At 44.6% G+C, this 71718-nt stretch overlaps 1 protein-coding gene across 1 annotated transcript; it reads right to left on the minus strand.

Annotated features, from left to right (window-relative positions):
• Window positions 1–17007: 17007 nt before the first annotated feature.
• Window positions 17008–53956, minus strand: LOC126212765 (uncharacterized). The gene is made up of 5 exons (XM_049940171.1): window positions 53796–53956; window positions 30190–30449; window positions 20148–20253; window positions 19950–20008; window positions 17008–17267 (listed from the first exon to the last, which is right to left on the minus strand). The coding sequence occupies exons 1-5, from the start codon at window positions 53954–53956 to the stop codon at window positions 17008–17010; spliced, it is 846 nt and encodes a 281-aa protein (XP_049796128.1).
• Between the last annotated feature and the right edge of the window lie 17762 nt (window positions 53957–71718).

Consider the following 71718-nt stretch of genomic DNA (forward strand, 5'->3'; position numbering starts at 1 on the left):
GTAAGCACACAGTAAATATCATTTCACAAGACTGGAAAAATTATGTCTCCTTTATTAATGTTTGGACATTGTCTCACTTAAGAATAATAAGTATACAATTAAAAATTTCGAGCAACAGGAAGGTCATAACAATGAAGTATAGTGTACTATACTTCAGGCTTCAATGTAGTAACTCCTTCCTGTACATTTCAAACTACTACTACATTCTCTCTGTCTCTCTCACAGATGAACATACTTAGTACCAGACTAATACCTTCAAGAAATTAACATTTCAAATTTGTAATAGATTTGTAAATAACGTGTTTTCAAAATTAGATGATGAGCAAGTGGTGGAATACTTATTTTCAGTGAACAACTCTGATGTTGAGCTTTCTGATTTGGATGTTGATGAATATATTCCTGATAACACAAAACATATATTGATAGAGAAGAAGATGAAGATTCCAATGATACTTCGTCAAATGAGGTAAATATTTTTGAAATATCGCTACTTAACATTGTTCATTTTTAACAAAAATACTAAAATTGAAAAAAAGTTATGTGTTTAGTTGCAGTAACAGTAACATGTATTTGTAAATATGCATCTTAGAAGAAAACAACAGGGAAACTTGGAGGTAAAGAAATTTAATTGCACCAAACCTTCCAAATTTTCAACCTTATCGACAGATCAGCTCTCAAGGATGGACATGTCTTGAGTATTTTCTACAGTATGTAGATTTATCTATGTTTACACTCATTTCAGAGAAAAAAAATCAGACATACTTTGCTGTATGGTGTCTCTTGGAACAACTGCAGAAAAGATCAAGAGTGGGTTTGCTGTAACTATGGTGATGGCCACCATATATTGTCCTATAATAAGGATGTATTGACAAAAACAATGGGAGATATCTAATATAACAGGGGGTATGACTAAGGATAGGTATTTTCAGTTAAGGAATTCCCTAAAAGTGGTATTTCACAATGATATACCTGAAAATGGGAGATTTAAAGATCGATTGTGGAAAGTGCACCCATTCTTGAAAAAGGTCAGAGGAGGCTGTTTTCTACAACCCAGATCTCTCCACATTGCTGTTGATGAAATTATGGTTCCATTTCAAGGCCACTTTGGTTTCAAACAGTATGTAAGAGGAAAACCAAATCCAATTGGCATTAAAGTGTTTGTTTTGGCCAATCCCAATGGAACAGTATGTGATTTTGTCTGTTACCAAGGCAGAACATCATTTCCTCAGGAGCTGCTTGTACATGTCATTTGTACTTATACACTCCTGGAAATGGAAAAAAGAACACATTGACACCGGTGTGTCACACCCACCATACTTGCTCCGGAAACTGCGAGAGGGCTGTACAAGCAATGATCACACGCACGGCACAGCGGACACACCAGGAACCGCGGTGTTGGCCGTCGAATGGCGCTAGCTGCGCAGCATTTGTGCACCGCCGCCGTCAGTGTCAGCCAGTTTGCCGTGGCATACGGAGCTCCATCGCAGTCTTTAACACTGGTAGCATGCCGCGACAGCGTGGACGTGAACCGTATGTGCAGTTGACGGACTTTGAGCGAGGGCGTATAGTGGGCATGCGGGAGGCCGGGTGGACGTACCGCCGAATTGCTCAACACGTGGGGCGTGAGGTCTCCACAGTACATCGATGTTGTCGCCAGTGGTCGGTGGAAGGTGCACGTGCCCGTCGACCTGGGACCGGACCGCAGCGACGCACGGATGCACGCCAAGACCGTAGGATCCTACGCAGTGCCGTAGGGGACCGCACCGCCACTTCCCAGCAAATTAGGGACACTGTTGCTCCTGGGGTATCGGCGAGGACCATTCGCAACCGTCTCCATGAAGCTGGGCTACGGTCCCGCACACCGTTAGGCCGTCTTCCGCTCACGCCCCAACATCGTGCAGCCCGCCTCCAGTGGTGTCGCGACAGGCGTGAATGGAGGGACGAATGGGGACGTGTCGTCTTCAGTGATAAGAGTCGCTTCTGCCTTGGTGCCAATGATGGTCGTATGCGTGTTTGGCGCCGTGCAGGTGAGCGCCACAATCAGGACTGCATACGACCGAGGCACACAGGGCCAACACCGGGCATCATGGTGTGGGGAGCGATCTCCTACACTGGCCGTACACCACTGGTGATCGTCGAGGGGACACTGAATAGTGCACGGTACATCCAAACCGTCATCGAACCCATCGTTCTACCATTCCTAGACCGGCAAGGGAACTTGCTGTTCCAACAGGACAATGCACGTCCGCATGTATCCCGTGCCACCCAACGTGCTCTAGAAGGTGTAAGTCAACTACCCTGGCCAGCAAGATCTCCGGATCTGTCCCCCATTGAGCATGTTTGGGACTGGATGAAGCGTCGTCTCACGCGGTCTGCACGTCCAGCACGAACGCTGGTCCAACTGAGGCGCCAGGTGGAAATGGCATGGCAAGCCATTCCACAGGACTACATCCAGCATCTCTACGATCGTCTCCATGGGAGAATAGCAGCCTGCATTGCTGCGAAAGGTGGATATACACTGTACTAGTGCCGACATTGTGCGTGCTCTTTTGCCTGTGTCTATGTGCCTGTGGTTCTGTCAGTGTGATCATGTGATGTATTTAACCCCAGGAATGTGTCAATAAAGTTTCCCCTTCCTGGGACAATGAATTCACGGTGTTCTTATTTCAATTTCCAGGAGTGTAATTTACCATGAAAGATTATTTACATCTGTGAAATTAGCTGGTTTGCTGCTTGAGTAAGGTCTTGCATCTACAGGGACCATTATGAATAAGAGAAATCCAAAGCACATCCAGCTAAAGCCAGATAAGGATCTGCAGAAAGAAGGATGAGGCTCATGTGACATGCTGGTCAGAAGTGATCAAAAGTTGGCAGTTACAAAATGGATGGACAACAAAAGTGTTGTGATGCTGTCCACTGCACAATGTATTGAACCTAGTGACACATGCTGGAGGTGGTCCAAGAAAGAGAGCAAATATTTACATATTGAGAAACCCAGTGTAATAAAAAATTATAATTAGAACATGGGTGGTGTGGTTACGGCAGATACACTCAGTTCCTACTGCCCGATGAGTGCAAGGAGCAAGAAGTGGACACTAAGAACAATAAGCCATTTCACAGATGTTGCAGTTTGTAATTCTTGGTTTCACTACAACGACGAACAGAAGGAATCCAACACTCCAGCGTAGGAGAGCTTACAACTGAGATCTTTTAAGATGATACTTGCACAACAGTTTCTGAATCGAAACAAAACAGTAGGTAATCAAGAGCAACAAGAGACTCATAATGACAATGCAAGAGAAGAAGAACCTGAGACAAGTGCACCAAAAAGAAGGAAACCAATAACACTGCCACCTTCAGAACCCGAAAGCAAACAGAGCACATCCCTTAGATAATTGAGACAAAAGTATTTCAAAAATGTCATAGAGAGAATTGTAAAAAGCATTGTAGAGCAAAATATGAAACTTTCAAAGTGTTTTTATGCTTAAATGCACAGCGAAAATGCTAAGCTGCATTTCATAGCAGCTGATATGTGTATTTGTGAAACCATACAAGAAAGGACAAGGTCTCTTCATAGATAAAAAAACCCTGAACTATTCTACCGAATGGACCGCTTACAAATATAGATCTGCTGAAGGTTCTTAGGAAAAAATTCAATGTTCCAAGATTCATAGGTGTTTTTATGTGGGATACATTACCAAAGACTAGTGGAAACCAGGAGAATGTAGAATTGTGGATTGAGATGTTGCTTGGGAGGCTAGAAAACCATTGGGTTGCATATGTTAAGAAAAATACAAATACCATCTACTGTTTCGTCTCATATGCAGACTTGCAACCACCAGAAGAGTTACAACGATACTTCACCGACAGAAGACGCGTGTTCTACAATTTTCATCGCTACCAAGACTTTAATACCTGCTCATCCGAGCATCTGTGCATCATGTTCCTTGCACTAAGCATCTACTCATCAGCTGATATTCAGATGCAATGTCATATACTCTAACTTTAAAACATCGATCGCCTGTATTACGTGCGAATTGATTTAGGCAATTGGGAGTGGAATACTGCGCTGATTGGTCTGGAGATTTACAAAAACTTTCCGAATATCATAGAGGCTAACAACAGACTTTGTCTGGAAATTAACAGTGCACAGAAATTGTGGAAATAGAACCTGGTGTATACGATATTGACGATGTAAACAAAGTTTTAAAATGGTCTAGAAAAGATATTGTGCTACATGTAAATGCCAATACACTCAAATCTGAAATAAAGACAATGAGCACAACGATTCACATTAACGAGAAAGGATCAATAGGACGGCAGCTGCGTATTGTGGACCAGGATAATCGACTTGTCGACTTTCATGGCCAGGAAATTATTGTGAGGCTACTGTTGTGTCTATTTCATACAGCCGAGACACAATGAGGTAGCTAGGTGCACGCTAAACTAACGCAGACGGGCTTGAAGTTCTGGAACATGAGACTTATTAATGAATAAGAGGAAAAGTACGTAGATGCGTTTAATACTTATCTTTATTCTCTTGTTGGAATACATCTCTCTTGAATATTAGTACGCTATTAGCACTGATACAATTGGCGCCTTGCTAGGTAGTAGCTATGGACTAAACTGAAGGCTATTCTATCTGTCTCTCGGCAAATGAGAGGAAGACTTGGTAGGTCTAGTCGCAAGCAATGTCGTCCGTACAACTGGGGCGAGGTCTAGTCCGTGTCTTGTGACCTGCCATGTGGTGGCGCTAGGTTTTCGATTACACAGTGGCGACACGCGGGTCCAACATGTACTACAGGACCGCGGCCGATTTAAGTTACCACCTAGCAAGTGTGGTGTCTAGCGGTGACACCACATTCCTCCCCCGCAAATCGGCGAACGGTCGTGAGATAAGGCTTCCGCCCGCCGTGGGGAGGACCCCATGTTGACGTATGCGATGAGGTGGGGAGCCTAACAACAGGCGAGGCCGTGCCACCCGCACCCGGCCATTCGGTCCGAGGGGAGCTAGGAAACGCCTGCAAACCTAGTCCAGGGTGCACGTCAACATGCGGTGCATGCGCACGTAATGAGACAGGAGGGGCCGAAGGGTCGACCTCCATGTGGTCGGAGCACCCGACGGGCGAAGACGACATCTGGTCCGGAGCGAGCAAGAGGTCCATGGCGGAGGACGGCTGGTCCCAGGAAGCGAGCGGCGGCGCGGGACCCAGGGAGGCGCCAGGCGGCTGCAGCGAAGCGTCCGCTGCGGGCGGCGCCGGCGGCGGCTGCGGCGGCGGCAGCGCGACGCCATGAGGCAAAATGGAAGGCAGCGTCGGTAACACCTGGGGATGAGGCGAGCCAGTAGATGGGTCCCCAGGGCGCTGACCTGACGGCACCGTCGCTGAAAGCAGACGGGGATCGGCAGAACCCAGGCGACGACAGAGGCGCAGCTGATTGAGATGCCGACGCACCTCACCAGAGGCCCCCAAAACCAAATACATCGCGCGGCCGAGGCAGCGAAGAATGCGCCCTGCGAGCCAACGCTGTGAACCGCGATAGTTGCGATAATAGACAACGTCGCCAGGAGCAAAAGCAGGAGTCTGCCGCTGCACAGGAACCTGATGCGGCGGATGCAGCAAAGACATCAGGGTGCGATGAGATCGACCATGGAGCAATTCAGCCGGCGAGCGACCATCGCGGGGCTGAGAGCGATACGATGACAAAAAGAGTAACAAAGTGTCCTCCCGAGAATGCGACTCTTTCAACTTCAACATCTGTGACTTGAAAGTCCAGACCAAGCGTTCCGCGGCACCGTTGGACTGAGGCGAAAACGGTGCGGATGTCAGATGTTGAATACCATTGGCCGTGCAGAATGACTGAAATTCTGCGGACATGAATGGTGGGCCATTGTCGGAAACAATAGTCTGCGGAAGACCTTCAATGCAAAAGATAGCAGACAAGGCTTGGATTGTGGCAGAAGACGTCGTGGAAGACATCCGGACAACAAAAGGAAAATTACTGAAAGCATCGACCACAACCAACCATCGAGCATTCCAGAATGGACCAGCAAAATCGATGTGCAAGCGTTGCCAAGGGGAAGTGGCTTTCGGCCATGCAAAGAATTTCCGCGGCGGTGCGGATTGTTGTTCGGCACACGCCACGCAAGAGGAGCACATATTTGTAATCGCAGCATCGATTCCGAACCAAGTACAGTGCTGACGAGCAAGTTGTTTCGTACGCACTATACCCCAATGTCCTTGGTGAAGAAGCTTTAAGACAGAGGACTGTAACGATCGTGGGACCACGACTCGGGATTGATCATTATCAGAACGCAACAACAAAACACCACGTCGTACAAAAAGTCTCTCCTTGTGAGCAAAAAAACGGCGAACCAAAAGATCTGCGATCCGTGACTTTGACAAGGGCCATTGCGTAGCAACAAAACGCAAAACAGTAGCAAGGACAGGATCAGCAGTTGTGGCTGTAGCTACACGACGAAAATCAATCGGAAACGATGCGACCACGTCATCGGCTTCCGAATCAATGAACATGCAAGCAAGTTCGGAAGAATCGAATGCTTTATCCTCAGCAACAGGCAAACGGGACAACGCATCAGCGTTTCCGTGCTTAGCAGTGGACCGATACAAGATATCGTAGCGGTACTGCGAGAGAAAAAGTGACCAGCGAATGAATTTCTGCGCTGTACGTGGAGGTACAGGCTTGTTCGGATGAAAAAGCGATGTCAAAGGTTTGTGGTCTGTGACGATGGTAAAGTGACGACCATACAAGAAGTCGTGGAACTTGGTAACACCAAACACGAGAGCTAAAGCTTCTTTCTCTATCTGTGAATAATTTCTCTGCGCAGATGAGAGAAATTTGGACGCAAAGGCAATAGGGCGATCATGCGAGCCATCCTTGTGCGCAAGCACAGCACCGATCCCGAAATCCGATGCATCTACCATCAACAAAAGGGGTTTTCGGGGATCGAATGGCGTAAGGCAAGTATGTGAAAGTAACGCCGATTTCAACTGGCGAAAGGCGCGTTCGCATTCCGTCGTCCAGACGAACGGAACACCTTTACGGCGTAAGCGATGAAGCGGAGCTGAAATGGAAGCATTGCGCACAAACCTGTTTGGAAGTAATGCTAAAAGAAAGCAGGTGTGGATGCACACCCGAATGGCAGTCTTTTGAAGCGATACAAGCCAAGATGCGTGTTTACCACTAAGACGCCCTGGGAGCCTTCGTCCACAGGTAGTTGCAAGTACGCATCTGCTAGGTCCAATTTTGAAAAGTATTTTCCCGGGCACAGTTTGTCAAAAAGATCTTCCGGGCGGGGCAAAGGAAAAGAAGCAGTCACAAGTTGTGGATTCACAGTTGCCTTGAAGTCCACACAAAGTCTCAGTTTTCCGGAAGGTTTCGGCAAAATCACTAAGGGTGAGGCCCAGAGAGAAGCCTGCACACGTTCAATTACACCTTGAGATTCTAAATCGTGCAATGTTCTTGCGACCTCATCACGCAATGCGTGGGGAACATTGCGCGCTCTGAAAAATTTCGGTTGCGCGTTGTCTTTCAGTTCCAAATGTGCTGCATAGTTCTTAGCGCAACCAAGGCCCGGTGCAAAAATGTCTGCAAATTCTTCACAAAGACTAGAAACACTGGCGGAAGGCACAGTCTGATTCACTGATAGGACCTGATTTACTATAGACATATTAAACAATTGAAACAAATCTAAACCAAACAAGTTCACTGCCCTAGAAGAACGAAGAACGTAAAATGATACAAGTTTTGTTTGTCCCTTGTATGTTGCGAGAAGGCTGCACTGTCCTAACACAGGGATCTGTTGTCCTGAGTAACTAGTTAACTTAACATTTGCGGCACGCAATGGCGGTTTGCCCAGTTGTTTGTATGTGTCGTGATTGAGCAATGAAACTGCAGCTCCGGTATCGAGCTGGAATGGGATCACTTTGCCTGCAAAGTCTAAGTCCACAAAAAGTTTATTGTCCTGCTGACGACAAGAGCGACTGTCACTTGCAATTTGAACTGATACAGGTACAGAAGCACTTGCGACTTTACGGGATTTCCTGCGACGTCGACGGACACTTTTGGTGGGACGAACACAGTCACTGTTAGCTAAAGTGTCACTGGACGGGTGGGAATGAACTACATGAATGTCCATGGGCGAAGGTCCACGAGCCCGATTGTCCTGGGTTCGATTCCGGCGCGAAGCAAAAGGCCTGGAATTTGTGTGATTGGCTGATCTAAGCTTTTTCTGGCAAACACTTTGAACATGTCCCTTCTTGTGACAGTAAAAGCAAATAGCTTGGCGTGACGGGCAATTTTCACGCGAATGTCTAGTTGCACACCTCGGGCATGATTTCACCGCAGTTGCGTGCTTACGCGGCGCACGTGTTTGCAAGGTAGGCTGCCGCTGCTGCGATGGGCGCGAGGGCCGTGTAGCGTCCCGTGCAGCGCGGCCGGCGGGCCGGTTAATGTGACACACGGCTGGCGAAGTTTCAAATGATTCCTGAGCAAAGTCAAGTGTGTCTTGCCTATCCAATATGTCTATCACTTGTTGAAGGGAGGGATTTACTAGTTTCAAAATCTGTTCCCGTATGCGAACATCAGAAACGTTCTGTGCTATTGCATCACGCACCATAGTGTCTGAATAAGGGAGGCCACAGTCACATTCAAAGGCACACTCCCTAGTAAGTCCTTGCAATGTTGCAACCCACTCCCTATTAGTCTGACCGGCCGTACGTTTTGTACGAAAGAACGTATACCGTTTTGCAACTACATTTACTGTTTCTTTGAAATAGGCATCTAAAGCAGACAAAATTTCTTCGTAGGACAGAGTTGCTACGTCGCGTCGGGGAAACAATTTCACTATCACACGGTAGGTAGACACACCGACACAAGAAAGCAAAAACGGCTGCCGCTCATTACCTTGAATTCTGTAGGCTGCTAGATGGAAGGCAAATTGTCGGGACCACTCAGTCCACGACTCTTCGGCCGCCACGTATGGCCGAAAGGGAGGTGCAACAGCGTTTTGTGGCAGCGGTAGCGAAGAAACGGCGGCTGCCGCATCGGTTTGCAGCGCACGTTGACCCTGGACGAGCTGTCCAAGGGCTTCCAATAACGCCTGCGTCTGCTGATTCTGCAAGCGAAAAAATTCGGACAGTACATCTGGAGATTGTGGCGAAGCCATGACACAAGCAAATCAGAGCAAAGTACAATCAATTTATGCAACGTGGGCGCGGCACCACTCCTCGGCGCCAAATAATGTTGTGTCTATTTCATACAGCATAGACACAATGAGGTAGCTAGGTGCACGCTAAACTAACGCAGACGGGCTTGAAGTTCTGGAACATGAGACTTATTAATGAATAAGAGGAAAAGTACGTAGATGCGTTTAATACTTATCTTTATTCTCTTGTTGGAATACATCTCTCTTGAATATTAGTACGCTATTAGCACTGATACAATTGGCGCCTTGCTAGGTAGTAGCTATGGACTAAACTGAAGGCTATTCTATCTGTCTCTCGGCAAATGAGAGGAAGACTTGGTAGGTCTAGTCGCAAGCAATGTCGTCCGTACAACTGGGGCGAGGTCTAGTCCGTGTCTTGTGACCTGCCATGTGGTGGCGCTAGGTTTTCGATTACACAGTGGCGACACGCGGGTCCGACATGTACTACAGGACCGCGGCCGATTTAAGTTACCACCTAGCAAGTGTGGTGTCTAGCGGTGACACCACAGCTACATCTAAAGCTGAACCACGAGTGACCTTGTACCTACAGAGTCCCAGAAACGCTGTTGCCCTTCAACAAGCCAGGACCTGCTGATGGCAAAAGGGACGACCTTTAATTTGCCAAACAGGAAGGTTCAATACGTTAGGGATTACAGTATCCCCTAACTGTCAACAAAGAGAGGACGGGTATAAAACCAAGGTGCCCAATGCACAGTGTGGCACTTCACAACAGAACAGCAAGGTGATAAAACATGCAGACTACGAGTTTCTTAAATTGGTGCGTATGAAGTCATGGGATGCCATCGTGCAATATAATTAGGCCGATGGAGTATGATGAGTGAATTATATGACAGGATTACTTTTCACAGAAACCTTATCCATCAACCATGTTTAACAAGAACGATGAAATCTGGATTTCATCCAACACGAAGACGCTTTAACCCTCCCATGCCAGAGTTTCATATACCTTGATGGATCATTACGAAAAAGGATGAGTGGCATAGAACGTTATGCATAATGCTTTAGCATTCCTGTTTCCTGAAGTACAACATGAAGTTAATGGGGTCGAGATTGACTGTACACACAACGTAGTCATAACATCAACTCTTAAAACGTTTGTATCTGCTTCTCCTTCGGATGTGAACGATTTAGAAAATGCTGGATGGCTCATTAACGAACCAGTGGATAGAGCAGTGGATGAGTACAAGAGATTTACTGCATGTATACATTTAAAACTGCTTATGAGGTACTTTGGGGCCATGTGGTGAATTGTTATGAATGCTAAACAGGAATTTATTGTGGTATGGAGTGCAAAGCATAACAACTCATTCATTCAAGAAGCTCAAGAGGAGAATGAGATCACCATCAATAAAATGACACAGAAAATGCCACACATCATTGTGTAAGATAAGCAGTGTTTGAAGCTTTTGCATGTTCTGAATGCTCGTGAATTTCCACCGTTATCTTTCTGTTCATGGGAGATTTTCGAGTACCCAATGCTTCTGGCTGCAAGCAGAAAAAATGGTCTATTAAAACTTCTGCTCACCTGGAGACGCCCAGGTTCATCATACTTGCGTTTCAGACCAATAGAAGAGGGAATATAGTAAATGATTCCGCTAAATTTGATAACTGCGAGCTAACTAATGCCAGAGACTCCCTGAACTCCAAATACTACCTGTATGATAATTTACACTTGCAGTGGGATGAAATGTATGCAGTCTAGCATATGATATGTATGCGAGGTTTATACTATGAAGAAGAAGAATGTCCACTCATTCCATGGAAATTCAAGGAGCTGGCGCTTATCATTGTAATAGACTGCTCAAAACAGAATGAGATAAATAAATCTGTATGCGTAGATATACGATTTGAATTTGAACCTTCAGAAAATTTCCCAGAACACACTACAGCTAATGCTTTTGTTCCACAAGACCTTGTGATTAATTACTGCCTGCTCACCTGTGTTGCCTGCTCACCTGTCTTGTGCAACGCTCTGTATAAATGAACATGTGCTGCGTGATACCCAAAGCATTCCAATATGGTATTTCATGCTGTGAACATCACTGCAGACGCTCAGGTTTTCTATGATGATGAGAGTAGGTAGTTCATAGCTAAAGATGTTTCATTCATAGCATATACAGAAGATGCAGGTATAACAGAAACATTACCAGCAAACATTGCATCATCAAGGTCTTTCAAAGATGTGAAGTGTGCTAAAACACAAAGGAGTGCCAGTGGTTAACATATTTCTACTATGGAATTCAGTGGGATTATCCTGGAATAGCCTATAAAGATATAGTGACGTCGCTTCGATTATTCCACAACGCAGATGCCATCATCTATGTGAAGAGGAAGGAGACCACATGGATATGTCGAATATTCAAGTTTGCTGCTATTCAAGACCTGGAAGTCTATGGGCATACTGCTCTCTGTTGACTCAAGGCAAAGAAGAAAATGTGTGAAAAATGGTGTTGTGTCTGCTTATGAAAATGTACAATTACTTTTAAGTTCGATGAAAAATTTTCACCTCAAAGTCTGCATATGATTTCTTTTCACCCTGTTCCCACTTTAACAGTGTACTGTTTTACTCAGATACTATGTCCATAGTTTTCTTCATGCACAGGAGATATAATTTTAGACATGTTTGATATACATATGTGGAAGCAGGCACAGTCATGTGCCACCTGCTCCCATAACCCAATACGTGCAGCACGATAGGTATATCGCATGCAACCATTCTATACATTTCTTTTTATCTTCCATGTTAAACTTCACCTTCATGGTCAGAACTAATGTAATTTGTCTCCTGCGCATCCTTTATATAAACAACGAAATAGTGGATATGTTTTTTGTAAATAACAACTATGTATCATATGGTAACGAATTTTTTCATTTATTCACTTCACACACATTCAATTTGATTTTTGAGATACAGTTCAGTTCTTGAGATACCCAGTTCAGTTCTTGAGGTACAGTTCAGTTCTTGAGACACAATTTGACTCTGATATTTCAGTGCAGAGATACTTGTAACTTACACACTAGTACTAATAACTAGCAAAATAACCCTCTCAACAGATTATTTTTACAATTTTCCAGTACCAATGAATGTGAATATGTACAATTTTCCAGATACGTAAATCTATGCTAAAAGCTAACATAGATATACTTTTTTACTGCAACTCAATTCCACAGTCCCATAGCATATGTTTTACAGTAACTGTGATGGGCTGTGAGCTATATATACTTAAAAACTAGCCATTTTTGGACAGTTATCGGCAGGTGAAACTTAAAAACTATTCTACACTCCTGGAAATGGAAAAAAGAACACATTGACACCGGTGTGTCACACCCACCATACTTGCTCTGGACACTGCGAGAGGGCTGTACAAGCAATGATCACACGTACAGCACAGCGGACACACCAGGAACCGCGGTGTTGGCCGTCGAATGGCGCTAGCTGCGCAGCATTTGTGCACCGCCGCCGTCAGTGTCAGCCAGTTTGCCGTGGCATACGGAGCTCCATCGCAGTCTTTAACACTGGTAGCATGCCGCGACAGCGTGGACGTGAACCGTATGTGCAGTTGACGGACTTTGAGCGAGGGCGTATAGTGGGCATGCGGGAGGCCGGGTGGACGTACCGCCGAATTGCTCAACACGTGGGGCGTGAGGTCTCCACAGTACATCGATGTTGTCGCCAGTGGTCGGCGGAAGGTGCACGTGCCCGTCCACCTGGGACCGGACCGCAGCGACGCACTGATGCACGCCAAGACCGTAGGATCCTACGCAGTGCCGTAGGGGACCGCACCGCCACTTCCCAGCAAATTAGGGACACTGTTGCTCCTGGGGTATCGGCGAGGACCATTCGCAACCGTCTCCATGAAGCTGGGCTACGGTCCCGCACACCGTTAGGCCGTCTTCCGCTCACGCCCCAACATCGTGCAGCCCGCCTCCAGTGGTGTCGCGACAGGCGTGAATGGAGGGACGAATGGAGACGTGTCGTCTTCAGCGATGAGAGTCGCTTCTGCCTTGGTGCCAATGATGGTCGTATGCGTGTTTGGCGCCGTGCAGGTGAGCGCCACAATCTGGACTGCATACGACCGAGGCACACAGGGCCAACACCCGGCATCATGGTGTGGGGAGCGATCTCCTACACTGGCCGTACACCACTGGTGATCGTCGAGGGGACACTGAATAGTGCACGGTACATCCAAACCGTCATCGAACCCATCGTTCTACCATTCCTAGACTGGCAAGGGAACTTGCTGTTCCAACAGGACAATGCACGTCCGCATGTATCCCGTGCCACCCAACGTGCTCTAGAAGGTGTAAGTCAACTACCCTGGCCAGCACGATCTCCGGATCTGTCCCCCATTGAGCAAGTTTGGGACTGGATGAAGCGTCGTCTCACGCGGTCTGCACGTCCAGCACGAACGCTGGTCCAACTGAGGCGCCAGGTGGAAATGGCATGGCAAGCCGTTGCACAGGACTACATCCAGCATCTCTACGATCGTCTCCATGAGAGAATAGCAGCCTGCATTGCTGCGAAAGGTGGATATACACTGTACTAGTGCCGACATTGTGCGTGCTCTGTTGCCTGTGTCTATGTGCCTGTGGTTCTGTCAGTGTGATCATGTGATGTATCTGACCCCAGGAATGTGTCAATAAAGTTTCCCCTTCCTGGGACAATGAATTCACGGTGTTCTTATTTCAATTTCCAGGAGTGTATTTGCATGAAGCACCACACATACAATGTGTATAAACAAATATTTTGATGATATATATTTGTTTTTTACTTTTTTATTTTTTTAAACTTTTTTACACTTTTCATGGCACACACACACACACACACACACACACACACACACACACACACACACACACACTCATTCTTTCCCTCTCACTCAACCAGAGTCCCCCACAACGTGTCTCACTGGAAGTGAATAGTGTGAGTATGATCGAGTTTCAGTCCCATCATCACACATGACCCTTTTATCATCATGACACCTAATCCCCTGCATTTGTCTTTTGGCACCTATCGCAACTTGCCAACTGGCAGTAACTGTTGCACGATATGGCCATATAAGTTATTCACATCCAGGTACCTGATGTAATTTGGATCAAGGGATGCAATGAACCTGTCACTCATCTGTGGGTTATTTGTCTTGGCAAGCCTATGGACACATTAACAAACTCTCCCATGAATCTCTCACTCAACGAAAAGAAACAAGTTTGGATCAGTCAACAATTTGATGCTGCATTTCGTTTTCTTGAGAATTGCATCCCAATACAACTCTGGTGCCATGTAATAAAGGGTGGGATCCAGAGAATATGTGGTCATGCATAGACTCCAGAATTTATCAAAAACATCCGCAAGCAAGCTCACGTCTGTGTCCATGTAAATCTGTGCATACTGTCCTAAAGTGGAGATGCTGAATTTCCATTAGACATTCATGTCATGCTCATACTCTGCACCCGTTATGGCACTGCCTGTTAGGTTGCTGGAAAATGCATTCATATTATGTATCCTGGTTTTTTTTGAGTTGCGCCATGCTATCCAGATACTTGTGTGGGAAAACCCCCTTCCTAGCCACAAGTTCAAACTTTTCCTCATTGGGAAAAGCAGCTTGAATGATGTGCATATCGTCCCAAGGTAATTAACGAGTTTCTGGAGTGGTCCCTGCATGGAATGTAGCGGGTCAAGGAAGCGGAGTGTGAGTCTTGGCATCATTCATTTGGAGAATGAAATATATTTCTCAATACTCAGGCAGGATCCGATTTTTTTCAAGCTGAAACCAGCCAAGTACTCAACACGAAAGTGAGTGCATACCAGATTAAATTATGGTAACTGCCTTGGTAACTGGTACTTCAAATTGCATGTCTTTTGAGTTCCACCATGGAAATTCCCTGTAAGATGACAGTGGTCCCCATGAGGAGTTTCCATTTTTCTACCTGACAGCAGTCCACAAACTTGACAGTCAATCGTATTTTTATACAAAACTTCATTCTCCTTCGATTTGGTCATGGGAACGTTGTTGCTGTAAAGCGTATCAAACTCCTATGGCCGCCCTGGGTAGTCACACGGTCTGAGGGGACTTGTCATAGTCTGTGTGGCTCCCCCTGTCAGAATTTCGAGTTCTCCCTCGGGCATAGGTGTGTGTGTTGTCCATAGTGTAAGTTAGCTTAAGTTAGAGTAAGTAGTGTGTAAGCTTAGGGACCGATGACCTCAGCAGTTTGGTCCCATAGGACCTTAACACAAATTTCCAATTTCCAAAACTCCTATGAAGGTTTATCAAGCTTAGTTAGATGCCACACTGCAGGATTATCTCTGGCATAAGATTTCTAGTGGTTTAGACTTGAAACATACGAAAATACCATTTGGAACACAGTAAATACGATATGTGTTTTTCTGTAAAGCTAGTATCGGAGGCTGTAGGGCCACTTTCACAGTGGGTCACAGGAGCGAGGACATATCTCACAAATGGGCATCGCTCCTGATAGTGAGCATTCCTAAACTTTATGAATCTGTTTTCCTCAGTGAGCACAAAACACCTACAGGTTCCTTGGAAGCACAACCTACTAGATGCTTGCTAAATACTCGCTTGTCGAATAGGCATTGAGGCACTTTAAGCAAATATGTTCTGTACCCTTATTTTCTTTACCCTTATGTTTCTTCATCTGGGAGACGAGAAAATGGGGACATATCTTTGATCCAGACATAATGATAATTGTCTTTCTTCTTACTTTTCTCATCAGTGAATAGGACCATGTTTACATGCATCTTACAATCACTGGCAAATTATGAGAAATGGAGAGAGCCGATGACTTGCATTTCTCCAAGCCATGAACATGAACCGATATTCCAGTATTCTGAGCCTCAAATTTAGGTATGTTCTGGATCTTAATGGGGAACTCTATACCATCAAAGTTTTTCTCTCCAGGGATACTATTTTTACGCACATGATATCTACCTGTACACTGCAGATCTTTTGTATAATTTCTTTTGCAAGCCAGGACTGACCATGCAAAACAAGGCCTTTTCATTTTTGACATTAATGCATGCCCTCTGATTTGCTATTTCCTTAGGTAACTCAGTATAGCTATTACTCTATCATAGACATTGATGTCCAGATGTGTTATTTGGCTGAGTGTTGTAGCTGGCACCATAACCTCCATCTAGAAAAACTGGGCCTGTATAGCTCACAAGGTGGACTCACAAAGCCACTCAGTGATTGATGTAATTGGTGTTATCACGCCATTATCCCCCCAAAGATAATGAAGACTTGTGCCTTCAACGCCAAGGCAACTGCAACTCTTGGGGGGGGGGGGGGGATGCGACAGTTTGATCCATTCAACATTCAATGGCAGTATACTGTGGATCATTAAGGACCTCCGTTTCCATGACAGGAAGGCATGCTCTTAGAAACACAACAGGGTTGCAGTGCTCTCTTTCCGCATTCTCAATGCTAATGAAGGAGATTTGCTTCTCAAAGGCATCCACAATTACCGAGTATTTTAACTGTGGTATGGTGTTACCATTCTGTTGTACTTCAATAAAGGAACAGGGAAGGGAATTCCCAACAGCTGCAGGATCATTGCTACTACTAACACTATAACTAGATGATGACTGTGTCCACCCCACTGACGAAAGTGGTTACAGCAAGGTGTTGAGGGGTTGACGCTGATTGTGGAGGGGATAATATGATAGAGGTGATGCTACAGGAGTCAGGCCAGTGAGAGCAGCCTGGCTGTGATGATGACTCTCGTTGCTGCTGCTGCTGCTGTTATTGCAGGCCTGACACACTCGCCTGATGGGTGGGAGGCCATTGCTCTTGCTGATGTCCAATCCAGAGACGCCAGAGCAGAGGTGATGCTGGGGCTACACCGAGTGTGGGCTGAGCAATGGCTGCAGCTGTGGCAGCTTCCCACACTGCGACTGTAAGTGCCTTGCATGGCTTCTCATGCCTCATTGGGCCACCCTTCATGGCTGTTGGTTTGGCCGCCACTGCCACTGGAGCCCTAGCCACAGCAAGCAGCAGCACCTCTGCAGAAGAGAGAGAGATACAATAACGAAAATTAAAGGGTGACAATTATTGAACTACATGAAACAAAATTGTCATAACTTCTGAACTGTTTGTATTAGGACATTCAAACTGCACAGTTGGCCATGGGGCATGATGGGCATTAGTATGTGCATGGTTTGCTTTTGTTTAGTGACAAAGACCACTTTCATTTGGATGGGCTCGTCAATGAGCAAAATTGGTGCATTTGGGGGACTGAGAATCTACGTTTCGCTATCGAGAATTCTCTTCACCCCCAATGGGTGACTGTGTGGTGTGCAATGACCAGCCACAGAACAATCGGTGTGATATTCTGTGATAATATAATGACTACCTAACTATACATGAGGAGTCTGGAAGATGATTGCCTCCCCATTATCCAATGTTACCCTGATTTCGACAAGATGTGGTCCACGCAAGACGGACCTCGACCCCATTGAAGCAGAAGAGTGTTTGATGCCCTGGAAGAGCACTCTGGGGACTTCATTCTGTTGTCCACAGAGGCCACTGGCTAGGACATCGATTGGTCGCCATATGCTCCGGATCTGAACATGTGTGACTCCTTTTTGTGGGGCTATATTGAAGACAAGATGTACAGCCATAACCCCAAAATCTGTGCTGAGCTGAAAACAGCCATTCAGGTGGCCATCAACAGAACTAACCTACGTAACTACTTGCCCAGTAACGGCTCTTAAAATTTGATTGGCCAATTCTCTAGAAAAATAAATAAAATAATAACATAGAAAAGGGAAAAAGGGAAAATTATTTTGGGCCTCTCTCGTACGCCAGGCACAGACTTACGGACTACTTGGTATGACCTCTAGCTATGCATTAAGCATGGCTTCATGTCTATTTGTTGTGCATAGCTAGCGCTCCCTTAAATGCTATCAACATATCAGGAGGCCAGACCAAATACAGTGACAAGTAACTCAAACAATCAAGATAGTTTTCAGTGTACTTGGGTATTCAATTAACATGAACAGAACCCACCAAGGAACAATTCGACAACTCCAGTTCATTCACTTTGAGTAATATGTAACAGACGCGAAGGAAATCTGTTCTTCAAATCCCAAGGAAATCCCAATCACTGTCGGCAGCGGATCTGCATTCCAACAGCTAAACACGCCGCAGCAGCTGCCCACGCTCCTCTGTCGTCCGGACTCGGCCACTCGTCACGCTGCATACATCCACAGTACCACACGTCACTGTCGCTCACATAGCTGATATCCGAACTCAAGCCCCCTCAGAGAGCGCGCTCCACAATTAAACAGCCATCCGCCAAAGATGCAAAGAAGAGAAGCAGGCATCGACTCCCAACGATCGGGATGACAACCAAAGGAGACTAGCGCTAGCAGTGCACCAGCTCAACCTCCACCCCCAACACGGGGGCAGCTAAGAAAATGGTGGAATAGGAGGTGTCCCCGAGCTTAAGCTGAATCAGGTGGACCCGAGATTTACTACCAGATATGAGGTCCTTGGCCTCAAAATTGATGGTACTCAGAATCTTCACGATCCGACAAGAACTGCGGAATCATGGCCTAAAATTCCCCTTAAGACCGAATCCTGTGTTACTAGCGACATTCCTCACAAATACCACATCGCCTATCCTCAGCTGACAGGGGCGTCTACCCTTATTTTACCGAGGTGCTTCACGTTGGTGGGCAAGATCGATATTATGCTTGGCCCATTCTCAATTCTTGCGCAAGCTATAAGGGGTGACCTGAAGTGGAAGAAGGTCATTAATCTCCCACAAATTAGAGAGAGGGGAGTTGGGAATGTAAACAAACGTCAGTCGACTGGGTACAGTGCCAGTGGACTGGCAGAACAGAACACCTGATTGAGCCAAGGCAAAGTAGCGTCTCATCGAGTAAGTGTGGTATAATGTTAAAAACAGAGAGCAGCCTTAAGATTGCAGTTGACGCGCTCTGTGAAAAAAGCCTTGGGATAGTAGGGAGTGATAGTTATATGCTTAATCCCGTTAGTAAAAGACAAACCCTTGAATACCTTAGACAAGAATTCGGGAGTATTATCAGTAACCAAACTCGTTGGAGGACCAAACCAGGAAACGATCTGGGACAGCTGCTGTACCATAATATCGGCTGTTATGCCTCGGATGGGTAGGAGCCACATAAAGGGGGAAAAGATGTCGACAGCCACAAGTATGTACTTATTTCCCCTCTTGGTATGGGGTAGTGGTCCGATATAATGGATAAAAATGGGGTCAAGAGGATACTGCTCCCTAAACGACTGTAATAGGACTTTGCGCAGTCCCACATTGGGCTTACCGCACTTATACTGGATACAGCTACCGACAAATCGCATAACATCCTAATACAAGTTGGGCCAAAACATATGTTCACGAACTCGGTTCAAGGTTTTGTAGAATCGCAAATACACCCCGACTGCCGAATCATGAAAATATCTGAGGACCATGCTAACCAATTCCTGAGGAATACACACTTTCAGTTCATCATCACTGTCTCCCCTTTTACACAAGAGGCCCCCACGAACTTAATAGCCAGGGACGACCTCGGCATCTGCCAACTGCTGCCAAATTGGCCCCTACCTAGGGTCCTGAGCCTGTTTGCCGACCAAGTCACAGAAGAGCCTGGGTGTCTCGGAGAGAAGGAAATTCACCCTGAGATCCGGCTCCACTCGGTGCTCACCTTCCGTGGACTCTCCCATGAACATACCAATAAGGGCGTCCGCCACTTCAGCACGTGCCCTTGCATGATCATCAGATGTTGCTTTCATAGATTAATCTACAATAAATAATGTATAGCTCAGACAAACACATACTACATGAATGATGAAATTCTTAGAATATTCCTAACAGCGACACATTACGAAAAAAATATATGTACCTGCATTCTTGATGTACCCCTGCCTCAACTACTGCTGCCAGGTGGCCCTGCTGTCTTTCAGCCTCCAGTTGCTGATTGAGGTCAGCTAAGATCTCATCGAAAAATGCTGCAACAACCAAAAAAAAAATTAGCACATGCTATGAAACTCGTTTATGAACACATGTTACGAAAATCACAGTTGAATGTTTACTTACAGGGCAACTCAGGATCTTCCGATTTTCTGCGTCATTTGCCAGCACCGCTCTTGTTGGTATTCCTGCTGAGAAAAGCGGAACTATAGCCTCCACAGTGGACGGGACTAGTGTGAGGATGAGGGAGGTAGGGGGAGTGGCTTATTTAGACTCACCACATTGCATATGCAGCCAATCAGAGGGCGTCATTTTCAATGGGCACCCAACTGGGATGTGCAGCTGATGGAAAGTTACTGAAATCCCCTGTCCCACTGTATGGTGGCGAGATCAGTGCTGTCACCCTTCTTTGTCAGGACTGGAAGCTGTGTCCTGCAGGTCTTTGTTCTCGATACAATGGGGTGATCTCTCATGTCACAATGGCTGGATACCCGACTTCTGGCCAGGCTTCACTCGGTAGTATTCAGCAGCAGTGAGTAGGCGGCCCCTGTTCCATTCATGAAGCACGCATGCACAGTGGTGTGGCACAGTGGTTATTATTATTAAATGTGGGGGTTTTTCCCTAGTGCGTCGTTGTAGTAATTAGACACAAAGGTTTTTTGCCTCTAGGACAATGCTTCGAATTTCATCATCTATTGAGATGATGTATTTCCTGTGACACATTTAGAACTGTTGAAAGCGTGTCATCCGCAAAGAAAACTACAGCTCTTGTTGTGCAGCGTTTTGAAGGCAACATTTATATGTATTTAACGATGTTTTTACTGGGTGTAGAAGTATTATGAAGTCCATTTGCGATAGATATCAGTGTCTGTATTTGATTTATGCGATGTATTATTGAGAGAAGGTGACTCTTCAGATGTACACTATGTGAGCAAAAGTATTCGGACACCTGACTTAAAATGACTTGCAAGTTCGTGGCGTCTTCCTTCGATAATGTTTAAATGCAATATGGTGTTGGTCCACCCTTAGCCTTGGTAATAGCTTCCAGTCTCGTAGGCATATATTCAATCAGGTGATATAAGGTTTCTTGGGGAATGGCTGCCCATTCTTCACGGAGTGGTGCACTGAGGAGAGGTATCGATGTCGGTCGGTGAGGCCTGGCACGAAGTTGGCGTTCCAAAACATCCCAAAGGTGTTCTGTAGGATTCAGGTCAGGATTCTGTGCAGGCCAGTCCATTACAGGGATCTTACTGTCGTGTAACCACTCCGCCACGGGCTGTGCATTATGAACAGGTGCTCGATCCTGTTGAAAGATGCAATCGCCATCCCCAAATTGCTCTTCAACAGTGGGAAACAAGAAGGTGCTTAAAACATCAATGTAGACCTGTGCTATGATAGTGCCACGCAAAACAACAAGGGGTGCAAGCCCCCTCCATGAAGAACACGACCACAACGTAACACCACTGCCTCCGAATTTAACTGTTGGCGCTACACACGCTGACAGACGACGTTCACTGGACGTTCGCCATACCCACACCCTGCCATCGGATCGCCACATTGTGTACCGTGATTCGTCAATCCACACAACGTTTTTCCACAGTTCAATCGTCCAATGTTTACGCTCCTTACACTAAGCGAGGAGTCGTTTGACATTTACTGGCGTGATGTGTGGCTTATGAGCAGCTGCTCGACCATGAAATCCAAGTTTTCTCACCTCCCACCAGACTTTCATTACTTACATTTGATAGTGGATCCTGGTGCATTTTAGAATTCCTGTGTGATGGTCTGGGTAGATGTCTGCCTATTACACATTACGACCCTCTTCAACTGTAGGCAGTCTCTGTCAGTCAACAGACGAGGTTGGCCAGTACGTTTTTGTGCTGTATGAGTCCCTTCACGTTGACACTTCATTATCACATCGGAAACAGTGGACCTAGGGATGTTTACGAGTTCAGACGTCTCGCGTTCAGACGTGTGACACAGGTGACATCCAATCACCTGACCACGTTCTAAGTCCGTCGGTTCATCAGATGGCCCCATTCTGCTCTCTCACACTATCTACTGACTACTGAGGTCACTGATATGGAGTACCTGGCATTAGGTGGCAGCACAATGTACCTAATATAGTTTATTTAGACTTGTAGCTGAAGGAGAGATATTTATTTCGACTTATAGGTAAAGTGAACATACTACTTAGAGTTACACAGATTCTTATTTATTTACTTAGAGTTATAGGTGACGGGATTCTCTGTGTAGAGTTTGAGTCTGCATGCTACTAGTTTACTCTGAACTTTTTTTTAACACCAGTTGTGTGACATCGTGAGTTTCCAGCTGTATTGTTGTCTTTAGAAACCAATAAATGAACTGTGTGGAATCCATCCCTGTAACCTGGTTAATTAAATAATATTCCTCACTGTCTTGTCTCCTGAAAATTGTTTAAACAATATTCCTATGCCTTAATCCGTATAATGCGATGTGGTTGATGATATATTCACCTAATGGCATGAGATCCTTCCAGTCCAACAAAGACGGACCGATATTTCCCACCATTTTTATCAGAGGGATTGGGAGGAAGGAGGCGATGGTGGAATGTCCTCTGGTGGTAGCATTCCTAATTGTTTAAATAAATAGACACACACTGTGAAATTGTTTAAATAAATACCGTATTGATCCTCTTGGGCCTGCAGCTCAATGTAGACTGAACAAACTTTCCACCATTTCCAGGACTGCTGGGGAGGAGAGAGGGAAGGGATAGGCGAGGGGTTGGGATTTTCCAGAGGGGTGGTGGGAAAAGGAGCCACGTGTGAGCCAGGGAAAACACATTACATCATCAGGGGAGTAAATAATTGATCAATTTATTTAATTTGCATAATTATTTTGATATAAATTCGATATCAATAGTGTTCCAGAACCTGCTTTGCCCTAATACTGCTTTCCACACTGTGCCCAAAGTATGGTTGCTCGATATACTGAAGAAAATATTATTCATTTGTCGAAAATATAGAAATCATATTCTCAGCCTCAACACTAGCAATACCAACGTGTTTCCCATAATGTGCATTACTGAGGGGAAAGAGTACCTTATGCCCACCCTAAAAAACAAAGTTAGTTAATCACTGTTGAGTTATATTCACGACATATTTTTTAAAGAGATGCTGATGAGAAAGTAGGATTCAAGACCTGAAAGTATCTTTCAGTACACTTTCATCAATATCAATGCACTTTCAACAATGTGTACTATCAAGAGAATTGAGGATACTTGTGCCAACCCTAAAAAATAATTTATAAAATGCACATTTCGTTAATTGTCATTGACGTTTACTCAAAACTTATCTTTTAAAGAAATATTCATATGTAAGTAAGATCCTGAACCTGAAATACTTAGAAACGAGCTGGTGCAAGCCACATGGGACATTCTCCTCTTCACAGTTTGTGACCTCAGTACGCGGCAACTGCAGTTGTTGGCTGCTTCGGGTTTACAAATCGCATAGCTTGTTTATTAGAAAGTGGAGACACATGAAATTGCTGTGTTAGCTGGTTTGAAATACACAGTTCCTTCCTTGCTCACATGCTACACATGATTTTCAGTCTGTAGCATAGGAAAATAAAAACTTTACCATCACCAACATAATACAGGGCAAGAAAGAAAGTTCTGTGTCCAGTCAGTCAGTAATATAAATTTACATTACTCTTCCACATTTGTTAAACATTATTTAACCACCCTCTCATTTTAGCAAAACACTAAGGTCTTTCTTATTAGAAACGTGCCTTTATTTAATAGCAAAATTGTTTGACCTTGTAAAATTCAAGACTTTAAGCAAAAACCAGCTGCAAGTACTGAGAGCTCTCTTGTAAATGAAGCAAAAAGGAAAAGTGACATGTTTCCAGCAGTAATTCTGTTAAATTTTCTGCACTTGATAAGTGTGTGTATAGGGGAGGGGAGGGAGGTTGTATATGCACATGCATGTACATTTTTGCTTGTGCATACTGTCGTAAACAATATTTGACCCCTTTGGGGCACAAGTAATGTAACTCACATTTCTCTTGTTTTGTAATATTCCAGCCTTGGTAGGTTATAGTTAGTTATTAAGTGAAAATATCATGAGAATGAAAAGCAAAAATAAGAACTGGATGACATTTGAATCAATGGTTAGGAGAAATATCCAAGTGCAACAAAAATGTAAGTGAAAATTCGATTGTCACATTTAAATGAAAAATGTAGGTGAATGAAACAACCAAAGTTCTGAAATGGCAGGAAGCTTATCCATTTGTAACTTGTCGAAAAAACGTTATGGAGATGGATGTTTGAGAGTTTTGACTATACAGAGTGAAGGTGTTTCTTATTGCAACTATATTTTCACTATGGAACATTCATATGATAAGAAGATGTACAAATCTCTTCTTGATTATTTTCTTATGTGTTAAAAATATTTATGAAACAGTTTTCTTATTTTATGGTGGTTTATTGGATAAATGATTACCATATACAGATGTTCAGATATTTTTCTGAAAAGTCGCCAAACCAGTTCACCATTTGTTCTTTCATCTGGGTGATTTGTGTGTGGACTTTCGTCGTTCAAAGAGGTCATAAGAGTTCACAAATTGTAACAGAATTTTAATTTTTTCGAATTTTCATTAATATCTACAGATGTTGAAATGGCAAATAATATGTTTATCTTTTGTGTTTAACAACTTTTATGTCAGACTAGAGCAAGGGATTGTAGGGATAAATTTAATCTTTTATTTAACCATATTCATAAAGTATCATTCAAAAATTTCAGAAAAAAACTTGTTTTATTTATTGAAAAATTTTATAAATGCAGACAACTGATTTTAAACGAAGCAGTAGGGAGCTGGGGGAATGCAGTGGAGGTGATGGGGCAATTGGAGAGTGCGAAAATTTGCTGTAATGTGAGAATGGGAATCCATGTTGCCTGACAGATATTAGAATGCAGCAGCAGCAGCAGCATTGCCGCTGTGTGGGAAAGGAATTATTTGAAGTGGGTCCTCTGTTCGCTTTGATTGATCATAAATTGATAAACGATTGCAATTAGTTCAACATTTGTTTTTAAAGTTTTATAAAGGTTGCCTGAGGAATGTTTTTCACGGAGTTTCCTCAAAAGAAAGGGTACTTTTGTTAGTTTAGGAACTGAATACTAATGCTAATTGCACATTGCAAGTTAAGACATAAACTGCAGAATGTTACACACAAAGTGCCAAAGAAGCTAGTATAGGCATGTGTATTCAAATGCAGAGATACATAAACGGGGAGAATACGCGCCAAGGTCTTCCATGCCTATATAAGACAACAAGGGTGTTGCACAGTTGTTAGATCGGTTACTGCTGCTAAAATGCAGGTTATCTAAATTTAAGTGAGTTTAAACGTGGTGTTATAGTCGGTGCTCGAGCGATAGGACACAGTGTCTCTGAGGATCTATGAAGTGGGGATTTTCCCATACGACCATTTAACGAGTGTACCGTGAATATGAGGAATCAACGACGACTGGAGAGAATTGTTCAACGTGACAGCCTGCAAGCCTTCTGCAAATTCCTGCAGATTTCAGTGCTTGGTCATTAACAAGTGACAGTATCCGAACCAATGAAACATCATCGATACGGGCTTTCGGAGCTGAAGGGCCACTTGTGTAAACTTGATGACTGCATGACAAAGTTTTACACCTCGCTTGGACCCGTCAACGCCGACATTTGACTGTTTATGACTCGGGGAAGGTCAGTTTGGATTCCGTAGAAATGTTGGAACACGTGAGGCAATACTAACCTTACGACTTATCTTAGAAGAAAGATTAAGAAAAGGCAAACCTACGTTTCTATCATTTGTAGACTTAGAGAAAGCTTTTGACAACGTTAACTGGAATACTCTCTTTCAAATTCTGAAGGTGGCAGGGGTAAAATACAGGGAGCGAAAGGCTATTTACAATTTGTACGGAAACCAGATGGCAGTTATAAGGGTGGAGGGGTATGAAAGGGAAGCAGCGGTTGGGAAGGGAGTGAGACAGGGTTGTAGCCTATCCCCGATGTTATTCAATCTGTATATTGAGCAAGCAGTAAAGGAAACAAAAGAAAAATTCGGAGTAGGTATTAAAATTCATGGAGAAGAAGTAAAAACTTTGAGGTTCGCCGATGACATTGTAATTCTGTCAGAGACAGCAAAGGATTTGGAAGAGCAGTTGAACGGAATGGACAGTGTCTTGAAAGGAGGATATAAGATGAACATCAACAAAAGCAAAACGAGGATAATGGAATGTAGTCAAATTAAATCGGGTGGTGCTGAGGGGATTACATTATGAAATGAGACACTTAAAGTAGTAAAGGAGTTTTGCTATTTAGGGAGTAAAATAACTGATGATGGTCGAAGTAGAGAGGATATAAAATGTAGACTGGCAATGGCAAGGAAATCGTTTCTGAAGAAGAGAAATTTGTTAACATCGAGTATAGATTTAAGTGTCAGGAAGTCGTTACTGAAAGTATTTGTATGCAGTGTAGCCATGTATGGAAGTGAAACATGGACGATAACCAGTTTGGACAAAAGAGAATAGAAGCTTTCGAAATGTGGTGCTACAGAAGAATGCTGAAGATAAGGTGGGTAGATCACATAACTAATGAGGAGCAATTGAATAGGATTGAGGAGAAGTTTGTGGCACAACTTGACTAGAAGAAGGGATCGGTTGGTAGGACATGTTTTGAGGCATCAAGGGATCACAAATTTAGCATTGGAGGTCAGCGTGGTGGGTAAAAATCGTAGAGGGAGACCAAGAGATGAATACACTAAGCAGATTCAAAAGGAGGTAGGTTGCAGTAGGTACTGGGAGATGAAGAAGCTTGCAGAAGATAGAGTAGCATAGAGAGCTGCATCAAACCAGTCTCAGGACTGAAGACAACAACAACAACAACAACATGACTGAAAACATGATGCATGGTCGGACGCGAGTCTCGTTTCAAATTGTATCAAGTGGATGGACGTGTATGGGTATGGAGACTCTTCACAAATCCATGGATCCTGCACGTCGAAATGGTGTGAGGCGTGTGCAGCTCCAGTAGTATGGGACTCCGTGATACGTCTAGCAACTACTGACACAGGTGACACGTACATGAGCTTCCTGGCTTATCATCCGGATCCATTCATGTCCATTGTACTTTCTGACTGACTCGGGCAATTCCAGCAGGACAATGCGACACCCCACATGTCCAGAATTGCTACAGACTGGCTCCAGGAACACTATTCTGAGTTTAAACACTTCTGTTGGCCATCGAACTCCCCAGACATGAACATTATTTAGCATACCTGGGATGCCTTGCAATGTGCTGTTCAGAAAAGATCTTCATCCCCGTATACTTTTACGGATTTAATGGACAGTCCTGCAGATTCATGGTGTCAGTTCCCTCCAGGACTTCCTCAGACATTTTTTGAGTCCATGCCACATCATGTTGTAGCACTTCTGCATTCTCGTGGGGGCCCTACATGATATTAGGCTGGTGTACCAGTTTCTTTGGCTCTTCAGTCTGTATTCTAGGAGCAACTGAAGTTCAGACAAAGAACTGTAGATTATTGGCAACGAAGAGAGTACTTTTCAACTGTTGTGAAGTTTTGAAATGTGAACGGAGAAATATTTTGCGCACTGTTTCCTAAAAAGAACGGTTACTTTCATTAGTTTATGAAGTGAATACCACAACCTGTGTCAGATGGTACATTAAGACACAAACAACTGAGACATTAGGGGACTGATAACCACAGCAGTTGAGTCCCATAGTGCTCAGAGCCATTTGAACCATTTGTACTGAAACATTTGTATTGCAGCGACAGAGGAGCAATGTCCTTCTGAGTTCGGAATTGAAGATACATTTAAACATACAGCTCATATGGCATTAATCTGAGTATGGTACAGTTTACTCAAGTTTACCCTAGCACTATATGTGTTCCTGCTAAGTACTTCTCAGTAACCAGATGCTGTTGACAACTGATTTAAATAGCTTATGGGTATGCAGCTTGGTGAAGTCTATGAAGAACTGCTGATATTTCGCCATTTTTGCCTTGAAAATAGTTGGGGATTCACCAGTCAGAATATAGATGGTTATCAAAGACATCGCCCAGTCTGTATGTTGTTTGAACATTATATATGTCAGGAGAAACTCAAATTCCAGACAGAAAACTGTTGTTCATTGGAAATGAAAGGAGTATCTTTCAGTTGTCGTTAAGTTTTTTAAAGCTTGCTCGAGAAATGTTTTCACACTGCTTCCTCAAAAAAAAGGTTACTTACATTTGTTTGTGGATGGCTCCTGTTGTTGTAATTCTTGAGGTGTTATTGGAGCAGTTGTATGTACTTCATAATGATGAGTTCAAATGAATGTTGGTGGAATAAGTTTATTGTATTATTTGTTTTAAAAAATAATGCAGCAAAGCTTTGTTTCACTCCAAATACACTCCTGGAAATGGAAAAAAGAACACATTGACACCGGTGTGTCAGACCCACCATACTTGCTCCGGACACTGCGAGAGGGCTGTACAAGCAATGATCACACGCACGGCACAGCGGACACACCAGGACCCGCGGTGTTGGCCGTCGAATGGCGCTAGCTGCGCAGCATTTGTGCACCGCCGCCGTCTGTGTCAGCCAGTTTGCCGTGGCATACGGAGCTCCATCGCAGTCTTTAACACTGGTAGCATGCCGCGACAGCGTGGACGTGAACCGTATGTGCAGTTGACGGACTTTGAGCGAGGGCGTATAGTGGGCATGCGGGAGGCTGGGTGGACGTACCGCCGAATTGCTCAACACGTGGGGCGTGAGGTCTCCACAGTACATCGATGTTGTCGCCAGTGGTCGGCGGAAGGTGCACGTGCCCGTCGACCTGGGACCGGACCGCAGCGACGCACGGATGCACGCCAAGACCGTAGGATCCTACGCAGTGCCGTAGGGGACCGCACCGCCACTTCCCAGCAAATTAGGGACACTGTTGCTCCTGGGGTATCGGCGAGGACCATTCGCAACCGTCTCCATGAAGCTGGGCTACGGTCCCGCACACCGTTAGGCCGTCTTCCGCTCACGCCCCAACATCGTGCAGCCCGGCTCCAGTGGTGTCGCGACAGGCGTGAATGGAGGGACGAATGGAGACGTGTCGTCTTCAGCGATGAGAGTCGCTTCTGCCTTGGTGCCAATGATGGTCGTATGCGTGTTTGGCGCCGTGCAGGTGAGCGCCACAATCAGGACTGCATACGACCGAGGCACACAGGGCCAACACCTGGCATCATGGTGTGGGGAGCGATCTCCTACACTGGCCGTACACCACTGGTGATCGTCGAGGGGACACTGAATAGTGCACGGTACATCCAAACCGTCATCGAACCCATCGTTCTACCATTCCTAGACCGGCAAGGGAACTTGCTGTTCCAACAGGACAATGCACGTCCGCATGTATCCCGTGCCACCCAACGTGCTCTAGAAGGTGTAAGTCAACTACCCTGGCCAGCAAGATCTCCGGATCTGTCCCCCATTGAGCATGTTTGGGACTGGATGAAGCGTCGTCTCACGCGGTCTGCACGTCCAGCACGAACGCTGGTCCAACTGAGGCGCCAGGTGGAAATGGCATGGCAAGCCGTTCCACAGGACTACATCCAGCATCTCTACGATCGTCTCCATGGGAGAATAGCAGGCTGCATTGCTGCGAAAGGTGGATATACACTGTACTAGTGCCGACATTGTGCATGCTCTGTTGCCTGTGTCTATGTGCCTGTGGTTCTGTCAGTGTGATCATGTGATGTATCTGACCCCAGGAATGTGTCAATAAAGTTTCCCCTTCCTGGGACAATGAATTCACGGTGTTCTTATTTCAATTTCCAGGAGTGTATGTTGATAGGACTTTGAGCTTGGTGTCAGTAAGACTATGACCGCCTTGTGGTTAGAAATCTTGGCGACGTCTGGGGCATGTCCCCATTCCCATCCCTAGACCCCCCCCCCCACTTGGCTCCTGCCTCCATGCAGCATTGTGCTGAGGCGTTTTCTGCCTGATGTCCCTGGCATCCACATCTGCTCCATCCTCCACCAGGCACCTCACCACCTCAACGTGCCTCTCCCAAGCAGTCCAGTGCAGGGCGGTCTGCCTCTCCCCATTCCTTGCATCAACATCCACCCCAGCCGCGAGCAGTGTCCAGACCTCCTCCACTGCCCCCTTCATAGCTGCTTTGATCAGCCTCCCGCCTCTCTCCTCTCCAGAGAGGCTCCTGCACAATACATCAAATTCGTACATTATGATACACACACACACACACACACCAAATGAAGAAAGCAATAACACAAACATGACTGTGAGAAATTATGAATACTTATCTACACATTACCCATTTAGAAATCTAGAAATCTCTGTTCTATGATACACAAGTGTCCAAATGTCAGTGTATGAGCTACAAATGTATAGAATACTATATACCATCTCACAAATAATACAGTTGTCAAATTTTCCCATAATTAATTCCAAACAGCGAATACCTTTGACCTCAGGATGTTATTCTTAACAAATGGTTGAGACCCTCTGGGACACAAACTTAATACAGCTAATACTAGCTCTCTGTGTCAAGCAATCCACTTTGATGCATAAGAAGGAAACACACAAAACTATTTACGAGGACAGTTCAATAAGTTATGCAACACATTTTTTTTCTCGGCCAATTTTGGTTGAAAAAACCGGAAATTTCTTGTGGAATATTTTCAAACATTCCCGCTTCGTCTCGTATAGTTTCATTGACTTCCGACAGGTGGCAGCGCTGTACGGAGCTGTTAAAATGGCGTCTGTAACGGATGTGCGTTGCAAACAACGGGCAGTGATCGAGTTTCTTTTGGCGGAAAACCAGGGCATCTCAGATATTCATAGGCGCTTGCAGACTGTCTACGGTGATCTGGCAGTGGACAAAAGCACGGTGAGTCGTTGGGCAAAGCGTGTGTCATCATCGCCGCAAGGTCAAGCGAGACTGTCTGATCTCCCGCGTGTGGGCCGGCCGTGCACAGCTGTGACTCCTGCAATTGGCGGACCGTGCGAACACACTCGTTCGAGATGATCGACGGATCACCATCAAACAACTCAGTGCTCAACTTGACATCTCTGTTGGTAGTGTTGTCACAATTGTTCACCAGTTGGGATATTCAAAGGTTTGTTCCCGCTGGGTCCCTCGTTGTCTAACCGAACACCATAAAGAGCAAAGGAGAACCATCTGTGCGGAATTGCTTGCTCGTCATGTGGCTGAGGGTGACAATTTCTTGTCAAAGATTGTTACAGGCGATGAAACATGGGTTCATCACTTCGAACCTGAAACAAAACGGCAATCAATGGAGTGGCGCCACACCCACTCCCCTACCAAGAAAAAGTTGAAAGCCATACCCTCAGCCGGTAAAGTCATGGTTACAGTCTTCTGGGACGCTGAAGGGGTTATTCTGTTCGATGTCCTTCACCATGGTCAAACGATCAACTCTGAAGTGTATCGTGCTACTCTTCAGAAATTGAAGAAACGACTTCAGCATGTTCGTAGGCACAAAAATCAGAACGAACTTCTCCTTCTTCATGACAACGCAAGACCTCACACAAGTCTTCGCACCCGAGAGGAGCTCACAAAACTTCAGTGGACTGTTCTTCCTCATGCACCCTACAGCCCCGATCTCGCACCGTCGGATTTCTATATATTTGGCCCAATGAAGGACGCAATCCGTGGGACGCACTACGCGGATGATGAAGAAGTTATTGATGCAGTACGACATTGGCTCCGACATCGACCAGTGGAATGGTACCGTGCAGGCATACAGGCCCTCATTTCAAGGTGGCGTAAGGCCGTAGCATTGAATGGAGATTACGTTGAAAAATAGTGTTGTGTAGCTAAAAGATTGGGGAATAACCTCGTGTATTTCAATGCTGAATAAAACAACCCCTGTTTCAGAAAAAAATGTGTTGCATTACTTATTGAACTGCCCTCGTACATCCCTAGGTATTTGAAGGCAGTTTACTCACATGGCAGCAAAAATCTATAGGATATTTAAATGTAAACTTTATGACCCACCAAATAGTATAAAAACTGCATCACATACAATCAGTTGCTCACAATATTTTAGATATAACAGTGGCAATAAGTTGACTGTCACTGCCGTCACTTCACATATACAGATATATAGAGCGTATGTGTTGTTGTTGTTGTGGTCTTCAGTCCTGAGACTGGTTTGATGCAGCTCTCCATGCTACTCTATCCTGAGCAAGCTTCTTCATCTCCCAGTACCTACTGCAACCTACATCCTTCTGAATCTGCTTAGTGTATTGATCTCTTGGTCTCCCTCTACGATTTTTACCCTCCACGCTGCCCTCCAATGCTAAACTTGTGACCCCTTGATGCCTCAAAACATGTCCTACCAACCGATCCCTTCTTCTAGTCAAGTTGTCCCACAAACTTCTCTTCTCCCCAATCCTATTCAATACCTCCTCATTAGTTACGTGATCTACCCACCTTATCTTCAGCATTCTTCTGTAGCACCACATTTCGAAAGCTTCTATTCTCTTTTTGTCCAAACTGGTTATCGTCCATGTTTCACTTCCATACATGGCTACACTCCATACAAATACTTTCAGAAACGACTTCCTGACACTTAAATCTATACTCGATGTTAACAAATTTCTCTTCTTCAGAAACGCTTTCCTTGCCATTGCCAGTCTACATTTTATATCCTCTCTACTTCGACCGTCATCAGTTATTTTACTCCCTAAATAGCAAAACTCCTTTACTACTTTAAGTGTCTCATTTCCTAATCTAATCCCCTCAGCATCACCCGATTTAATTTGACTACATTCCATTATCCTCGTTTTGCTTTTGTTGATGTTCATCTTATATCCTCCTTTCAAGACACTGTCCATTCCGTTCAACTGCTCTTCCAAGTCCTTTGCTGTCTCTGACAGAATTACAATGTCATCGGCGAACCTCAAAGTTTTTACTTCTTCTCCATGAATTTTAATACCTACTCCGAATTTTTCTTTTGTTTCCTTTACTGCTTGCTCAATATACAGATTGAATAACATCGGGGAGAGGCTACAACCCTGTCTCACTCCTTTCCCAACCACTGCTTCCCTTTCCTGCCCCTCGACTCTTATAACTGCCATCTGGTTTCTGTACAAATTGTAAATAGCCTTTCGCTCCCTGTATTTTACCCCTGCCACCTTCAGAATTTGAAAGAGAGTATTCCAGTTAACGTTGTCAAAAGCTTTCTCTAAGTCTACAAATGCTAGAAATGTAGGTTTGCCTTTTCTTAATCTTTCTTCTAAGATAAGTCGTAAGGTTAGTATTGCCTCACGTGTTCCAACATTTCTACGGAATCCAAACTGATCTTCCCCGAGGTCGGCTTCTACTAGTTTTTCCATTCGTCTGTAAAGAATTCGCGTTAGTATTTTGCAGCTGTGACTTATTAAACTGATACTTCGGTAATTTTCACATCTGTCAACACCTGCTTTCTTTGGTATTGGAATTATTATATTCTTCTTGAAGTCTGTGGGTATTTCGCCTGTCTCATACATCTTGCTCACCAGATGGTAGAGTTTTGTCATGACTGGCTCTCCCAAGGCCATCAGTAGTTCTAATGGAATGTTGTCTACTCCCGGGGCCTTGTTTCGACTCAGGTCTTTCAGTGCTCTGTCAAACTCTTCACGCAGTATCTTATCTCCCATTTCATCTTCATCTACATCCTCTTCCATTTCCATAATATTGTCCTCAAGTACATCGCCCTTGTATAAAACCTCTATATACTCCTTCCACCTTTCTGCCTTCCCTTCTTTGCTTAGAACTGGGTTGCCATCTGAGCTCTTGATATTCATACAAGTGGTTCTCTTCTCTCCAAAGGTCTCTTTAATTTTCCTGTAGGCAGTATCTATCTTACCCCTAGTGAGACAAGCCTCTACATCCTTACATTTGTCCTCTAGCCATCCCTGCTTAGCCATTTTGCACTTTCTGTCGATCTCATTTTTGAGACGTTTGTATTCCCTTTTGCCTGCTTCATTTACTGCATTTTTATATTTTCTCCTTTCATCAATTAAATTCAATATTTCTTCTGTTACCCAAGGATTTCTATTAGCCCTCGTCTTTTTACCTACTTGATCCTCTGCTGCCTTCACTACTTCATCCCTCAGAGCTACCCATTCTTCTTCTACTGTATTTCTTTCCCCCATTCCTGTCAATTGTTCCCTTATGCTCTCCATGAAACTCTGTACAACCTCTGGTTCTTTCAGTTTATCCAGGTCCCATCTCCTGAAATTCCCACTTTTTTGCAGTTTCTTCAGTTTCAATCTGCAGTTCATAACCAATAGATTGTGGTCAGAATCCACATCTGCCCCTGGAAATGTCTTACAATTTAAAACCTGGTTCCTAAATCTCTGTCTTACCATTATATAATCTATCTGATACCTATTAGTATCTCCAGGATTCTTCCAGGTATACAACCTTCTTTTATGATTCTTGAACCAAGTGTTAGCTATGATTAAGTTATGCTCTGTGCAAAATTCTACAAGGCGGCTTCCTCTTTCATTTCTTCCCCCCAATCCATATTCACCTACTATGTTTCCTTCTCTCCCTTTTCCTACTGACGAATTCCAGTCACCCATGACTATTAAATTTTCGTCTCCGTTCACTACCTGAATAATTTCTTTTATCTCGTCATACATTTCATCAATTTCTTCATCATCTGCGGAGCTAGTTGGCATATAAACTTGTACCACTGTAGTGGGCGTGGGCTTCGTGTCTATCTTGGCCACAATAATGCGTTCACTATGCTGTTTGTAGTAGCTAACCCGGACTCCTATTTTTTTATTCATTATTAAACCTACTCCTGCATTACCCCTATTTGATTTTGTATTTATAACCCTGTAATCACCTGACCAAAAGTCTTGTTCCTCCTGCCACCGAACTTCACTAATTCCCACTATATCTAACTTTAACCTATCCATTTCCCTTTTTAAATTTTCTAACCTACCTGCCCGATTAAGGGATCTGACATTCCACGCTCCGATCCATAGAATGCCAGTTTTCTTCCTCCTGATAACGACGTCCTCTTGAGTAGTCCCCGCCCGGAGATCCGAATGGGGGACTATTTTACCTCCGGAATATTTTACCCAAGAGGACGCCATCATCATTTAATCATACAGTAAAGCTGCATGTCCTCGGGAAAAATTACGGCTGTAGTTTCCCCTTGCTTTCAGCCGTTCGCAGTACCAGCACAGCAAGGCCGTTTTGGTTAATGTTACAATGCCAAATCAGTCAATCATCCAGACTGTTGCCCCTGCAACTACTGAAAAGGCTGCTGCCCCTCTTCAGGAACCACATGTTTGTCTGGCCTCTCAACAGATACCCCTCCGTTGTGGTTGCACCTACGGTACGGCCATCTGTATCGCTGAAGCACGCATGTATGTGTTGGCACATGAAAATTAACACACATGCACACCACGATCTTCTGACCTTACCACTTGTCATCACGAATCGTCACCTCAGGAAGGAACATAGGGACATCAAGCAGATCATAACGAGGCTGCAACATCCAGTGGACATCATAGAAGACTGGGCAAAGACGAATAAGATTATGCTCTACCCCGCCAAACCAGCGGAAATACTGTTTATCAAGAAAAGGTCTGTATTAAGGACGCAGCTGAGCATCACAGATCAGCGAATACCTAGGCCCCCATTGCTCTCCACGTGTTAAAAACCTGCGGATCACATCATTAAGCCATCAGCAGTAGATATCTAAATCAAACTGCTTAGTTTTTAACGGTGTATTCTCTACACGTTTAACTAGAAGTGCCATATTCCTGTTTTCAAAAATCATTATTCATTTTCGAGAAAAACAGCGAAGCATGGTTTTGGGTACCAAAACCGAGCTGCGGATTTCAAGGCGGCTAATCATAGAATATAGTTGAAATTTTTGCAGTATATTCGTAAGATTTCGGTCACGTACAACCTTGAAAATTTTCTTGTTATTATATCCATTTCCGAGATATAGAAGTTCAAAGCCATCCAGCATGTGCACGGAACAAAGGCACGTAAAATCCTGCATGAGGCGAAATCTAAATAACAAATTACTGTAGAAAATTGTTCACAGTATACTCTCCAGGCATTTATCTAGCAGTTATAATAAGAGATAGAGTTTATGACAATGGCAACACGGAAGAGAGAGATGGTGACAATGAGAAGAGACAGCAGCAGTTCGAAGGAGTAAATGAGACAGTAGCAGTAAGAGACAGCAAGAGGGAGACGTGGCAGCGAAAGGAGACAGTAGTAGTAGGCGAGAAAGAAGACGGGAGACAGTGATTTTATATAGAGTCTTGTTTCCAATATTCCTTTGGTTATTGAGCAATAGAAAAACAGAAACAATGTGCTAGCAGACGTCATTTTCAGATTTAAGCGGGAAATCAAGCGGAAATAGCCCTAAGTACAAATCGACATATTGTTAACGAACTGTTTTTCGATCTTAAAGCAAATGAAAATGTAAATAACTTAATTGCAGACCACTTATGATACTTTACCTCAGTAAAGCGAAACGCGTCTGGTGAAAAAGAGCACCCATTTTTGTAGTTGCAACAACAGAAAAAAAATACCCTGAAGAATTGTAAAGCAACTACGCACAACATGGCCACGCAAATGAAGAATTTCTTACCATTATGCTTAATTTTCAGCATCCTTCTGTGACACCACATTTCAAACACTCGAACTGTGTTCTTTTCGATTTTCTCACAGGTCTTGATTCAGTTCTATACAATGCTCTGCTATAGACACACAGTCTCAGTAATTTCTCTGACAAGCTGAAGTCTATGTTTCATTCTAGTAGACTTCCTTTGACAACGAATGTCCTCTTGGGCTGTAATAGTTTGCTTCTTATTCCCTTCTTGTTTTGTCTACCATTCCAAGTCAGCGAAATTTTTTCACTTCGTCTAATGCGTATCCCAGAGTATAGAGCTTAAGTTTGTTGCAAATCACGTTTCTGTTAGTCTTCAGTACTTTTGTTCTCTGTCAATATTTTACGCTCGGTAGACTATTGGTTCAACAGCTTCCGAAAGTCACATTGATAAGCACAGGCTATAAAAATGTGTTAATCGAAATTACGCTCAATTTTAATCGTGCTAACTAATCTTTGTTTTAGTGCCGACATTGTTTTTTCTATGTATGGCCCGCACGTCGGAGAAGAAAGGCTGTATCGTTCATCTGAGCACTTGTCCGATCACAATAATAGTTCCGTGTGACTCAAAGGCGTGGTATAGTTTTTGCGATAGTATGTCACTTCTGGGGCTTGCGTGTCCCTAACCTACCCCAGTTTGCTGCCCAGGAAACGGGACCTACAGTTTAACGTGAAATCCGAACCATGGGTCGTTTCTGGTGAATCTTCGTGTCACTGAGTAATGGCGGCTAGCTCAGAGGCAGGATAAAGTCTTCAGTGGATTCGATCCTGCGATCTCTTGGTTCCCATTCACAGGAGGCACGCACTTTACCACCAGAGCCGACCGTTCCCTCTTCCATTCTCATTGGTTTTTCCCCCTTGGCCCTCGTCTGTGTCATTGAAATGTTCTCTGGAACTGACTAAGTTGTCTTGGCGGGTAGGTCGTCAAACTTTGAGCAGGAGAGGCACCAGAGGACGTTTTAATTTGCACTGTCTATACTTTGACAAATAAATTCATAAAACTTTGTTAACGTGACCAGAAAATATTCAGGATTCACACTCATAGCAGTGGAAGTTCAAAAACGTAACAAAATAATTTTTTTTACAAGTGAAATTTGATCATTTTTTCACTTACTATTGGCTGCATTTGTTGCTATAAGTACACTTTTCTTGATAAATAAGAGAGATTCTTCCATGAATTTTGAACAGCATACAAACCATACTTACAGGTGTATGAAACTCTAGAATTTTCGTAATCTATTAAAAAGTGTGGTAAAAATTGAGATAATTAACTATCAAATTTGAGTTTTTTCTAAACATGAAGCTTAAAATGTAGCAGCACATTCTTTTTTTCATAAATTAAATAAATCCTAGAGTTTCATACACCTGTAAGTATGATTTGTGTGCTGTCCAAAATTCATCGAAGAATCTCTCTTACTTATGAAGCGTATCTATAGCAACAAATGCAGCCAATAGTAAGTAAAAAAATGATGAAGTTTCACATGTAAAAAAATTATTTTGTTATGTTTTTGAAATTCCATTGCGATGAGTGTGAATTCTGATTCCTTCCTTTTCATGCTGACAAAGTTCTATAAATTTGTTTGTAAAATTATAGACAGTGGAAATTAAAATGTCCTGTGATGCCTCTCCTGTTCCAAGTCGTCCCGTTTGACGGCCTACCCCCCTTAAAGTCTCTGACGTCTCATCGTTACATTTTCCGTTATCCTACAAAGCACTTTTTTTCAAAATTTAGAAGATAGTCGCTTGGCCGAACTAGATGTCTCAGAAGAAATACCTTTACGGCAGCCTTCAGTGTTCCTATGTTACTGTTTTTCCCAGAAATGTTTGATCATAAGTTTCCTTTCTCAGTGGCGGTTCAACTTCATCTTTTATAGTGTTTTCTGAACAGGAGAGGTAGGAGACATCTTTTACACGTCTATTGGAGGAAAAAATTACGTTACAAAATGAAATTGGAGCTATTATGCTATTGACTTTCCTTCGTTTTGTTCCAAAAGATAGTTGTCATAAATAGCTGGTGACGTGCTACAAAAAACTTGCATTTACCAGTGTTGTTGATGGACGTTACGTGTTCAAAGGATTGGCGCTAGACTGAGAACCACAAGTAGTAGGGGGGGGGGGGGGGGCGCAAATGAAAGTGGTACGCACGAGTGGATCCGATTGGACGTGGATGTATGCATCTAACCACCATCTAACAACACACCGTGACGTGAACACTACGTGTGCGCCCGCCACGTGAACCACACAGGTTCAGAGGGCAGTGCGGGCTATGTCAGCGTGAGTGGAGCAGTGCAAAGGGGACGATGGTTAACACAGTGGAGCAGCAGGTGTTCGTAGCGGAAAGTTACGCGACAATAAAGTCGGGCAAACGGCGTGGTAAGAAGTTTAATAGTGTCAAAGTGCCAGCAAAGGGTGCCATGCAACGATTAGTCTGAAAATGACTTCAGACAGGATCTGTTTTGAGCAAGTCAAAAAAAAACACTCCCAAACGCGTCCGCACGCCAGAAAATGTGGCTGCAGTTCAGCAGAAAATGCTTCAGGGTCCTACCAAATCGACCCGACACCTGCTGCAAGAGGCCGGCACATCACGTCGATGGTGCAGACGAATACTCCACTTGGACCTGCACGTGCATCTTTAGCGAGTGCCTGTTGTTCGTGCATTAAAACCAACAGATGCTCCTCATCGCCTCCAGCTTTGTGAATGGCTGTTCATTGAGATAACAATGAACTGCTTGGACATGGATCTGTTCTTTGTCTAATGGAGACTGATTTCATCTGAGTGGTGGCGTCAGCTCACAGAATCACAGGCTCTGGGCAGCAGAGACTCCGAAAACCTTCCACAAAACACAGCTGCGTGATCAGAAGGTTGGGGTTCGGTGTCCAGTGTGTACATGCCGCATTATTGGTCCCACCTTCTTTCATCGGGCGCTACATAGCCAACATTTCGAAGCCATATGTGGCAGCGTTAAAGGAGGAGGAAAAACCTACAGTTACTTCCAACAGGATGGAGCAACTGCCCAACTAGTCGACCGAACCTTGGTGCACATTTACACAATCGTGACGTCTCACGGAGTTGTCAGCAGAGGTCAGTCCGGGCTCGGCTCCAGCTGGTCATCCAGCTCACCTGATCTCTCAGTGTGCGATTATTTTGTGTACGGAGCCTCTAGTCTAAGGTGTTTCGCAACAATCCCCACGGTCTTCAACAACTCTTGCAAAATATTTCGGATGAGATTGCAGCAGTTCCAGCAGTCCAGCTTCGATCCGCCTTCAGCAACTTGCTGACCAAGGCTCGAAAGTGCCAAGAGATGCATGGTGGTTCCTTTCAACGTCTGCTATAGTCAGTTTAGTACTGCATTTCCTTTCCTTTACTGCGTTTCTTTGTACCTTGGAGTTCTGTTCTCTGGGCCACTTTTATTTGCCCTATCCTGTAAATTACATTAGGAAAACAGCGGTGAAAGGTACACAGCAGGAAGCAAATGTGCAGCCAGTAGGAGACAGAATCGCGTCGAGGAAAACATATTCCGAGCAAAGAGGTTATCTCGGGGTTAACATTCCCAGATAAGCTCAGGGTCAGCTCTTGTCTCTCGAACGAAAACTGACCCGCACTAGATTGGTAAATGATTCACGCAGTGAAACTGTATTACCGTCATTTCCTTCTAACTATTCGGTGTAGTCGTCTGTGTTAACATTGACATCTACCTCCTGGTGGTGTGTGGCGGAGGGTACTCTTGGCGGCACTTTCTTGTCCCCCCCCCTTCCCTCTACCATTCACGAATGGCGCAAAGCAAGGTCGATTGTCGGTAGACATTCGCATAAGTTCGGAGTTTCTTGTTGTGGTTATTTCGCGAGACATATGTGGAACTCACTCTCTCGGAATTTCACTAGCTACGTCTCTCTCGTAGCGTCTGCCACTGCAATCTGTCGAGAAACCCTGTAGGGCTCTCGCGTCCATCGCTTCTATTGATCTTACCTGGTAAGTGTCCCACAGCGACGAGCAATACTCAAGAACTGATCAGACAAGTGTTTCGACAGCAGTGTCTTTCATGGATGAATTACTGTACATTTCCTTACGATTCTTCCTATGAATTTCAGACCGTCATCTGCTTTTCCTAGTATTTACTTCACGTGATTATTCCAGTTAAGACTGCGGCAGATACTTACTTCTAGACGTGGTAGCTACTGTTTCCAGCAATTCTCCACCTACAATGCGATTGTACAGTCGTGGGTTTCTTCTTCTACATACATGCAGTATGTTACATTTAGGTACCTCCAGGGTCAATTTTCAGAGCTTGCATCATGCGTCAGTTCTCTGTAGGTCTTTCTGCAATTCGCAACTTTTTCTGACGTTGCTGCCTTCTTGTAGACAACCGCATCATCTGTGAACAGTCCTATAAAGCTTCCGGCGTTACCTACTAGGTCATTTACAGGGTGTTTCAAAAATGACCGGTATATTTGAAACGGCAATAAAAACTAAACGAGCAGCGATAGAAATACACCGTCTGTTGCAATATGCTTGGGACAACAGTACATTTTCAGGCAGACAAACTTTCGAAATTACAGTAGTTACAATTTTCAACAACAGTTGGCGCTGCGGTCTGGGAAACTCTATAGTACGATATTTTCCACATATCCACCATGCGTAGCAATAATATGGCGTAGTCTCTGAATGAAATTACCCGAAACCTTTGACAACGTGTCTGACGGAATGGCTTCACATGCAGATGAGATGTACTGCTTCAGCTGTTCAATTGTTTCTCGATTCTGGCGGTACACCTGGTCTTTCAAGTGTCCCCACAGAAAGAAGTCACAGGGGTTCATGTCTGGCGAATAGGGAGCCCAATCCACGCCGCCTCCTGTATGTTTCGGATAGCCCAAAGCAATCACACGATCATCGAAATATTCATTCAGGAAATTAAAGACGTCGGCCGTGCGATGTGGCCAGGCACCATCTTGCATAAACCACGAGGTGTTCGCAGTTTGTACCGCCACAAATTCACGAAGAATGTCCAGATAGCGTGATGCAGTAATCGTTTCGGATCTGAAAAATGGGCCAATGATTCCTTTGGAAGACATGGCGGCCCAGACCAGTACTTTTTGAGGATGCAGGGACGATGGGACTGCAACATGGGGCTTTTCGGTTCCCCATATGCGCCAGTTCTGTTTATTGACGAAGCCGTCCAGGTAAAAATAAGCTTCGTCAGTAAACCAAATGCTGCCCACATGCATATCGCCGTCATCAATCCTGTGCACTATATCGTTAGCGAATGTCTCTCGTGCAGCAATGGAAGCGGCGCTGAGGGGTTGCCGCGTTTGAATTTTGTACGGATAGAGGTGTAAACTCTGGCGCACGAGATGATACGTGGACGTCGGCGTCATTTGGACCGCAGCTGCAACACGGCGAACGGAAACCCGAGGCCGCTGTCGGATCACCCGCTGCACTAGCTGCGCGTTGCCCTCTGTGGTTGCCGTACGCGGTCGCCCTACCTTTCCAGCACGTTCATCCGTCACGTTCCCAGTCCATTGAAATTTTTCAAACAGATCGTTTATTGTATCGCTTTTCGGTCCTTTGGTTACATTAAACCTCCGTTGAAAACTTCGTCTTGTTGCAACAACACTGTGTTCTAGGCGGTGGAATTCCAACACCAGAAAAATCCTCCGTTCTAAGGAATAAACCATGTTGTCTACAGCACACTTGCACGTTGTGAACAGCACACGCTTACAGCAGAAAGCCGACGTACAGAATGGCGCACCCACAGACTGCATTGTCTTCTATATCTTTCACATCACTTGCAGCGCCATCTGTTGTTGAAAATTGTAACTACTGTAATTTCGAAAGTTTGTCCGCCTGAAAATGTACTGTTGTCCCAAGCATATTGCAACAAACGGTGTATTTCTATCGCTGCTCGTTTAGTTTTTATTGCCGTTTGAAATATACCGGTCATTTTTGAAACACCCTGTATATACGCTGAGGCGCCAAATAAACTGGTATAGGCGTGCGTATTCAAATACGGAGATATGTAAACAGGCAGAATACGGCGCTGCGGTCGGCAACGCCTCTATAAGCCAACAAGTGTCTGGCGAGGTTGTTAGATCGTTTACTGCAGCTGCAATGGCAGATTACTAAGATTTAAGTGAGTCCGAACTTGGTGTTATAGTCGGCGCACGAGCGATGGGATACGGCATCTCCGAGGTGGCGATGGAGCGGGGATTTTCCCGTACTACCATTTCACGAGTGTACCGTAAATATCAGAAACCCGGTAAAAATATCAAATCTCAGACATCGCTGCGTGCGGAAAAAGATCCTGCAAGAACGGAACCAACGTGACAGAAGTGCGTCTCATCCGCCGCAAATTGCTGTAGATTTCAGTGCTGGGGCGTCAACAAGAGTCAGCGTGCGAACCACTCAACGAGACACCATCGATATGGGCTGTCGGAGCCGAAGGCCCACTCGTGGACCCTTGATGGCTGCACGACACACTGTCAACAACGACACTGGACTGTTGGTGACTGCAAATATATTACCTGGTGGGACGAGTCTCGTTTTAAATTGTATCGAGCACATGAACGAGTACGGGTATGAATCCATGGACGCACCTTGTCAGCAGGGGGCTGTTCAAGCTGCTGGAGTCCCTGTAATAGTGTGGGTCTTGTGCAGTTGGAATGACATGGACCCCTGATACGACTAGATACGACTCTGACAGTTGGCACGTACGTAAGCATCCTGTCTGATCACCAGCATCCATCCACTGTGCATTCTGACGGACTTGAGAAGTTCCAGCAGGACACTGTGACACCCCACACGTCCAGAATTGTTAGAGAATGGCTCCAGAAAGACTCTTCTGGGTTTAAACAACTCCGATGCTCACCAAACTCCTCAGACATGAACATGATTGAGCATGAAACTTCCTGGCAGATTAAAACTGTGTGCCCGACCGAGACTCGAACTCGGGACCTTTGCCTTTCGCGGGCAAGTGTTCTACCAACTGAGCTACCGAAGCACGACTCACGCCCGGTACTCACAGCTTTACTTCTGCCAGTACCTCGTCTCCTGTGGTACCTGTGAGTACCGGGCGTGAGTCGTGCTTCGGTAGCTCAGTTGGTAGAGCACTTGCCCGCGAAAGGCAAAGGTCCCGAGTTCGAGTCTCGGTCGGGCACACAGTTTTAATCTGCCAGGAAGTTTCATATCAGCGCACACTCCGCTGCAGAGTGAAAATCTCATTCTGGATGATTGAGCATATTTGGGATGCCTTGCAATGTGCTATTCAGAAGAGATCTCCACGTTCTCGTACTCTTAAGTACTTGTGGACAGCCGTGTGGAATTCATGGTGTCAGTTCCCTCCAGCACTACTTCAGACACCAGTCGAGTCCATGCCACGTCCTGTTGCGGCACTTCTGCGTGGTCGCTACACGTTATTAGGCAGGCGTGTTGCTGTCTTTGGCTCTTCAGTGTGCACTGTAAACAGTAGCGATCCTATCATACTTTCTTGGAGTACTTCTGAAATTACCATTACGTTTGTCGATTTATTTCTGTCAGGGGGTAACACCACTGTAGAATTTTCAAAAAAATCATTTTTTGATTGGCTTAAAAGATGCTCTGAACGTTCTAAAACACGAGGAAAGAAGTCTAATTCCTGAGAAAGCATTCTTCTTTTGACCTCTGAGCTCCTTCTCTAGCGCCTCGGACGACCCGAAACTGCGCGCCTACACCAACTCGATACCCCCCGTGGTGTCTGGGTATGGCTGAAAGCACTCCACAGCCATAATACGTTAGCTCTGCGTCAGCAGGCGTCGGTACGTGTAGGAAAAAGATAATTCTTTCGCTTCGAATCTTGGTTCTTGTATTGACTTATGCTTGTTTATTTGTGATCATATATTATACAGTTCTGTATTTCAAGTAAGAATGAGTGCAAGAAAGTGTACACCAGCAGATGAGGTACGAAGAGATTGTATCGAATGCGGCCTCGAAGCAGAACGGCATCAAAGCGTTCAAAGAGCAGACATGACGTTGAGAGCAGTTCGGAAGGAATCAGCGGTTCTGCTAGGAATTCGAAAGACAGTGACGAGGATTTTGATGTGAATTACGGATTGAGCTACACGATTATAAATTTTCTTGCCTGTTATTTCTCAACACGTGAATTGTAAAGCACATCACATTGCACTAACGAAGTCTTCGAGGTTTTCGCTCCACAATAATTATTGCTTGTTCAAACTGCCGGACGCGGTGGTCTAGCGGTTCTAGGCGCTCAGTCCGGAACCGCGCGACTGCTACGGTCGCAGGTTCGAATCCTGCCACGGGCATGGATGTGTGTGATGTCCTTAGGTTAGTTAGGTTTAAGTAGTTCTACGTTCTAGGGGACTGATGACCACAGATGTTTAGTCCCATAGTGCTCAGAGCCATTTGAACCATTTCAAACTGCCAAGAAGTTGTTATACCAAGTAGTTAGTTTACGCGGAACGCGTATGAAATCAACCGCCGAATCGTCCTAGCAATGTACCTACTTTGCAGTAGGACTAAATGGAATTGAAAAGTTTTTTGCGTTCATGGAAGTGCCACAACCGATATTTCAGATGTTCTATGATAAACTAGCGAGATGATTTCGATCGCAACGGCAACGGTACGACAGGGCAATCCTGGGATAGCGGATTAATGGTAAGAATTTTCCAAAAGTAGATTTTTTTCACTTCCTCATGTATATAACACATTTCAAAACTTCAGGCGCGTTTTTCTCGGAATATGATTTTTCAAAACGGCACGCAGCATGACTGCGACAATTTTCAATCTTCTCATTTGAAAACTTAACGACAACTATGAAATAGCATACCGAAGTGAACCACGTAGAGGATTTTCGTGTAGTTAATTTAAACAGCGCTTATTACAAATGACTCTCCTTTTGTTGGTGAAAATTGAACGACTTGATTCAAACACTCTCAAATTGCACAAAAATCAATATTTTTACGAGAGGAAGTGAAAAAGTAATGGGACATTTCAGAAAAGAAATATTTATTCTGTTGATGGGGAACCGAAACGTACATTATTTTTCTTTATAAACTCCCTGCACTACAACGCAATTTGTCCAGAATTTATTGATTCCGTAGGGAAATAAGTTTTTTGGTTGCACCTGTAGCCAATTTAGCACCCCAATGACTTCTGCTCTCCCCCCGAGCGCCTCCTTCAGTGGTGCAAATGTATGGAACTCGCCTGGAGCCATGTCTGGACCGTGTGGCGGGTGGGTGTTCCAGCAGTTCGAATCCCAACTCATCTATTATTTCGGCAGTCCGTTATCTTGCTGCAGGGTGACATCTTTTCGCAGTTTTCTGTGACGTTTCGATCTGATAGCAGGTTTCAGTTTAGTTCGCAACACATCACAGTAGTAGTTTTGTCACTTGGCGTGGAATGAATGGCTAAAGGCCTGGCCAGACTGAATCCGGCCTGCCGCTGAGACGGACGGCGCAGCGCGAGGCGGGGCCAGTCAGCGGCCAGGGACGCCACACAGGCAACGGCCGGCCGCAGCGACTCCTGGTGTGTCAGCTGTTAACACTATAGAAAGGGCCGAACCCCATTATTAAGCTTGCGTGCGTAGCGCAATTGTCTTGGCGATAGACGCTTTGGAAGCTTCACGCGGGACACGTTATCTTTGTGCGAGTTATTATTATTTTTTTTTAAGTGTAGAAATGAGTACCTGACACTAGCGATACGAAATTGCACCAAGAAGAGGAGATGTTGGGTGCACGACATTAATAGCAAGAGAGAAAGCTTAGGAGAAAACCATCATCTGTGTATTGATCTAGAGTCTGACGAAGATAGGTTCTTCAAATATTTTCGTATGTCGCGAGAATGTTTCGAGGAACTGCATCGCCTGATAAAAAAGGTAGCACCGAGAAGTGCACAACGAACTGGAGAAAGCCAGTTGATACACGGCACAGACTAGCCATTTGTTTGAGGTAAGTTTTACCATTTTTTGCCTTTTTGTGCTTCAAACAGAAGTCATATAATTTATTCCATTTCAGTTTTGCTGTATCATATGAAAGATTCGGCGGAAGAAAATGCTATCCCACCACGTAGTTACGAGTGGAGTGCTAAATTTATCTGCAGTGTTTACGAAAGTATTGGGACAGGGTCGGTACCATTCCAAAATACCGTCAACAACCCCCCTCCCGCCTACGTATACGCGCTAGACGTGAAATGTTTTCATAACACCGCCACCATTCCAAAGCACTGTTATTCGACAACAACAAGGTCGCACCCAGTGTATCCACCACGTGATGCGTGTCTAGTCCCTATTCCCGTAGCGAGGTGCGAGAGAGAGAGAGAGATAGCGCCATCTCTCTATGTCACAACCCCGCGCTTACATACACGCGCTAGGCAGGACCTATACAAATCAGTGCACGGCCCACCTCACTCTCACACTGCTCGTATACTTCGTTCGTCCAGTACTTGTCACGTCTTCGTAATTAAACGTGCAAAAATGAAGCGTTCAAGTGTAACTGCACTCACTAAGGATACGATATTACTTATTGCCTAAGCCACTTCCTCTTACGTCATCACGTACAATACATTACAATTATTTTACAGAAATACATTTCTTAAACAAAATTTTCAAAACAAAATTATAAAAACAATCATGATGGTCTGTTCCTGTGGATAAAATAAACGTTTATTAATTTAGTCATCCCATCACCAAATGGTCTCTAACTACTAATTTCTCTATTTCTACTTTCTACAGTTGACGTCAACATGCTACTACTACATGCCGTGACCTTTTATAGTAAACTCCTTTCCCTGGCGTCGCTCAGTTGCTGCTATTATCTGCGAACAATTGAAAACATTTGTTGCTCATTATTGTAGGTTACTGTAACTCCGAATTTCTCCGATACCCCTTTGATGTTGTCCTTGTTTGACTGGTTATGGCATTGGTCTTCCGCTCCTAGTCTGCTTCTGTCTGTAACGGTAGGCTCAATTCAACGTCATGCTTACCTGTTGAACAAAACAAGAGTTAGTTTTGCACGTTACAGCAAGTAAAAATCAGTGATAGTGGTCAAGGTTCATGGCTGGACTTGAGAGCATCTATCTTTTGTGTTGACTTTCATTATCATCCTTTAAACTGACTGGCGTGTTGTTTTAGCGTCTCTGCTTAACTCAAATAGTTAAGCCCAGACTCGGCTAGCGTCGCTAATACGTCTCTACAACACTCCTACGGCCCAAATCATCAATAAGCTCTGTCGATCACGCTATTGCGTGCGACCAGCCACCTGATTTACGTCTTTCTATGACGGCTCAAAACTTGCCTTTTTCACACAACATCCTCATCGCACCCATTACGAGTTATCCATGTTTGGTGCGTCCCTATCGCCTAATTTCGATTGACTGGCCACCGGATAGTCGTTTTGATCACCGTACTCACACTATCAACACAATTGAGATAAAAGGTGCGTCTCGAACACTACTGCGTCGGACAGACCACCTCATAATTATCACCCGAAAAACCCACAATCGCCATACGCCGATAACGCAACGGGTGGGTCCTGAACACTACCGCGTCGGACATCATACCCTGCACTCGTCTCAAGAAGCGCAACACATTCGGTGGGACGCAATATCCACCTACCACATCACAACACGCTCAACACACCCCAAATCCATCCACCACAGATCCAGATTTTATCCTGAAAGCTCTCCTGTCCAATAGCCTTGCCATAAAATTTTGTATATGAAGTTATCTACATAAGATAACCCCTTCTATAATTAATCTAATACTTCTAAATATTGTTTGTGTCATAGCTGAAGCAAATTTTCTATACTAAGCGACCCAGTGGTCCCCATACAACAAAATTTAACATCAAACACATAATATACACACAATCCATACCAAAATAAGACAAGCACATGAAAATAGGAAAATAAATACACACAACATAAAACAAATAATCACAAAACACAAATAAAACACTGCCTATACTAATACAAATAAACATCGCCAACAAATCACAAAAATCTAATCTAATTATAGACTACTTTGTTCCCGGCCGCGTTCTTCCGCTGCCGAGTGTGCCGCCCTAGTCATTCTTGTCTGTTTTGCGCAGTTTGCGTACGGCCAGGGTTCGCCGGACGTATTTTGATTATTTGTGTAGGTTCTGGATTGCGGTATTCACTCGCTCTGCAGTTCTGCACTGTTTGATCCCTTCCATTTTTATTGGCTGGTTTCCAGTTATTATTACCCTGGTTCCACCTACGTTCCTGTGGCGGATAATGTTTGTCCTCTATTATCGCGCCACTGTGGGTTGTTTCCCCTATTGTTACCGTTACCGGCATAGTTATTCCTCATCTGGTTTCTGTTTCTCTCTATATTCGCGTCTTGGCCTTCCTCATGCGGTCCCCTTTGCTTCTTCTTCTCACGCGCCTGCTGGTCGTTATAGCCAAACTCCAGTTCCCTAAGAATGCCCTTAAATGCTTCTACTTCATTTCCGCATCTGCCAGCTAGCGTCTGCTGATATGTAAGTGGCAACTTCATATAGCATACGCGGTTCGTCCAGATACTGATTCTTTTTCAGCATGTTCTATAAAAATTTCACAACACTTCGGAAACCTGAGCTCTCGAAGTCGCGTGTCATGAGGATTTCTTGTTTAATTCTGTTTTGGGTCTCCTTTGACCAATATCTGCTCATAAATGCGTCGCGGAACTCTTGGTATGTTCTGCAACCTTTAGCAACACTACGCATACTTTCCGCTGATGCACCTTCCAAGTGCGCACACACAAAGTCAAGTTTGTACATTAACGGTCACTGTGGTGGTAACGTTAGATCAAACTGTCCAATGAACGTTTTTGGATGTAACGTATTATTATCATCCTTATAGTGCTGGAACTTGTGTACCGACAGAAAGTGTTTATAATCAAACTGCCTAGTTTCATCTTTATGCTGTGGCGTTTCGATGTTTTCATAAACTACCTCCGTGTACGCCTCCTGGATATCCTGTGGCTCTTGCAAGTGCGAGGTGGATCGCCTATGCTGGTAGCAATTGCGTGCGCCAGTTGTTCTGCTACTGAACTCCGCCTCCGGCAAATCACTTACTACACGCGGTACCTCCGTACGTGTGACCCGCGGTTCATAGCTGCCATGACGTTCTAACGCTCTGGTTTCCAGCATGCATGCTTCATTATCACGTCGGTTCACAACTCCTGTGACAGATACTGTGTCCCGTTGCCGTACTTCCGAGGTTACCTCTTCCGTGGATACTGTCTGAATATCGGCTCCAGTTTGTCCTGTATTTGTAGAAGTTCTGTTGACTGACAGTGCCTCTACCCTGCTCTCGATTTGTCGTTTAAATTCGGCAAATTCTGTCATCAGTGGTGCCTCTCCGGCTTCCTCCTTCCTGCTCGACACGGTTTCTTCAATCTTTTTCACTCGTGTCTGCAGCATATTTATAACAGTTTTGCCGACCTTGGTCTTGTTCTCTGTGTCCTCCTTCGTTTCTCTCGCTATTCTCTTGGCTCTCCGCGCAATTAATTTCGCCTCATTGGCGGTTCTTTTCGCTTCGGCTATCTCTCGCTCTAACTTCTCACGCAACGCTTTTACTTCATCCTTCACACCGCATGTTTCACGCTTTATGATGGCAAGCTGTGCCCGGGTTTCCTTTCTACACTCCTGTATGCTGCTGTGTGTTTCTTCGCTGATTCTTTCCAGACTAGCTTGCCTCTCCTTTCTACACGTTTAAATTCTTTCCTGCATCACTTTCGTACTAGCGTCTATCTTCTGCATCATACGCTCCAAGAATCCAGCGATACCTGAACCGTCTACCGCCAAGTCTCCCCTTTCCGCATGATAACTACTGTCATGACTTGCAGGTGATCCCCTGCTCATTCTTCTGTCTCCTGTCGAGTAAGGTCCAAACCCTGCTCGGTACGACAGTGTCGCAGCGGTTGCTTCATAGCATGCCCATATAAGTTGTTAACATCTAAGTACAAAATGTAACTAGAATCAAGGGATGCGTTGTACTCGACACCCATCCGCGGGTTATTTGCCTTGGCGTGCCTGTGAACACATTGACAAAGTCCGCCGCGGATCCCTCGCTCAAAAATAGAAGCATCGAAGCATCAGTCAAAAGTTCAATGTTGCAATCCGTTTTTTTGAGCATAGCGCCCCAGGACAACCCAGGTGCCGTGTAATAAAAGGCAGGGTCCAGAGAGTACGTGGTCATACATACACTCCGGAACTTTTCGAAAACATCTGCAAGCAAACGAACGTCCGTGTCCATGTATAACCTTGCATATTCCCCCAAATTGGGGATGTTGAATTCCTGCCAGACATTAACGGCATGCTCATAATCTGTGATAGTTATGGTATCGCCTGTGAGAGTACTGGTAAAAGAAGTTATGTCGGGAAGCCTGGTTTCATTGAGTTTTGCCATACTATCAAGATACTCGTACGGGAAAACTCCTTTCCTCGTCGCAAGTTGAAACTTTTCCTCATCGGTAAATGCAGATCGAGTGATATGCATATCATTCCGAGATAAAGTCTCAACCAGTTTCTGGAGCGAAGTCTGCATAAATCATAGAGAGTCAAGGAAGCGGAGCGTAATTTTCGGCGTCATTCGTTTTGAAAAAGAAATGTACTTTTCAACACTTTCAGGCAGGATACTGACCTGATCATTCTTCATACCGAACTTAGCCAAGTGCTCAACGAGAAAATGAGCGTCATACCCGCTCAGATTATGAAAAAAGACGGGTATGTGTGTAGGTAACTGATACTTCAAGTTGCATGCTTTGTGGGCTGCACCGCGGAACTTACCCGTAAGATGACAATAGTCTCTACGAAGAGTCTCCGCTTTTCTATCTAAGGCCAGCCCGCAAATATGACAATTAACAGCCTTTTCATACAAGTCATCATTTTCCTTTGATTTGGTCATGGGAATATTGATGCTGTAGAGCTTGTGAACTTGCCATGAAAGTTTTTCAAGCTCAGTGAGAAGCCAAACCGCCGGATCGTCCCCTACATAAGACTGATAGCTATTAAGTTTACAATCATATACGCATACAACTTGGAACGCCGCCGCATAAGGTACGTGTTTTTGTGTGAAGGTTGTGTGTGAGGCTAAGGGGTTCCCTTCACAACGAGTAATAGGAGCCAGCAAGCATTCAAAATCGGCGTACACAACAAAAGGACAACGCTGCTGGTGGTGAGCATTTTTAAATTTAATGAAGTTATTTTCCTCAGTGAGCATGACAACACATACCGGGTCCTTGCATGCACAATCTAATAGATGTGTCGCTAATAACTCTTGAGATGAAAAATAATTCAAACACCTTATACAAATATGTTGTTTATGTTCATTTTTACTTAACTGGGAGGAAATGAGTCGGGACATGTCTTTGATCCAGACGTAGTGATAATTATCACGTTCGGAGAAGAGCAGCATGTTGACATGCAACTCTCGCTCACTTCCAAATTTTGAGAAATGGAGGGGGCCTACTACTGTATGCTTGTTCTGCTCATCTGACTTGCTTTTCTTCTCCAGGCCATAAACGTGGACCGATATTGCGGTATTCTGAGCCTCAAACTTAGGTATGTCCTGGATTCTTAAAGGGAACTCTATTCTGTCAAAGTTATACTGTCTCTTAATATCTTTGACTTTGTAACTGCTGGGACGCTCGGGATGATGTTTGTAATTGTAATTTCTCTCGCAAGCCAGGACTGACCATGCAAAACAGGCATTATCATAGTTATTTTGAACAATAATGCACGCCTGCTTTTTCTCAATATCTATAGGGAGTTTAATATAACTGGACCCTCCATTCATTGGATCATAGACATGCATATGGATTTCGAGGTGTGGTATACTGCTGAGCGCTTTAGCGGATCCACGTACTTCCATCTCGGAAAATCGGGCCATAATAGCGCTCAAGGTGGATTCTCGGTACAACTCAGCAATCGATGTGCTCCGAGAAATAACGCCATTGTCACCCCATATATAATGCAGAGTAGCCGTCTCCGCGTGTTTAGGGGGGTGACTCAGTTCACAGCATAATACCGCACTGCATTTAATGGCGTTAAATTCCGGATCTTCTAAGAGTTTGAGGAGCTCGGTCTCCAAGACGGGGAGGCACGCCTCCAAAAACCTTACAGGATCGCGATACCTCCCGCCTGGATTCTCAATTCTGGTGAAAGAGATTCGCCCCTCAAACGCTCTAGCAACTGCTGAGTATTCTAAGGGAGTCATTACGCCGTTATACTGATCGAATTCATTATCGATAGGACGGGGGAGAGAACTACCGCTAGCCATAGGGAAATTACTATTATTACTATTGCTACAACTAGGAGTCCACCCGATAGATGAAGGGGCTGGTGATGGGGGATCGTAATCATCATCATTTGCGGGGAGAGGTATACGTCTCCGAACGCATACCTTGCGTGGGCGGCGACGGTGAGCTGCTGCTTCCGGAGGAGGAGGGATGACAGCCGGCTTGAAGGGCCAGGCTGTGGCGACGGCGGACGGGCTGCGCTGCTGCCTCTACCTGCCGGTGGCGCGGGGGCTCGGTGTTGTTTTTCACAGCCAAACGGTTGCGGCAGCGCTGGGGAAGGAGCTGGCGCGTGTTCTGCATCCGCCTCCCGCGAAGCTCTTAGGGGCTACGCAAGGCGCTGCGTGTCTTTGCGGTTCGGTGCGCCCCCGCAACCACCGCTCTAGGAACACGGCCTACGCCGTGTGATATACCTGTAAGATAAATAAGAAAAAAAGTATTAATTTAGTGATTTATATTTAAAAGAGCGATAAATAATAACAATAAGAGTAAATAATGGTAGTTATGTGAAGGAATGTTAATGTTCAAAATTATTCACCTTCTCCGCTATGACTCCATGGTTTGAGCAACTCATTGCCAAAATCAAGTAGATCCTCAAACCAGTCAGGTAGGTTGATCTCCTCCTCCTCTTCTAAAGACTGAGTGTCCTGCGTGGCGGGCGCCGTTTGAACGCCACCGCCGCCTCCTTGAACGCTTTGGGTGGTAGAACTGAATGCTGAATTAGGCGCATCTACAGCAGCAGCAGCAGCAAACGTGCTCATGTGGACGAAGTTCCATTCCCTGGTAAGTACATTTTCAGTATTCTGATATCTGCACCCTTTAACTCTGTGTATGAGTGCTATATATCTCCATAATGCTCTCTATAACGATCGCTCCTCCACTTGTTCTGTGTGTGTGTGTTCCGGCTTACGTCTTTTTACCCCTTTAGAATCTCTCTCTCTGTATAAAAATTGCTTATCCACGCCTTTTTTACCTCTAACTTGGGATGTGTTATAATTAATTTACCGTGTCCGCTATAAAGATAGAGCTTCCACGTGTTGTGTGTCTGTTATATTTGTTGTGTAGTGGTTTTTGTAAATATTTCATTTCTTTCCTCTTTTTTCTAAATATGCTGGTCCGCTTATTTCTCTATCACTTAACTGAATGCACACTTCCCTTTCCGTACGCGATATTATATTCAGTCTTCTCCATCTTTCTAGATTTCTTCCATCAAATCTTGGCTGATCTAGACAAGCAGCTCGAGATGGAAAGGGCTCAAGCGCAGCTCGAATGTAAGTACATTTCTAATACAAACATACTTCTTAAACTTAAATAATTTCATCTAATATATACCCGTTTTCTGATTGTATACATTTAGTCCTCATAAGCTTGTCTTTTCTTTGTAGATGCGCCTAATTCAGCATTCAGTTCTACCACCCAAAGCGTTCAAGGAGGCGGCGGTGGCGTTCAAACGGCGCCCGCCACGCAGGACACTCAGTCTTTAGAAGAGGAGGAGGAGATCAACCTACCTGACTGGTTTGAGGATCTACTTGATTTTGGCAATGAGTTGCTCAAACCATGGAGTCATAGCGGAGAAGGTGAATAATTTTGAACATTAACATTCCTTCACATAACTACCATTATTTACTCTTATTGTTATTATTTATCGCTCTTTTAAATATAAATCACTAAATTAATACTTTTTTTCTTATTTATCTTACAGGTATATCACACGGCGTAGGCCGTGTTCCTAGAGCGGTGGTTGCGGGGGCGCACCGAACCGCAAAGACACGCAGCGCCTTGCGTAGCCCCTAAGAGCTTCGCGGGAGGCGGATGCAGAACACGCGCCAGCTCCTTCCCCAGCGCTGCCGCAACCGTTTGGCTGTGAAAAACAACACCGAGCCCCCGCGCCACCGGCAGGTAGAGGCAGCAGCGCAGCCCGTCCGCCGTCGCCACAGCCTGGCCCTTCAAGCCGGCTGTCATCCCTCCTCCTCCGGAAGCAGCAGCTCACCGTCGCCGCCCACGCAAGGTATGCGTTCGGAGACGTATACCTCTCCCCGCAAATGATGATGATTACGATCCCCCATCACCAGCCCCTTCATCTATCGGGTGGACTCCTAGTTGTAGCAATAGTAATAATAGTAATTTCCCTATGGCTAGCGGTAGTTCTCTCCCCCGTCCTATCGATAATGAATTCGATCAGTATAACGGCGTAATGACTCCCTTAGAATACTCAGCAGTTGCTAGAGCGTTTGAGGGGCGAATCTCTTTCACCAGAATTGAGAATCCAGGCGGGAGGTATCGCGATCCTGTAAGGTTTTTGGAGGCGTGCCTCCCCGTCTTGGAGACCGAGCTCCTCAAACTCTTAGAAGATCCGGAATTTAACGCCATTAAATGCAGTGCGGTATTATGCTGTGAACTGAGTCACCCCCCTAAACACGCGGAGACGGCTACTCTGCATTATATATGGGGTGACAATGGCGTTATTTCTCGGAGCACATCGATTGCTGAGTTGTACCGAGAATCCACCTTGAGCGCTATTATGGCCCGATTTTCCGAGATGGAAGTACGTGGATCCGCTAAAGCGCTCAGCAGTATACCACACCTCGAAATCCATATGCATGTCTATGATCCAATGAATGGAGGGTCCAGTTATATTAAACTCCCTATAGATATTGAGAAAAAGCAGGCGTGCATTATTGTTCAAAATAACTATGATAATGCCTGTTTTGCATGGTCAGTCCTGGCTTGCGAGAGAAATTACAATTACAAACATCATCCCGAGCGTCCCAGCAGTTACAAAGTCAAAGATATTAAGAGACAGTATAACTTTGACAGAATAGAGTTCCCTTTAAGAATCCAGGACATACCTAAGTTTGAGGCTCAGAATACCGCAATATCGGTCCACGTTTATGGCCTGGAGAAGAAAAGCAAGTCAGATGAGCAGAACAAGCATACAGTAGTAGGCCCCCTCCATTTCTCAAAATTTGGAAGTGAGCGAGAGTTGCATGTCAACATGCTGCTCTTCTCCGAACGTGATAATTATCACTACGTCTGGATCAAAGACATGTCCCGACTCATTTCCTCCCAGTTAAGTAAAAATGAACATAAACAACATATTTGTATAAGGTGTTTGAATTATTTTTCATCTCAAGAGTTATTAGCGACACATCTATTAGATTGTGCATGCAAGGACCCGGTATGTGTTGTCATGCCCACTGAGGAAAATAACTTCATTAAATTTAAAAATGCTCACCACCAGCAGCGTTGTCCTTTTGTTGTGTACGCCGATTTTGAATGCTTGCTGGCTCCTATTACTCGTTGTGAAGGGAACCCCTTAGCCTCACACACAACCTTCACACAAAAACACGTACCTTATGCGGCGGCGTTCCAAGTTGTATGCGTATATGATTGTAAACTTAATAGCTATCAGTCTTATGTAGGGGACGATCCGGCGGTTTGGCTTCTCACTGAGCTTGAAAAACTTTCATGGCAAGTTCACAAGCTCTACAGCATCAATATTCCCATGACCAAATCAAAGGAAAATGATGACTTGTATGAAAAGGCTGTTAATTGTCATATTTGCGGGCTGGCCTTAGATAGAAAAGCGGAGACTCTTCGTAGAGACTATTGTCATCTTACGGGTAAGTTCCGCGGTGCAGCCCACAAAGCATGCAACTTGAAGTATCAGTTACCTACACACATACCCGTCTTTTTTCATAATCTGAGCGGGTATGACGCTCATTTTCTCGTTGAGCACTTGGCTAAGTTCGGTATGAAGAATGATCAGGTCAGTATCCTGCCTGAAAGTGTTGAAAAGTACATTTCTTTTTCAAAACGAATGACGCCGAAAATTACGCTCCGCTTCCTTGACTCTCTATGATTTATGCAGACTTCGCTCCAGAAACTGGTTGAGACTTTATCTCGGAATGATATGCATATCACTCGATCTGCATTTACCGATGAGGAAAAGTTTCAACTTGCGACGAGGAAAGGAGTTTTCCCGTACGAGTATCTTGATAGTATGGCAAAACTCAATGAAACCAGGCTTCCCGACATAACTTCTTTTACCAGTACTCTCACAGGCGATACCATAACTATCACAGATTATGAGCATGCCGTTAATGTCTGGCAGGAATTCAACATCCCCAATTTGGGGGAATATGCAAGGTTATACATGGACACGGACGTTCGTTTGCTTGCAGATGTTTTCGAAAAGTTCCGGAGTGTATGTATGACCACGTACTCTCTGGACCCTGCCTTTTATTACACGGCACCTGGGTTGTCCTGGGGCGCTATGCTCAAAAAAACGGATTGCAACATTGAACTTTTGACTGATGCTTCGATGCTTCTATTTTTGAGCGAGGGATCCGCGGCGGACTTTGTCAATGTGTTCACAGGCACGCCAAGGCAAATAACCCGCGGATGGGTGTCGAGTACAACGCATCCCTTGATTCTAGTTACATTTTGTACTTAGATGTTAACAACTTATATGGGCATGCTATGAAGCAACCGCTGCGACACTGTCGTACCGAGCAGGGTTTGGACCTTACTCGACAGGAGACAGAAGAATGAGCAGGGGATCACCTGCAAGTCATGACAGTAGTTATCATGCGGAAAGGGGAGACTTGGCGGTAGACGGTTCAGGTATCGCTGGATTCTTGGAGCGTATGATGCAGAAGATAGACGCTAGTACGAAAGTGATGCAGGAAAGAATTTAAACGTGTAGAAAGGAGAGGCAAGCTAGTCTGGAAAGAATCAGCGAAGAAACACACAGCAGCATACAGGAGTGTAGAAAGGAAACCCGGGCACAGCTTGCCATCATAAAGCGTGAAACATGCGGTGTGAAGGATGAAGTAAAAGCGTTGCGTGAGAAGTTAGAGCGAGAGATAGCCGAAGCGAAAAGAACCGCCAATGAGGCGAAATTAATTGCGCGGAGAGCCAAGAGAATAGCGAGAGAAACGAAGGAGGACACAGAGAACAAGACCAAGGTCGGCAAAACTGTTATAAATATGCTGCAGACACGAGTGAAAAAGATTGAAGAAACCGTGTCGAGCAGGAAGGAGGAAGCCGGAGAGGCACCACTGATGACAGAATTTGCCGAATTTAAACGACAAATCGAGAGCAGGGTAGAGGCACTGTCAGTCAACAGAACTTCTACAAATACAGGACAAACTGGAGCCGATATTCAGACAGTATCCACGGAAGAGGTAACCTCGGAAGTACGGCAACGGGACACAGTATCTGTCACAGGAGTTGTGAACCGACGTGATAATGAAGCATGCATGCTGGAAACCAGAGCGTTAGAACGTCATGGCAGCTATGAACCGCGGGTCACACGTACGGAGGTACCGCGTGTAGTAAGTGATTTGCCGGAGGCGGAGTTCAGTAGCAGAACAACTGGCGCACGCAATTGCTACCAGCATAGGCGATCCACCTCGCACTTGCAAGAGCCACAGGATATCCAGGAGGCGTACACGGAGGTAGTTTATGAAAACATCGAAACGCCACAGCATAAAGATGAAACTAGGCAGTTTGATTATAAACACTTTCTGTCGGTACACAAGTTCCAGCACTATAAGGATGATAATAATACGTTACATCCAAAAACGTTCATTGGACAGTTTGATCTAACGTTACCACCACAGTGACCGTTAATGTACAAACTTGACTTTGTGTGTGCGCACTTGGAAGGTGCATCAGCGGAAAGTATGCGTAGTGTTGCTAAAGGTTGCAGAACATACCAAGAGTTCCGCGACGCATTTATGAGCAGATATTGGTCAAAGGAGACCCAAAACAGAATTAAACAAGAAATCCTCATGACACGCGACTTCGAGAGCTCAGGTTTCCGAAGTGTTGTGAAATTTTTATAGAACATGCTGAAAAAGAATCAGTATCTGGACGAACCGCGTATGCTATATGAAGTTGCCACTTACATATCAGCAGACGCTAGCTGGCAGATGCGGAAATGAAGTAGAAGCATTTAAGGGCATTCTTAGGGAACTGGAGTTTGGCTATAACGACCAGCAGGCGCGTGAGAAGAAGAAGCAAAGGGGACCGCATGAGGAAGGCCAAGACGCGAATATAGAGAGAAACAGAAACCAGATGAGGAATAACTATGCCGGTAACGGTAACAATAGGGGAAACAACCCACAGTGGCGCGATAATAGAGGACAAACATTATCCGCCACAGGAACGTAGGTGGAACCAGGGTAATAATAACTGGAAACCAGCCAATAAAAATGGAAGGGATCAAACAGTGCAGAACTGCAGAGCGAGTGAATACCGCAATCCAGAACCTACACAAATAATCAAAATACGTCCGGCGAACCCTGGCCGTACGCAAACTGCGCAAAACAGACAAGAATGACTAGGGCGGCACACTCGGCAGCGGAAGAACGCGGCCGGGAACAAAGTAGTCTATAATTAGATTAGATTTTTGTGATTTGTTGGCGATGTTTATTTGTATTAGTATAGGCAGTGTTTTATTTGTGTTTTGTGATTATTTGTTTTATGTTGTGTGTATTTATTTTCCTATTTTCATGTGCTTGTCTTATTTTGGTATGGATTGTGTGTATATTATGTGTTTGATGTTAAATTTTGTTGTATGGGGACCACTGGGTCGCTTAGTATAGAAAATTTGCTTCAGCTATGACACAAACAATATTTAGAAGTATTAGATTAATTATAGAAGGGGTTATCTTATGTAGATAACTTCATATACAAAATTTTATGGCAAGGCTATTGGACAGGAGAGCTTTCAGGATAAAATCTGGATCTGTGGTGGATGGATTTGGGGTGTGTTGAGCGTGTTGTGATGTGGTAGGTGGATATTGCGTCCCACCGAATGTGTTGCGCTTCTTGAGACGAGTGCAGGGTATGATGTCCGACGCGGTAGTGTTCAGGACCCACCCGTTGCGTTATCGGCGTATGGCGATTGTGGGTGTTTCGGGTGATAATTATGAGGTGGTCTGTCCGACGCAGTAGTGTTCGAGACGCACCTTTTATCTCAATTGTGTTGATAGTGTGAGTACGGTGATCAAAACGACTATCCGGTGGCCAGTCAATCGAAATTAGGCGATAGGGACGCACCAAACATGGATAACTCGTAATGGGTGCGATGAGGATGTTGTGTGAAAAAGGCAAGTTTTGAGCCGTCATAGAAAGACGTAAATCAGGTGGCTGGTCGCACGCAATAGCGTGATCGACAGAGCTTATTGATGATTTGGGCCGTAGGAGTGTTGTAGAGACGTATTAGCGACGCTAGCCGAGTCTGGGCTTAACTATTTGAGTTAAGCAGAGACGCTAAAACAACACGCCAGTCAGTTTAAAGGATGATAATGAAAGTCAACACAAAAGATAGATGCTCTCAAGTCCAGCCATGAACCTTGACCACTATCACTGATTTTTACTTGCTGTAACGTGCAAAACTAACTCTTGTTTTGTTCAACAGGTAAGCATGACGTTGAATTGAGCCTACCGTTACAGACAGAAGCAGACTAGGAGCGGAAGACCAATGCCATAACCAGTCAAACAAGGACAACATCAAAGGGGTATCGGAGAAATTCGGAGTTACAGTAACCTACAATAATGAGCAACAAATGTTTTCAATTGTTCGCAGATAATAGCAGCAACTGAGCGACGCCAGGGAAAGGAGTTTACTATAAAAGGTCACGGCATGTAGTAGTAGCATGTTGACGTCAACTGTAGAAAGTAGAAATAGAGAAATTAGTAGTTAGAGACCATTTGGTGATGGGATGACTAAATTAATAAACGTTTATTTTATCCACAGGAACAGACCATCATGATTGTTTTTATAATTTTGTTTTGAAAATTTTGTTTAAGAAATGTATTTCTGTAAAATAATTGTAATGTATTGTACGTGATGACGTAAGAGGAAGTGGCTAAGGCAATAAGTAATATCGTATCCTTAGTGAGTGCAGTTACACTTGAACGCTTCATTTTTGCACGTTTAATTACGAAGACGTGACAAGTACTGGACGAACGAAGTATACGAGCAGTGTGAGAGTGAGGTGGGCCGTGCACTGATTTGTATAGGTCCTGCCTAGCGCGTGTATGTAAGCGCGGGGTTGTGACATAGAGAGATGGCGCTATCTCTCTCTCTCTCTCGCACCTCGCTACGGGAATAGGGACTAGACACGCATCACGTGGTGGATACACTGGGTGCGACCTTGTTGTTGTCGAATAACAGTGCTTTGGAATGGTGGCGGTGTTATGAAAACATTTCACGTCTAGCGCGTATACGTAGGCGGGAGGGGGGTTGTTGACGGTATTTTGGAATGGTACCGACCCTGTCCCAATACTTACGAATACAGCAAACGATCGTAACATCTAGTTCCGTATGTCCCGCTAGAGAGAACTTTCTACTTAATAGATTGTTTTGTTTCATTGTATTCATAACATTGTCATTGAATTTAAACAAACGTATCTTTGATCGTTAACTCATCTATTCGTTCTATCGGCATAAGATACTTGACTACAGGCAACAGTCACCAGACCATAGCTTTTTCTTTTCGGTTAGGACGTTCAACAGTCTCAGAAATTGTGAAACAAGTGTGCCAGGCAATATGGACTGTTCTACAACCCAAGTATTTACCTACTCCTACAACAGATACGTGGAAGAAATCTGAAGAAGGATTTCTAGAACTTTGGGGGTTTCTAAACTGCCTTGGAAGCATAGACAGAAAGCATATCAGGTTAAAATGCCCGAAGGATAGTGGATCCCAGTTCTTCTGTTACAAACAATTCTTTTCGCTGGTTCTCCTGGCGATCGTTGATGCATACTACGAGCTTACAGTAGTTGATATTGCAAAATATGGACGTCACAGTGACAACACTATTTCTGAGAATTCAGCTTTCTATCAAGAGTATATCGAGGGCAAAATTATTCTACCTCCAACTCAGACTCGCGTGTATCGTTCAAAAAGTTGTATTGTCTCACCTCCTCTGTAAGTCTTTCTGTGTCCATGATGCATGCCCAACGAGCTGCAAGACAAAAACCGCCTCACGCCGCTGCTTCCAGTGTGACCACAGAGCGGTTGAGTGCGCCAGACAGAATGCGGCCTGGCCGTCCGGCCTGTGGCCTTGAACCGCAGCCGGCAGGCCGCACTGTTGAATCGCTCGTCACTGTACGGCGGCGGTCACACACAGAGTGCGGCTTTGACGCACCGGCCGCCGCCGGGTTGTCACAGATTACAGATTCGCCGCAAGCCGGAGCGGCTGCCTGCCTCTGTTGGCGCACTCAACTGCTCTGCTGTCACGCTGGAAGCAGCGGCGTGAGGCGGTTTTTGTCTTGCAGCTCGTAGTGAATGCATCATGGACACAGAAAGACTTATAGAGGAGCTGAGAGAATACAACTTTTTGTATGATACACGCGATCCTGATTTGGAGGCAGAATACTTTTGTCCTCGATATACTTTTGATAGAAAGCTGAATAGTGTTGTCACTGTGACGTCCATAACTTCCAATATCAACTACTGTAAACTCCGTAGTATGGATCAACGATCGCTGGGAGAACTAGCGAAAAGAACCGGGATCGACTATCCTTCGCCCATTGTAACCTGATAGCCTTTCCGTCTATGGTTCCAAGGCAGTTCGGAAACCCCCAGTTCTATAAACCCTTCTTCAGATTTCTTCCACATCTCTGTTGTAGGAGTAGGTAAATACTTGGGCTGTAGAACAGTCCATATTGCCTGGCACACTTGTTTCACAATTTCTGAGACTGTTGAACGTCCTAACTGTAAAGAAAAGGCTATGGTCTGGTGACTGTCGCCTGTAGTCAAGTATCTGGAAATGAGTAAAATCAATTATGCCGATAGAACGAATAGATAAGTTAACGACCAAAGATATGTTTGTTTAAATTCAATGACAATGTTATGAATACAATGAAACAAAACAATCTAATAAGTAGAAAGTTCTCTCTAGCGGGACATACGGAACTAGATGTTAACTATCGTTTGCTGTATTCGTAAACACTGCAGATAAATTTTTCACTCCACTCGTAACTACGTTGTGGGATAGCACTTTCTTCCGCCGAACCTTTCATATGATACAGCAAAACTGAAATGGAATAATTTATATCACTTCTATTTCAAGCACAAAGAGGCCACAAACGGTAAAACTAACCTCAAACAAACGGCTAGTCTGTGCCTTGTATCAATTGGCTTTCTCCAGTTCGTTGTGCACTTCTCGGTGCTACCTTTTTATCAGGCGATGCGTTTCCTCGAAACATTCTCGTGACATACGAAAAGATTTGAAGAACCTATCTTCGTCAGACTCTAGATCAGGGCTTAACAACTGGCCGGTTTTGAGCGCGAGTACTCGCGTCTGCTCAGGCACGTGCTCGCGAGCAAGTGCAAGGTCGCGGAGTAGGGAGGGAGTGGAGGGAGGGGAAATGCGCGCGCACGTTTGAATGTGATCTCGCCTTCTTAGCAGATTTAACTAGCCATCTGAATGCTTTGAACATTTTACTACAAGGTAAAGATCTGCTAATTACTCATTTCATAGATCGAATCCAGCTTTTAAAATGAAATTGACACTTTGGGTGAGTCAGCTGGAAACAGGAAACCTAGCTCATTTTCCTAAATTATCATCCATGCAAGATGTTCACAAAGACTGAACGTTATTCACATAGTTTAGTTGATCGGCGCTTCAAGATCTGACAGCACTAGACAGTGATTTTGACCCTGTCCATATTCAGCGAATATTTAAGAGATTCGTCCTGAGCTGCAGCAAGAAATTATTGACCTGCAGTGTGACAGAGAATTCAGAGACAAATTTCAGAACAAGAAAAACATTTTGGAATTCTACAGACACTTCCCTCAGGATAGATTTCCTCGTTTGCACAAACTGGCGGCTACAGACACTTCCCTCAGGATAGATTTCCTCGTTTGCACAAACTGGCGGCTACAGACACTTCCCTCAGGATAGATTTCCTCGTTTGCACAAACTGGCGGCTACAATAATATCAATGTTCGGTTCCACGTGTGTTTGCGAACAACTGTTCTCTGCAATGAAATGTAACAAGACTCACCTGAGAAATGCATTGTCTGATCGAAATTTAAACTGCACGCTGTGCCTAAAATGCACAAGAACAATTAATCCGAACATAGATGCAATTGTAAAGGGCAAAAAGTACAACATAACCGAGAATCCCACACTTCAGTGACACCTTTTATTGTGTAAGTTCACAAATTAATGCGAATGTAGAGGCATACACTAAGCTAATAAAATTATGTGGCATGTGTACGTTCTCCTTTGTTTCATTTGTCGCAATAATAATTCGTGAGTGATATCCCTGCAGGTGGCCGCGGATTTACATTGACTGGCGGCAGCTGTTGTGTGCCCCACATGACTGTCCCCACTCTCCGCTCAGGTCCGGTAGTGGGAGTAGCGTGCTCGCACTGCTCCGTGCTCGCGCCTTGCTGCTCACAGCTTGCTCCGCGAGCACGTATGTTGTGAAGCCCTGCTCTAGATCAATACACAGACGATGGTATTCTCCTTTCTCTCATGCTATCAATGTCGTGCACCCAACATCTCTTCTTGGTGCCATTTCGTATCGCTAGTGCAAGCTTCTCATTTCTGCAAGCAAGCTTAATAATGGGTTTCGGCCCCTTCCACAGTGTAACACAGCTGACGCATCAAGAGTCACTGCTGCAGCCGGCCGTTGCCTGTGTGGCGTCCCTGGCCGCTGACTGGCCCGGCCCACCGCTGCGCCGTCCGTCGCAGCGGCAGGCCGGATTCTGTCTGGCCAGGCCTTAAGAGACCTTCCACGCGCACAGTGGCGTTAGCATAACCTTACCAGCTGGTGGGTGACTTTTAAATTGCTTAACTCGTGGTGATGACGGGTGTTTCCAGACCATGCTCGCAGCCTCACTTTCCGGTTCGCGATGATGCACCACGTTTCTTCTACAGAAACGATTTGCCGTAAAAATCCATCTCCCTGGCGGCGATACGGGGCCAAATGTTTACAAGAGATTTTTCATCCTTCGCACCTTATGGTGCGCTGACAACTCTGTCGGTACCCACCTTGCACACACTTTCCGAAAATTTATCCTGTCGTGTAAGACGGAATACGCCGAACCACGACTGACATGTACTCGCGATTTCGCCCACTGTGATTCGTCTGTTTACTCGCGATTTCGCCCACTGTGATTCGTCTGTTTTCCGCCGTCATACCCTCAACGACTTCCAAATTGTACTCAGTTGTTGGCTTCGGTGGCCTGCCCCATCACTCCTCGTCACATAGAGAAGTTCTTTACTGTTTCAAGCGCTCTGTCCATTTGCAGTAAACAGCTGTCGCCATTCCGCACTTGTTGTTGTTGTTGTTGTGGTCTTCAGTCCTGAGACTGGTTTGATGCAGCTCTCCATGCTACTCTATCCTGTGCAAGCTTCTTCATCTCCCAGTACCTACTGCAACCTACATCCTTCTGAATCTGCTTAGTGTATTGATCTCTTGGTCTCCCTCTACGATTTTTACCCTCCACGCTGCCCTCCAATGCTAAATTTGTGATCCCTTGATGCCTCAAAACATGTCCTACCAACCGATCCCTTCTTCTAGTCAAGTTGTGCCACAAACTTCTCCCCAATCCTATTCAGTACCTCCTCATTAGTTATGTGATCTACCCACCTCATCTTCAGCATTCTTCTGTAGCACCACATTTCGAAAGCTTCTATTCTCTTCTTGTCCAAACTGGTTATCGTCCATGTTTCACTTCCATGCATGGCTACACTCCATACAAATACTTTCAGAAACGACTTCCTGACACTTAAATCTATACTCGATGTTAACAAATTTCTCTTCTTCAGAAACGATTTCCTTGCCATTGCAAGTCTACATTTTATATCCTCTCTACTTCGACCATCATCAGTTATTTTACTCCCTAAATAGCAAAACTCCTTTACTACTTTGTCTCATTTCCTAATCTAATCCCCTCAGCATCACCCGATTTAATTTGACTACATTCCATTATCCTCGTTTTGCTTTTGTTGATGTTCATCTTATATCCTCCTTTCAAGACACTGTCCATTCTGTTCAACTGCTCTTCCAAGTCCTTTCCTGTCTCTGACAGAATTGCAATGTCATCGGCGAACCTCAAAGTTTTTACGTCTTCTCCATGATTTGCATTCTACAAATAATTTTCGAAAGGTTTAACGCCTTCCGCGCCAACGGCTTTGCCGCAGTGGTAACACCGCTTGCCGTCAGATCACCGAAGTTAAGCGCTGTCGGGCTTGGCTAGCACTTGGATGGGTGACCGTCCTGGTCTGCCGGGCCCTGTTGGCAGGCGGGGTGCACTCAGCCCTTCAGATGCCAATTGAGGAGCTACTTGAGTGAGAAGTAGCGGCACCACTCACATACACTGACAACGGCCGCGAGAGCGGTGTGCTGGTGACATGCTCTTCCGTATCCGCATCGAGTGACGCGAAAGTGCTATGGACGACACGGCGGCCGGTCGGAGCCGTTGGGTTTTCAAGGTATATTCCGACACTGTGTGATTTCGTATAAAGCATCTGCACAACGATTGGAATTCACGATATCCAGTTCTATGGCGCTGTACGATAAGTTCGTTGATTTCAAAAAAGCGTACGGCGCCTGAAGATGTCAAAATCAACTGCCTAAACCGGTTGTTTTCAGAATAAAGTAAAATGTCTTAAAGAGTGCGGCTGCTGGTAACGTTAATTGACATGGAAAATTACATACCAGCCGATGTCCCCTGGTCATAATGGACCAACTGAGATTGTGTGTTGTTTTAACACCTTCCGCAAGCAAAAGGCGAATCACTTCCCTCATTTCTTTTTTGGGGCAGATCGGCAAAGGAGCTGTCACGTAGCACGGCCTGCTACAATAGAACGTCTATGGCGGGGATAAGAGCTGTTGTGGATTGGCAAGAGAGCCAACCCACTATGAGAGGAAGCCGAAAGGCACGCGTTTAAGCTCACGCAGGCTGGCGTGAGGTCTGGAACAGGTCAAGGAAATGAGACTAGCAAAAAAAGGACGTAGCTGTGGAGTAACTGGTAATGGCGCCTTGCTAGGTCGTAGCAAATGACGTAGCTGAAGGCTATGCTAACTACCGTCTCGGCAAATGAGAGCGTATTTTGTCAGTGAACCATGGCTAGCAAAGTCGGCTGTACAACTGGGGCGAGTGCTAGGAAGTCTCTCTAGACTAGACCTGCCGTGTGGCGGCGCTCGGTCTGCAATCACTGATAGTGGCGACACGCGGGTCCGACGTATACTAACGGACCGCGGCCGATTTAAAGGCTACCACCTAGTAAGTGTGGTGTCTGGCGGTGACACCACAAGAGCGACACGTTGTTTAGAACTGCAGCAGACGACAATACTTCAGCCCTGGATGATAGCAGACAAACTTGCCGACTCCTCACAAAATCCTTTCGTGGTTCACTAGCTACACTCGCGTAGATTAAATAGGCTTCTCCTGGTTTTTTTTTTTTTTTTCAGGGTTAGACTGACAGGAGTTACAAGGCGTGCCGCAGGTCGCCTCAAATTCAATATATCTGGGGAGAATTGCTGCGGTGTCGCCATTTTGTAATATTCCCCATACAATTTTTTGTAATGTACTTTAGGCTCAATAATAATCCCGAGCATTATTTCTCCATCGCCTCTCCTTCCGTGAAAACGCTTTTTTCAGGACGTTACAGTGATAATATACCTTAAGAACGATGTGTTGAGATCTTGTAACGCCGGAAATGCATATCCTCCTATTTCCATCTATTGTACTATAATTTTTTTTCCTTGTTTTGTTACCTCAAGATATGACATTTCTGTCTCTTTGTATAATTGTTTTACTGTGTATATATATATATATATATATATATATATATATATATATATATATATATATATATATATATATATTGGTTTATTTTGTGAATATTATTTGTATTTATACGCTGGGTCTGGCCTAGGGAAAACTATGCTATCGAACGAATACATCGATAGGTCGTGTGGAGAACCAAAGTGTTGAGGATGTTTGGTAGTGTTAACTCTGCGCGTGGAGCGCGAGCAGAGGGAGAGTCTGGCTGGGGTGGTGCAGTGGAGCAGGGGTGTTGCGTGACGCTCCCGCGAGTTGCCGCGCTTTCGGGGTTCGGCAGCATGTAATTGCGCTCGACTTGCTATGATAGTTTCTGGCACGGTGTCGCGGACGGGAAGCATTAGCTGGCGCACATCAAGAGCCCGTTTCGTCTGGTGACCGTGTCGAGAAGAAGGCGCGCCAACATCCAGCTTCTGCAACAGCGACGGCCGACAATGAGTGACTGTCGCCACCTCCTCGATCGACAGCTTCAAACCTTCAATCAACCAACAAGGAAGACTGGAAGCACGTAAAGTTTTAGAACTGTATGGCAGACCTCAGCTTTTCAAACTTTTAAAATTGTTGCATCACAAAATTAGAGCAACTTAGCATGAACCTTTGTTGCTCATTGTCCCAATTGCATTACCAAGCAGGGTCCCTTCCTTTTCCGGAATGAACCCGAGTGTCGTTGAAATTCAAACGCCAGCATCATTCGATTTCACTGCTTTAATTTCAAAGTTCAGTTAAGGTATTCATAGCTGGCTACAATATTCAGATTACACAAGCACAAATTAAGAGTGCGAGTTTTGTTATCGTATTTTAGCTTATGGAAGAGGATGTAGATGAAGATGAAATGGGAGATACGATACTGCGTGAAGAGTTTGACAGAGCACTGAAAGACCTGAGTCGAAACAAGGCCCCCGGAGTAGACAACATTCCATTGGAACTACTGACGGCCTTGGGAGAGCCAGTCCTGACAAAACTCTACCATCTGGTGAGCAAGATGTATGAAACAGGCGAAATACCCTCAGACTTCAAGAAGAATATAATAATTCCAATCCCAAAGAAAGCAGGTGTTGACAGATGTGAGAATTACCGAACAATGAGTTTAATAAGCCACAGCTGAAAAATACTAACACGAATTCTTTACAGACGAATGGAAAAACTAGTAGAAGCTGACCTCGGGGAAGATCAGTTTGGATTCCGTAGAAACACTGGAACACGTGAGGCAATACTGACCTTACGACTTATCTTAGAAGAAAGATTAAGGAAAGGCAAACCTACGTTTCTAGCATTTGTAGACTTAGAGAAAGCTTTTGACAATGTTGACTGGAATACTCTCTTTCAAATTCTAAAGGTGGCAGGGGTAAAATACAGGGAGAAAAAGGCTATTTACAATTTGTACAGAAACCAGATGGCAGTTATAAGAGTCGAGGGACATGAGAGGGAAGCACTGGTTGGGAAGGGAGTAAGACAGGGTTGTAGCCTCTCCCCGATGTTATTCAATCTGTATATTGAGCAAGCAGTAAAGGAAACAAAAGAAAAATTCGGAGTAGGTATTAAAATCCATGGAGAAGAAATAAAAACTTTGAGGTTCGCCGATGACATTGTAATTCTGTCAGAGACAGCAAAGGACTTGGAAGAGCAGTTGAACGGAATGGATGGTGTCTTGAAGGGAGGATATAAGATGAACATCAACCAAAGCAAAACGAGGATAATGGAATGTAGTCGAATTAAGTCGGGTGATGTTGATGGTATTAGATTAGGAAATGAGACACTTAAAGGAGTTTTGCTATTTGGGGAGCAAAATAACTGATGATGGTCGAAGTAGAGAGGATATAAAATGTAGACTGGCAATGGCAAGGAAAGCGTTTCTGAAGAAGAGAAATTTGTTAACATCGAGTATAGATTTAAGTGTCAGGAAGTCATTTCTGAAAGTATTTGTATGGAGTGTAGCCATGTATGGAAGTGAAACATGGACGGTAAATACTTTGGACAAGAAGAGAATAGAAGCTTTCGAAATGTGGTGCTACAGAAGAATGCTGAAGATTAGACGGGTAGATCACATAACTAATGAGGAGGTACTGAATAGGATTGGGGAGAAGAGCAGTTTGTGGCACAACTTGACCAGAAGAAGGGATCGGTTGGTAGGACATGTTCTGAGGCATCAAGGGATCACCAATTTAGTATTGGAGGGCAGCGTGGAGGGTAAAAATCGTAGGGGGAGACCAAGAGATGAATACACTAAGCAGATTCAGAAGGATGTAGGTTGCAGTAAGTACTGGGAGATGAAGAAGCTTGCACAGGATAAAGTAGCATGGAGAGCTGCATCAAACCAGTCTCAGGACTGAAGACCACAACAACAACAACATTTTAGCTTACCTGTGACTGCACCTCAGCTTGGTACATACTAAATTTTACTATTGTTAATTGTTCAGAATCATTTAATTCAAGTTCAAAGTTGAATCTCTTATTTCTAAATTGCGTAGATTCAAGTAGCTTTTGAAATGATTGTTGAGGTAGTCCAAGACTAACTGTATTTTACTGAATTTCGATGTGCTTCAGAAAGAAAGCTCACTATTAACTTCAGTCACTAAATTAACTTTCGATTTTCCGGTTTTATTAATTCTTTTGCTAAATTAAGTCAGAGTGTATCGAAATTTATTACTTCTGACAAACTTTCAGTTTCCACACTACACGTGTCAACCTTCAGTTGTCACGCTTCTAGTGCTAATTATATGTGTAATAACCTTTCTTTTTCAGTTACTATAGTAATTGTCCTTAGGACTGGCGACCGTAATTTCCCCCAAATCTCAAATATCTAATTACCGCTAGTTAATTGTTAACGTAACGACTGCAGAATTTACTTTCTTTATTAACTTTACCGCTTTTCAAATTTAATTTCCACCAGTTTCATTTGCATTTTTCCTTTCATTTAGATGTAACCCTTTCCTCCCTTTTTACCGACAAGTTAACTTCGGTGACGATTGCTTTTCCCAAATTTCCATTAGGTACACGCGGTTTACTTTTTCACTGTCATTAAGGTCGATAAGTGAGGGGGAGGTTACAATCTGTCTGCAAGGAACTGTTAAATCCGGTCTGAAATATGGTCCAGTACTCGGTAAGCTCGTATTTCTTTCCACTAGATGGCAGTGCATGATAACGTCAAGTGCTTTCCTAAAGCCAGTGACCACGGAATCCTCCTGAGCGCCGATGTCTAAGACATTGCGCATTCATGGAGAAACAGAAGGAGCCGAGTTTCGCAGTATCTCTGTTGCAGGAATCCATGTTGAGCTTCATAGAGAGTAAATTTTTCCGTTCTCTAAAAACGTCATAATACCTGAGCACGAAAGATGCTGCAGGATTTTACAACAGTCTGACGTCAACGATTTAGGTCCGTAATTTTGTCCATCAATCTTAGGAACCACCTTGAAAACGGGAATGTCTGCCTCACTCAACCTGTGTAGAATCTTACAGGTATTGCATCGGGCTCAGTCGACATTCTACTACTAGGCGATGGTAGTAGCTATTCTGTTACGCTATCGGCGTTCGTGCGATGGTTGAAAGGAGGTACCGTATTACGATCTCCCGCCGTGAAACAGGTTTCGAATGCCGAATTCAGTATTTCGGCCTTCTCTGTGTCATCTTCCGTTTGAATGCCAGTGAGTGACAGTATAGGCTATCCGACTCGCCAACAGATTTTTGCCTTTCGGTTA

The sequence above is a fragment of the Schistocerca nitens genome, chromosome 11 (genome assembly GCF_023898315.1).
Source record: "Schistocerca nitens isolate TAMUIC-IGC-003100 chromosome 11, iqSchNite1.1, whole genome shotgun sequence".
Lineage (NCBI taxonomy): Eukaryota > Metazoa > Arthropoda > Insecta > Orthoptera > Acrididae > Schistocerca > Schistocerca nitens.

What these genes read in the sequence shown, in the direction of transcription:
- LOC126212765 (XM_049940171.1), bottom strand. Translation starts at nt 53,956, where the DNA reads ATGAGCACGTTTGCTGCTGCTGCTGCTGTAGATGCGCCTAATTCAGCA. An exon ending in TGCATGGAGGCAGGAGCCAA is followed by an intron (nt 20,254 to 30,189) that starts GTGGGGGGGGGG and finishes TGGTTGTTGCAG; the next exon opens with CATTTTTCGATGAGATCTTA. An exon ending in CATGGGAGAGTCCACGGAAG is followed by an intron (nt 17,268 to 19,949) that starts GTGAGCACCGAG and finishes TCTCTTCTGCAG; the next exon opens with AGGTGCTGCTGCTTGCTGTG.